Genomic DNA, 72,089 nt, shown 5'->3' on the forward strand with positions numbered 1-72,089 from the left:
CTGGGGAATGACTGCAGGCCATTTGATGGACGAGAACGCTGTGAACTGATTTGTACACAGATTTGTCTGTGGGTGTTTTCTAGACTTTGTAAGAATGTATGTTTCTATATAATGGGGCTATGAAGAAAGTGCATCAAAAGTTGTAAGTATAACAAAGGAAGATGTTATAGGCTAAGGATCCAATATTCAATCCGTGGCAGTCAGCAGTTTAAGATGCTGATTGCTGTGGGCAGAATTAAACCTGAATATTCAATGTCAGGCCATACCAGGCACTGACATTGAATACCTGGGTCAGCTGCATAGGAGCCGACTCTGTGGGTGCTGTGGGTGCTTGAGCACCCCCAATATTGAGAAAATTCCTTGTATGTGTCCAGATAGGGGTTCTTTTCACTGGGCTTAGCACCCCGAATAATTTTGAAAAGTTGGCTCCTATGGTCAGCTGCCCTGGAAGTTAAGTGGGTGTCAGCCAATATTCAGTGCCAGCACCAGTATAACTAAGTGGGCAAAGACAGGACTGCTTTTGATGTGGTCCTATCTGTCTGGTTAGCTGTGCAGACACCGGTGCTGGATATGGTAGACAGAACCGATATTCAGCAGCACTGTCTGGTTAACTGGCACTGAATACCAGCAGCCGGGACTCTGAGCGCAATTTAACTGGGCAGGATCCTCTCCAGCCTGCTTAAGTTGCTTTGAATATCAGACCCTATATTTTCAGTGAGGTGAATATATCATTAAGAGATGTGCACAGGAAAGAAAAAAATGTGGTTGTTTTTTTTTCTTTTTTTTTTCTTATGAATGTTTCTCAATTGGGGTAAACATTTTAATAGGAAATTGTTAGTGCATGCTAAATTGATTTGATGTGCCTTAACTGACAAATTAAGGTGCACTAATACGATTAGTGTGCATTAAAAGTTTAGATCATACTAAATTGATTTAAGATGCACTAACAAACAGAAAAATATAACAAATTCACACCCCTAAATGTGCATGTATGTGACAGGATTTAGGTGTATAGTATATATGCATGTAGTAGAAATGTTGCTAGTATTGCCACAAATATAACTAACTCAATCATAATAGGAGAGCATAATCAGAGAAAAATGTAGGCAGATAAAGACCATATGGCGTATTCAGTCTGCCTATTCATGTCATCTACTTTCCCTATCACTCTCTTAGAGATCCTATGCACTTGTCTCTCTTGAATTCAGATACTGTTTTTGTCTCCCCACTTCCAGCAGGAGAGCATTCCATTAATTCACCACCCTTTCTGTGAAGAAGGATTTCCTCAGGTTACTTCTGAGTGTATCCCCTTTCACATTCATCCTATGCCCCTTCCTTCCAGAGCTTCCTCGCAATTGAAAGAGACTCACCTCCTGTGCATTTATGCCACATAAGGATTTAAATGTCTCTATCATATCTCTCTTCTCCCGCCTTTCTTTCAAAGGATACATATTGAGATCTTTAAATGTGTCCTCATATAATTTATGACAAAGAATACTGACCATTTTAGTAGCTGCCCTCTGGACCAACTCCATATTGATTATATATTTTTAAAGGTGCAGTCTCCGGAATTGTGGATAATATTCTAATTGAGATCTGACCAGAGTATTATACAGGGAAATCATCACCAACTTTTTCCTACTGGCCATTTCTCTCTGTTGGCACCCAAGCATTCTTCTAGCTTTCACCACCACCTTTTATACCTGTTTGGCCACCTTAATATCATCACATACAATCAGTGCCATAGCGAGGGTGCCTGACACCCGGGGAGGGTCGCCGCTGCGCACCCCCCCCCCGGGTGCAGGGCATGGCGCCCCGGAGCACTCCCCTCCCCGAAACGCACCCTACCTTTCAGCGGGGGGCAGGCGGGAGGGCCGATCCGCCCCCAGTGCACGTCACTGGGAGCTGCGTCGGCTCTGCTGCTTCCCTGCTTTCTCTGCTCCGGAATAGGAAGTAACCTGTTCCGGGGCAGAAAGAGCAGGGAACCAGCGAGCTGACACCCCCCCCAGCGCGTGCACCCGGGGCGGACCACCCCACCGCCCCCCTTCCTACGCCACTGCATACAATCACACCAAGTCTTGCTTCTCTTTCATGCACAAAAGTTCTTCACTCCCTAAACTGTACCATTCCATTGGTTTTTTTTGCAGCCCAAACACATGACCCTGCATTTTTTAGTATTAAATCTAAACTGCCAAATTCTAGACTGTTCCTCTAGTTTTGCTTAGTCCTTCCTCATGTTATCCACACCATGAGGGGTGCAGATTTTGATATCATCCACAAAGAGGCAAACCCAGATGGCATTTCAGCAATATTGCTTACAAAAATGTTTTTGTTTTTTTTAAACGGCCCAAGAACAGGACCTTGCAGCTCACCACTGGTAATATCCCTTTCCTCAGAATGAGCTCCATTTACCACTACTCTCTGTTGACTTCCACTCAACCAGTTCCTAATCCAGTCAGTCACTTTAGGGTCCATATCAAGAGGACTCAGTTTATTAGTCATCTATGTGAAAAATGTCAAAGGCTTTGCTAAAATCTAAATACATCACATCTAGTGTTCTCCCTCGATCCAACTCTCTGGTCACCCAGTCAAAGAATTTAATCAGATTTGTCTGACAAGACCTGTCTCTAGTCCAATAATCCAAAAACTTTACTATTCTTTGTTTTACAAGTGTTTCTATTAATTTACCACATAAGTCAGACTTACTGGTTTATAGTTCCTAACCTCTTTCTTACTTCCACTTTTGTGGAGAGGTTCACATCTGCTCTTCACCAGTCCTCCGGTACCACTCCCGACTCTAGAGAAGCATTGAAAAGGTCAGCCAGTGAAGCCGTTAGAACTTCCCTAAGTTCCTTCAGTACCTTCGGATGCATGCCATCCGATCCCATCACTTTGTTCATTTTTAGTTTAGCCAGCTCCTCACAAATACAGTCCTCTATCACCCCTTCGTTCCTATTTGTGGTTGTCTTGTACGGCCCTGCGCCCTGCCCTTCAGCTGTGAACACAGAACAGAAATATTTGTTAAGGAATTTCTGCCTTATCTTTCTCAGTTTCTACATGGGAACATAGTCTAGACACATAAATATGCAATAGTGCTCGATAAATCAGTCTTTACATTTCAGCTCTATAAAATGTGCTCTACGGGGTACCTATAAAAGAGAAAGCTAAACTTAATTTTCTTTGGCTTCATTTTGCAAAAACATGTCACTTAATTGCAGACATCACAAATTGTGAGTTATGTTCACAGATCTCTTGCTGTAGACATTTTAATCCTTTGTGATTCTTCCTCTAAACATCCTACCTATTAATTTAACATCTCCAATTACTCTATTGCCAAACTCATCTCTGCTGCAAGCTACACATTTACTGACAAGGTTAAACCTGTTATAATTTTCTTCCTAACCCTGTTTGGAAGTTTCCAGGCTCTGAGATAAGCCTGATGTCAATTATTATAAAATGTGATCATTAATACGTTATGTCCTTTCATTAGGTTATCAAAACCAGGGGCTAATATATTCAGTCTTATCTACCTCTCTAGTATAGGGCATAGAGTAGAAAGCTGATTCTGACTTGTACAAATATACAGAGCTATCTATGCTTATTTTTAGCTGCATTTCGGTATAGCTTTTGCAAAGGCTGAAAAAGCATTGTTTCAAGACTTTCAAAGTAAAATAGTTCCCAGCTGCTCGGAACCCTTTTGCTTATCCTGTAATTTCTTTGTTGATGTTTGCAATAGTATTCTCTAAGGGCCCCAAAACACGTCGGTATTTTTATGCTGTATGAAAATGATCTCAGGTGGCCCTAAAATAGTGACTAATTTTGCATATCACATCACAGACCTGCCTTTTTATTCCTTCACGGGCTCGTTTATGCTGCAGAACACATCTGCTTTATGTGACTTCCACAGCTGTCCTCACTAACTTCAGGGCAATACGTTTAATGCATTTCATCCCATTCTTATTTAAAATGTTTCTCTGTGGGTTTATTTAAACAAAGCTGCTTTTTCTCCTCAGATTCATTCTTTATCGACTAGATGTATGTAAAAAAAAATATTTTTTGCAGCTGGCAACAGCTGGAAAAATAGATTACCTTAAGTGACCTATGTCCTAATGGCCACTAGGTTTAAAGCTAGCATTATTTTCATAATAACATCCTATATAATAAAATGCACCTCCAACATTTTGAAGCCGAGAAAGTGAAGCCTTCAAGCCTTGAACCATTCCTGCAACGTTCCGGAACTATGACTTCAGAACGTTGGAGGTGCGTTTTATTATATAGGATGTTTTCGGTGCTTTTCTGTAGCACATGGGGGGAATTTAATATATGCTGATTAAAGTGGAGGAGTGGCTGGAGGGGGGGCAGGGAAGATAGGACAATCGCTGGGTGGCTGGAGGGGGCAGGGGACAGAAGACACTCGGTGGGTGGCTGGAGGGGGGCAGGGGAGACACACTCGCACCCAGCAGTTTCACTCTCTCTCTGTCACACACACACACACACTCGCACATTCACTCTCTCTCTCTCTCTCTCTCTCACACACACATACTGTCAATCTCACACATACTCTCTCAAACATACACACTCCGCGGAAAACCTCGCTAGTGCCCATTTCATTTGTGTTAGAAATGGGCCTGTTTTACCACCCAGCAACATTATTCATACATGTCAAATGGGCAAAAAATGTTACACTAATTGGCTTCCTGGACTGAGATCTAAGGGTCCTACTTACTAAACTGCAATTACTGCAGTAACATAGCTTTCATGCAGGAATATATTAAGTGCAACATATCTTAAAAATAATGATCTGGAACTTGAATAGCAATGATTGTGCTAAACTTTGCAAATTGTGTTATTCAAGAAAAGTCAACTACATTTACAGAGGCATAGTTAACTTTACTTGTGGTCAGTGACACCTCTAGAGATAATATTTGAGGTGGTAACAGAGGGGCAAGATAGATATAGGGGAGGGGCAAGTCAAAGTAACATTTCCATACATCATACCATTCTTCCTTCTCTCTCTCTCTCCCCCCCCCCCCCCCCCCCCCCAACGTTTAAATAAGTAGTACATCACACCAGTGCCTCCTATGCATAAAGAAACCTTTCTCTCTCCAGCTAGTTTCAGCTGCCCAGTAAGACTTCCATTATAATTGATAGCATCATTCAACTAATTCTTTTATATGGGAATGGCATCTGGATTCTCCGTAAGATTGGTCTGAATCTCAAAATAAACCCTGTACCTCCAAGTCTGAATCACAAACTCCATATTCCCCAACAAAAGTGCTATCTCCCTTACAACTCCTCATATAATATTCAAATTGTAATTATCACCTCAAGAACATCACACACTCCTTCCTCTGCCAGGCACTTTGTTTACATTAGATGGGTTTTTGTTTGAGTGATGACTCTACAAGATGTGGAGACTTCTAGTCATGTATATTTTTATTTTGGATAACAATGTCCCAGACCCTGCTTTCAAACAGACCAGAAACTTTGCAAAATAACACAAAACCCTGCAAAAAGACACCAAAAACCAATATGCCAAAGTTACCAAACCACAACAGGTCTAACCCACCTATATTGGATATAGTTCTATAAATGTTACACTGGTCCCTAATAGACTCCAAATTGACATTTTCCAATCAGATTTCAGCAGTATTAAAGTAGGGATTTTATGCCCTTTAAATAATTAAATCGGTAAGGGGTGATTTGGACTTTAAAGCATTAAATACGGTGTTTCATGCTTTTGTTTGTTCACAGTTGGATTGTTGCAATGTGCTTTATTCTGGTCTTCCAAATTCTGCACTAAAACGTCTTCAGATTCGTCAAAATACAGCAGTTCATTTGTTATCATGCTAGACGTTCTGATCATGTCACTTCTCTTTTGATGAAGTTACATTGGTTACCTGTACATCTGAGAATCCAATTTAAGAGTCTTACCCTGGCTCACAAGGCAATTCATACAGGTGTACCTGATTATTTGGCATCATTGACAATTCTATATATTCCGGCCCATTGTCTACACTCGCTGAACGATCATGGATTAGTCCTGCCCAATTCTTGGTAGGCATACTATGAAATTACAAGGAAAAGTGTTTTTTACTTTATGAACTCATTTTTGTAGAAGTGTATTCTCTTGTATATAAGATCTGAAACTTTGTTAAATAATTTTAAAGTAACTCTTAAAACTTACTTTTTTTCAAAAATCTAATGAGTTTTGTGATTTGTGGAACAGTAGAGCTTCAAGAGCATGCAGTAATTGTGCAGCTATATGATTGATTTTTTTTTCCTGTTTATTTTAGGCATTCCATTGCGCATGCTCAGGTTTAATGAAATTGAGCATGTGCATAATATTTAGAATGGCTATCAAAAAATTTGTTGTCCAGCTTTAAGACTAAGTAATTTATTCAATTTGTATTTTAATTTATACAGGGAATTAAGTAAGGAGGCATGACCCAATCTTATGTATTCAAATTCTGTATCTTTAATTTGTGATTCAAGTTCAGAAATCTGAATTTTTTTCTTGCTTAGCTTTGTAAGATGCCAAGGAGATAATTTCGCCCCTTAATGCAGCTTTAAAAGCTTCCCACACTAAAATAGGGTTAGTAGAAGAGGGGGTGTTAATTTGAAAAAATTGCTCAATAAAAGATCTAATTTTCACAAGAACTTCCTCATCTCCCAACAGACTCATGGGTAGTTGCCAAATTGGTGATTTTCTAGGAGTCATTTCTGTCTAGTTTAATATTAGAGCGACTGGAGGGTGGTCCGAAACTACTATAGGAGAAATGGAGGAGGATTTAATAGATTCTACTAATGAACTGGAGATCAAAAAGTAGTCAAGCCTAGACAAACTTTTATGTGAGGCTGAGAAGAAAGTAAAATCCTTAGAAGTAGGGTTACAGATTCTCCATGGATCTATAAGGTGCAATTGTTCCATAAATGAATGTAAAGCGATGGAGGATTTGGAGGGAGACAACTTGGTTTGTGAGTGTCTATCAAGGAGATAATCCAAGGGGATATTAAAGTCTCCAGCCATAATGATGGGAATAGGGTCTTGAGATTGAACAGCATGAAAGAGATTGGAAAAAAAAAGTCTGGAGAGTCAATGTTAGGAGCATAAATGTTAACTAGCAGCACTGGTGCATTGCTGATAGAAGCTTTAACAATTAACCATCTACCATCAGTATCTATGTGTTGATCTAGTACAGATGGGTTACAATTTTTGCTAAATAAAACTGAGACACCGTTTCTTCTGCCATGGGCAGGGGAATCTATTGAGGAGGAGATCCAATTACATTGCTTAATGAATTATGAAGTGTTTGGGGAGTAGACCATTTACATTCCATGTCACAAAATTAATAGGTAAATTAGAAACATTTTGAGATATTGTGAATTATAAGATGAAAAGAGAGCGTGACTTAGAGGTCCACAACAGAACAGGAAGTTATTAGCAAAATTGCAATAGCAAGACCATACTAAACCAGGGGAAAACAAGAACGGCATGGGGAACTAGATCAATAGTTCCACCAATATAATGAAAAGTGAAAGAGTGAGACTGAGAGTAGGGATGAGAGTACACTTAAAGAATTCCCTGCATTATACATCTAGAAGAAAAAAAATACAGAATTATATGCCTATGGAAAAGTAACGGTAGTCTCAAATTATACAGTTTGCCACATATAAGCATGAAAAATATAAAATAAGACACCTAAAGCATGATAGGCAACAACATGAAATGGGAAAGACAGGTGAATAAGGTTGAAACAAGAGGAGTTGATGAGATGTCTGCTAAGGCAGATAAATTTGCAAAAATCAGAGAGATTAGTTATTATACATTATGCAAGGTAACTCTTAATAAAGTATGTTACTGAACATCAACAAAAGAGAAAGACTTGATTTAAGAAACTATGAGGAATGTGAGCATATTACAGGAAGAAATACACTTTAGGTACACATATTAAGATAATTTAACCGTAGTTGTAAACCTTTGCAAGTTAGCATAATAAAAGTGTGACTCAGCGCAATAAAGATGCAATCAGACATACTACAGATAAAAGTAGTACCCTATTGGCTAATTATCTCAAAAGAAAAAGACTCAGAGCCAGATGCACTAAAGTCGTTGTTAGAGCCGTTCCCTACTGAATTCCATAGCGAATCGGTAGGGAACGGCAATGCATCAAAGAAAGGGAATGCAAATAAGCTGCTTGTTGCAGCTCACTTGCATTCTCTAATCCCTCGTAAAACGGTCGGAGAATCAGCGGTAGAGCATGTGCAGAGCAGCCAAGCGCTATGCTGGCTGCTCTGTGCATGCCAAGGACATCAAAAAATAAAACAAACAAAAAACCCGACGTGCCTATGGACGTCCTTTAGGGATGTCCTTTATAGACGGCCTTCACTCCCCCGCCGCCGCCGCACCCTCTCCCCCCCTGCATTGAAAGAGCTTTCTGCAGCCCCGGCCCCCCCATGAGGTCGCTGCCGCCGCCGCTCCACCCTTCTCTTGAAATGACAGCTTCCCCACCATCCTCTGCACCCCCGTGGCCCCGCCCCCCTGAGGTCATCGCCGCCGCCACTCCCCCCTCCACCCGCCCCCCTCCGTCTGCCACTGGGCCCTCACAGCGCCTCTCAACCCCATGTGAAGGCGCTGCACCGGCCGCAACAGCTGATCGCTTGGCTTCGGGACTTTCCTTCTTTCCTCCTTGGACCGCCCTCGTCTGACATAAGTAACTTACATAGGTAACTTACATCTCACCAGGGTTGTAAATGGATCTTTCAAAAAGATGATTATAAATCAATTTGGTTAGTATTCGAAGAAGCTATGGTGTATCCATTCACACTTCCAATGTTATTATCATCTTCTTCTTTTCCTTCTCAGAATATAGATCCTATACTATCAGCCACTGTGAAATCACTTCTTGAATTAGATACATTTCTTGCAGTGCCTGTTTCGAAATCTTTGTATATGTCATTATGGTACAATCCATATGTACGAATTAACAAACTTCCCTTCTATTGGAAAGAATGGATTGACAAGGGAATAAAGACTCTTTTTGATGTACTTCATCCAGATAAGTCCTTTTGACCATTTACTGATTTTAAGGAAAAAATTTTCCTTACCTTCTTCTGCATATTTCAAGTGGTTACAGATAACTCATAGTATTGCTGCCTCTCCATCATTCTCTCTGCTGTCCACACTACAGCCTTCATTTTTTGACACTGCACACTCCTTAATCGCTGAAGGTCATACTGCATCACGGATTTACAAGATATTGATAAAATATTCCTTCAATTTCAATACAGTTCTTCAAGCCAACTGGCAAACAGACATGGATCAATCCCTTACTGATGTCCAATGGTCCTGTTTTTGGTCAAAAGTCTTGAGGCCATTGTCTTTGGCATCAATTCTTCAGTCTATGTACTTTCGTTATCACAGGGTTAACTAGACTCCTCGTAAATTAGCAAGTGCTTGTCTATTCCCCTCAGACAAATGCTGGCACCATCATCAAAAGACAGGAACTCTTCTTCATATGTTATATGAGTGTGATTTTGTACTCAAATTCTGGCAATCAATTTGGCCCATAATTCAAACAATTCTCCAAATGGAATATACTTTATCACCAACAATTGTGATTTTCAAATCATGTGCCCAGCAAGTAAATTTGTCGACCTCTCAAGCAAAGCTGTTGTATATTTTACTTACTATTGCTCAAAAGCATATTCTACTCAACTGGAAATCCGCTCTCTTGCTCAACCTTCACTTCTGGTGGAATTCAGTTTTACAATATCATAAAATGGAATTTGCATTAGCAGAGAAGTAGTGTACAATTCTCTTCAAAAAGAAGATATGGGAACCACTTGAACATTATCTACAATCTCTTTAATTGACTTGTTGTCCACTTGTGGTTTTTTCTTGATTGAAAATTATTTCATCCACTGTTACTGATTTGATTTTGCATACTAACAGTATTACTATTTTTCTCTTTCCTTTTTCTTGTTCCATTGTTTTATTGTATTTATTGAAAATTATTCAATAAAATATTTTGAAAAAAAAAATTGAGCATGTGCGAAGTGTCGCACATGCTCAGTTTCACTAAAACTGAACTTTCACGCAACGAGTGGGAAGCACAGCAAGCAATGAAAGGAGAGCAGTGCTGGAGAAATGCTTCAGCTGGTGGGGGTTTGGGACCCAAGCCAGCCAAACAAGGGGCATTAGATCCATTTTGGGGGAGCCCAGGCCACTGCTCTGCTAAATATAAAAATAGAAAATATGTATATTTCCCCAAGTAGACACATTCCATGTTTTAGAAGTATAATACATTTATTTTCCACCTATACAATCTGAACACTTTTCTAATTGGGTTGGTCCAAATTGGTTCCACTTTTTCCCCCTGATTCTATATACAGCACCAAGATTGGGCACCTTCATTTGCGTGTGATCTCAAGATGCATATGCAACTTCATTGGCTAGTAAGCCATTATTGAGCAACAATTGGCCACTAACAACCAAGTTTGACATTAATTGGCACCAATTAGGATTTGTAAATGCATCTGACTGCATGTTATTCTATAACGCATGATGCCAAAATCCCATCAACTGCAATCCAAATGGGAACATGGCTATTGGATGGGGCATGGGTGTGTTACAAAATACTGGCTCTCTGTGCCCAACTTGGGCACCAGCATTTATACCAGGTTTCAGCAGGCGTAATTCTGGTGCCCACAGTTAGGGAATAAGTGCTAAACAAATTCTGTAAAGGGTGCATGCCCTTATCCACTCACCAGCCTCAGCTCCATTCCTGTCTCTCCTTCAAGCATTGTCTCCAGGCTATTCTATTTTTTTACCCATTACCCTGTCTCCTGTTACCTCTCTTTCACCATCTTTGTAACCCCATTTCCACCTTCATTCAACTCCTTCAGAGACCCATCTCTTTCTCTTTCATACCCTTCCACAGCATCCCATCCTTACCTCAGTCATACATGCAAAACTCAGAAGGCCCCGCCAAAGGTTGGCGCTCCCCTGCCATGCTTACCGCACTTACCAGGTTATGCCAGCCTTAGTGCTCTGATCTCCTATTTGATTGGCCTCTGTCTCTCTACCCAACAAAATGAGAGGCTTGCTGCTGTCATTGAGAGGTTGCAAATTTGATTTAGTTCAAGCCATTTCAGTAGTAATTCAAGATCAGTTAGTGTCAGACAGGGTACATTATTTTCTTCTCCCCAGAGGGTTAAGTGACTCACTTAAGATCATAAGGAGTGCCAGTGGGATTTCAACTCTTTTGTTATTAACCTGCTGCTTTAACCATTAGGCTACACCTCCATTCCACTGGATGGAAAAACTGTTTTTCAAAGAACAAAATTGCAAAGTTTCTCAAGGCAACTAGCTCCATAATTCCTTTCCTTTACAGATGACAACTACTGGCTCTAGGACAAAAGATTGATGAATAACTAATATGTAAACATCTTTGTTTTGCACAGAAGCCTCAAATTGCTGCTATTTAAAGTCTGAAAAACAAAAGCTTTTATTACTTTGCCTCAGGGCACTGACAAAACTAACAACACTCTGGTCAGGATAAATGGATATCCAAAGGTCTGGCTAGGACAGCATGTTTGATATGACGACTAAGTCTGACTTTGGGAATTTTCCTCGAAACGTCCAGAATCCAAAAAGCGAATATAACGATTTTTGAAACAGCAAAATGTCTATCTTTTTTTTTTTTTTAAATAGCCACTTCTAGATGTTTTTGTGCTTTACGTGTTTATCTTCAAAAAAAACCGTGGTAACATTGATTTTGTTTTATTGTTACCAAGGTATCAAGAAATGAAATTTCCATTTCACTGTAAGACATGGTGAATTGAAGATGTTTATCCAAAGTATTTATCCATATCACAAATTCTTCCAACTGCTGTTTTGATGAGGTCCATATAAAAATATATCATCAATAAATCTCACCCAGTTTAAGATATTGACATTCCAAGTCGAAGGATAAATATGCTGTTGCTCAAATTCCGCTACAAATAGATTTGCAATACTAGGAGCTGCTGCTGTACTCATGACCACTCCCTGTTTTTGCAAGTAAAAGGTGATGTCAAATTTGAAATAATTGCAAGTTAAAACCAGAGTTGCCATGGTAATCAGCAATTTGTTTGTCACTCTGTGACCATCACATCTATTACTTAAACACCATGGCACTAAGTTGACAGCCGCAGTCTGCGGAATGCTGGTATATAACGTTTTAATATCCATTGTTACCAAAAAACTGAAGGCGTAAAATCCTGAATATCTCTTATTTTGCCTAAAAAATCTGTGGTGTCTCTTATGTAAGATTTTGTTTGAACCATTATAGGTTTCAAGAAATGATCTAAAAACATTCATAATGGCTCTAGTACTGTACCCCTTAGGGAGACTATGGGACTACCAGGGGCTTGTTGAAGAGTTTTGTGTATCTTTGGAACCATGTAAAAATTAGGTGTAACAGGATTTCGTATTTTCAAATATTTTTGTTCCGACCTGATTAATAGACCTTCAGTAAATGCTTCATCTATTACTGTAAATATTTCACGCATCAAACCATCTGTGGGATCCTCACTTAACGGGGTATACCAATCAGGATTATAATCAATTTATTTATTTTATTTATGACATTTATACCCCACATTGGCCTGAAATAGACTCAAGTTCAATGTGGCTTACAAACAATAAAGTGAATAAAATATAATAATGTACAGAATATAACACAAATTACAATAACTTCAAGAAGCAAATTATAAAACAGTTTACCAAAACTAATAATCATCTACAGTAAATGGGGTTTCATCACTCTTAAAATGTATTTCCAAGTTACTCAAGCATGTGGAATGCTGTCACAAATTTCACCCTGATGCTGTCATGACACTATGTTAGAAGTATTGTGAGACACTGGGTCCCTTTTACTAAACCATGTTAAGACAGTTGGGGGGGGGGGGGGGATTCTATAAATGGCACTCAAAAATCAGTTCTGGAAAAAAATCATCACTAAGCACAATTTTATAAAGGGCACACGCCCTTTATAAAATCATGTTTAGCGCCGATTCCTGCACTTAACTTTTGGTGCCAGACTTAAGCCTGCTGAAACCTGGTGTAAATGTTGGTGCCCAATTAGGTGTGCTGAGGTAGTATTCTGTAAGAACGCAGGTAATTTTTCAGGATGCCCCTAACATGCCCATGCCTTTCACCATGGTCACACCCCCTTTGAGTTGCACACTATTAGAGTTAGGCAATATGGGGTCCTTTAAGCAGCGGTAGGGCTAACGTATGGGTAGCGTGCGCCAAATCAGCACTACTGCAGGGGTAGTGTGGGTGCCCTGTAGTAGTTTCAAAGTTGGCACGCACTGTTTCTCGCAGTACAAAATATTTTTTTCTATTTTCTACTAAGGGGGAGTTGCCGGTGGTAATCAGCAGCGCAGCCACATTGGAGCTCACTGCCTGATTACTGCATGAGTAGTGTGTGAGCCCTTACTGCTAGGTCAATGGGTGGCGGTATGGGCCCAGGCAGTAAGCAGTCGCATGCTTTTTAAAATTTTAGCACATGGACATTTACTGCCCCATTTAAAAAAAAAAAAAAAGCTTTTTAACAGTCATGGTAAAAAATGGCCCAGCATCCACGCTACCGCAGGCCACTTTTTACCACTGCTTAGTAAAAGGACCCCTATGCCTTATAGAATAATGTGCAGCCAGATGCACATGCAAATTTTAATGGGTGTCAATTAATGTCAATAATTGGTTGTAGGTACACAATTATTGACATTAATTGGCTCAACAGCCAACTAATTTGCATGTTCATCTCAAGAGTGCACCCAAATTTTGGCACGAAATCTAAGCATCATATATAGAATCTGGGGGTTAACTCATGAATTAGCAAATGGTAGCTGCTATCGCACAAGCAGGGTAACTGGTTTTGCATCATTTCACTGGTCAGTGCACACTAATTCGTGCATTAAGGGCATTTTGTGTTAGGGGAGTTAACTAAGTGATGCCTGGGCACAGAATGGGTGTGGACATTATACTGCAGTTAACATGTAACACACGGTGTCTTTTACTAAGTTGCACTAGCATTTTTAGCACACACTACTATTTAGAGATCACTGGACATGGAGAGGAAGGGAGGGCAGGGGAGAGAGGAGAGAGGAGAATTGCTGGACATGGATGGATGAATGGGGGCAGGGGAGAGAAGAAATTTGCTGGATATGGTCATGGGTGGATGGAGGAGAGGGCAGGGGGAGAATGAAGAGTTTCTGGACATGAATGGATGGAGGGGAGGGCAGGGGAGAGAGGAGAATTGCTGGACATGGATGGATGAATGGGGGCAGGGGAGAGAGGAAATTTGCTGGATATGGTCACAGGTGGATGGAGGAGAGGGCAGGGGGGGAAATGAAGAGTTTCTGGACATGGATGGATGGAGGGGAGGGCAGGGGAGAGAGGAGAATTGCTGGACATGGATGGATAAATGGAGGGGCAGGGGAAAGAGGAAATTTGCTGGATATGGGTGGATGGAGGAGAGGGCAGGGGAGAATGGAGAGTTGTTGGACGTGGATGGATGGAGGGGAAGGAAGTCAGGAAGGAGATGCACATGGATGGAAGGGAGGGAAAAGAGGAGAAATGCTGGACATGGATGGAGGGAAGGAAAGACAAAGAAAAGAGATGCACACAGATGGAGTGGAAGGGAGAGAGGAGAAATGCTGGACATGGATGGAGGGAAGGGAAGACAGAGGAAGTAGATGCACATGGATGGAGGGGTGGGAGTGAGGAGAAATGCTGGATACGGATGGAGGGAAAACTGCTGAATTTAAGGGCTAGATTGGAACACTTTGAGGGCAGATGCTGAAAATGGAGAACGGATAGGGACAGGGCTACAGATGGTAGATAGGACGCATAAGGACACAGGAGGATGGTGGACATGGTGAGAGAAAAAATATCAAATGAAAAGAAGACACTGCGTAAAACAGAAGACACTGGGACCAAAGTGAATAGAAAACTAAATGGTCAGACAACAAAGGTAGAAAAAAGCATTTTATTCAGAATTTATTAATTGGAATATGTCAGCTTTTGGAAATGTGCATCTGTGATATTTTGCACGTAAGTTTCAATTTTTCTAGTACTGCTACATGCTGAGTCTGACTTCTTGAGGTAACTTCAGTATTTGGCCTTCATATTTTGCCTTCATATCTGTTGTGTCATGTGCTATTCATGTGTGATCAAGGTGCAGTATTCTGCTAGTGTGTAGTATTTGCAGCCCTTTTTGTTTTTTGGGGGGCCCTTTTACTAAGGTGCACCGAAAAATGGCCTGCACTGGTGTAGGTATGTGTTTTGGACACAAGCAAGTCCATTTTTCAGTGTGCCTGCAAAAAAAGGCCCTGTTTTTTTTTGTGGCCGAAAATGAAAGTGCAGCAAAATTAAAACCAGCCCGCGCCCATTTTCAGCATGAGACTTTACCGCTATCCATTAACATAGAGGTAAGGTCTCACACGTTAACCAGACAGTAATCATCAGTGTGCATTCACTGCCAATTACTGCCAGTTAAGCGCCACACGGTAGAAAATTTCTACTGTGCTTTGGACGTGCATCAAAAATGGAATTACCGCCCGGGGCACGCGGTAGCTGGGCAGTAGTTCCAATTTGACGATGTGCATTGTAAGCACGTAGGCACCTATGTGCCTTGGTAAAGAGCCCCTTTATGTAGCGCTATAGAAATGATAAGTAGTAGTAACCCATAGCTAGTAATTGGTGAAAATTGCACTGTATCTGCTGTACACCGCCTTTGGTGACTCTATTCATAAAGGTGGTTAATAAATCTGAATAAAAACTTAATCGGCTATGTGTTAGCTAGCTCTGCAAACCCAGAAATTCAGTGCTGATGCCCAGCCGTAGTCCGGCATTGAATTTCCAGCTTTAATGCTGGCAGTGGTCAGCAAAACACCAATTGCCGTCTGCTGAATATTGAGCCCCTCGATATTCATTAAGATGGGTAATTATGTAGAAAAAGCCACGTTTCTGTAGTGGTATAAAAAGCATTTGCACAGTTGTGCATACTTCACCAGGCACTGAGGATGGGTTGTCATTCACAGCAAAATGTTGCTAATTGATAATAGTACACACTTTTCTTAAAGAGGGTACATTGGGAGCATTTGCTATAGATCCCATAAAGTTAGCATGAATCATCCTGGCACATCAATGCAAATTACATGGAATGACCTTCCAAAAAAAAAAATCTCAGATCAGAGCTCAACATTTCTGAAATTCATAGGGGCCTACAAACCTGGTTAATTAGTGCACTCAATTAATATGCATTCTTTGATATGATCTTATTTGGTTTATTTCATTTTTTAATTTTTATATTTTTTATGAGTCTTTGTTTGTTGCTCTCTGATTTGTATATTAATTTGAGATGTCAAGAAAATTGATTCATATATTGAATAGAATGAAATGAAAAGAAAACTCTTCTAGAAGTCTTATGGGATGTCATACCTTTTATGGACATTTCAAACATACTGGGCATACTGGGGAAGAGAGAGAGGAGTACAGAAGGGGTAGAATGGGAATGGAAGCACTATTCATGTAGTGTGCTCACATTAGCACTTGCTAACTAAACAGCAGTCTATAGGTGCTCCTGCATTAATTTTTGTAAATGGCCGCATGCTAATGTTAACATTAGTGCATGGCCACAAATTCAACTGCCTATTTTACGGACCATGTTAGAAATGGGCTTAGCCTGTGGAAAAGTCCCATGTTAGGACACACTAACCCCATTTACTAGTGCACCTTAATAAAAGAACCCCTAAGTTTGTTCCAATTATGTGCATAAATTTGTGATCCAGAACAAAAATCCAAACAGGTTAATCAACTTCACAATTTTATTTTTTTCATATGTTTTTTTTAAAGAACATTTTATACATATGATTTTTAACATATGGAGGAAAAGGACCTCAATCACCTTCATTCACACTGAATCACAGTGTTTCCTTTGGTGTTATTCATTGGGCCAGACCAGTGGTTCTCAACCCAGTCCTCATGACACACCCAGCCAGTCAAGTTTTCAAAATATCTACAATGAATATGCATGAGATAGATTTGCATATAATGGAGGTGGTGGATGCCAATTTTTCTCATGCATATCCATTGTGAATCATGAAAACCTGACTGCCTAGGTGTGTCCCGAGGACTTGGTTGAGAAGCCCTGGTCCAGACAAAAATCTCCATAATTTAACAACTTAAAATATCCACTATATTCATTTCAAAATCAAAACATAATCATGCATAATACTATGGCACACAATGACCAAGTTCATGAATATTTGGAACACTTATCTGTCCAATAGAGGACAATCCTTTTCACCTAGGTGGGGAACTTATCAAGGTGCAGTAAAAGGTCATCTTTTACCACATCTTGATTTTCTGTGGGATTCAGCAGCCTACAGTATGTTAGTCACACAGGTTGAGGGATCCCTTTTTAATGAATAATGCTGCGTGCAAGCCACTCACCAGCAGTGTTATTCCAGGGGCCTGGGAGATTTTGGGCTGCAAAGCTGCAGGCTGATGCTCCTGGGCTGACAGAGCAGGGTCATGGCGCCCCCAGCTGAAGCTCCCTCATCAAGCCCCACCCATCCCACCTCCCTTCTAAAGTAGCCCTCACCCCCTGAAAGGACTAACTTTGATTTGAAACAATGGTGTTGTGGGGTCTTCCAGCAGTCAATCATGCTGGCTGCAAAACATTGTTCCTAGTAGTAGTCTTCCATGACTTGTTCATTTTGTGGCTGGCGTTGCTCCTGCCCGAAGCCCCCCATGGATTACCAATGTTATAAAAGGTAGCTCTTTGAGAAGGCAAGGGCTACCTTAGAAGTAGGAGTGGAGGGACAGTGGGGGAGGGGACTTGACCCAGAAGCCAGAGGGACCCTGTTCTGTCAGGCTCGGAGCACTGGGTCATAGCTTTGCAGCTCAATGCTCCCGAACAATGAAATAACCCCAGCAAAAAGCTGGGGTTATTTTACAGTGATTTTTTTTGCCCTATTGCATTTGCAGGTTTTACATCTCATTACTATAACCCACGACGACTTAAAGATCACTGTGGGAAATTAAGTCGGGCTGCTTTAGGGTCCTGTAACATTAAGAGGCAAATAACGTGACTTAAAGCAGCTTGATAACTTTTCCATTAAATATTCTTCACGGATATTCTCACAATAATTTTGTCATACTACCACACTTACAAAGCTGCAGCCCACTTCCATCAATTCCACTTGACCATGAATATTGCTGTGCTTTTAAATTATTGGGCTTTAAAATCAGGTTTCTTAATGCTCTGCCCCATAAATGATGGTTGGTTCCGGTGGGCCTGGCTCATCCTCCCTCCTCACCTCAAGGGGTCTGTGGGTAATGGGATCAGGAGCAATCACCATTCACTCATACCCTGGTGCCAGTTGACATCCAGTGGTAGTTTCACACTACTACAGCTAGAGTCAGATTGTCAAGTAAGAGTAATGATTCTATATACGACGCCTGGACAATCCATGTGGAAATCATTTTTGCCTAAGCGTATTCTATAAGATTTAGGCATGGTATATAGAATATGCTTAGTTGATTTCCCATCTAACTACATTTATCCATTTACACCAACAAAAACATGGTGTAAATCCTTGTGTGTAGATTTACATGGACTGGGCCATATTCTATAACATGCATAAATTTGGGAATGCCCATGAAACACCTATTTCCCCACCCATAAGTACACCCCTTTTTGGATGTACACATTAGAGTTTAGGCGGTGAGTTACAGCATACGCTTAGCAAGTTATGCGCTTAAATTCTAATTATTGCTTGTTACATGCTATTAACAAAGCCGATTGGCTTGTTAAGCCAATGAAGTTATGTGCATTGGTATGAAATATGCTTAGATTTAGGTGTGGAATGCTAGGCGTGATATATAGAATCAGACAGAATGTTCTTTTTAGAAGTTTCCAAGAAAATAAAGCCCAACAGCCTACAACTGATATAGGTCACCCTTCCCCTGTAGTTTTGGGAGGAGCATGTTGACCTAAGGATATCCAGCTATTTGCAGTATGGTTTAGGTTTATATGCATTTGATATACTGCCATTCCTGCATAGCAATCAAAGCTGATTACAATAAAATGTCCAAAAACTGAATAGAGAACCTTCAGCCGACAGGAAAGAATTGAGAAGAAAGATAACAAAAGGGAATGGAGAGTGTAAGGCTGTACCATCAACAAGCACTTGCAGGAGCCTCTTCAAAAGCTTGCAAGCTGGTCTTAAATCTTGGCTAAAGAATACTCAATCCAACAAGCAGAAGAGCATTCCAAAGCAATGGCGCAGTGTAAAAAAAAAAACTGCTCTGTGCCTGGTGGATTTCTGTTGGGCTTGCGAACAGAGGGAATAGATGGCAATCACATGAAGAGACCTGAAGAGAAGGTATGGAGTAATTGAGGCCCAAGAGGAAGGGATTCCAATATACACTGGAGTGTCTATGCTAGAGGATCTGTAATTGCAATACCTGGAAATGAGCATATTCATCATAGTGTTTTGGTTGGTTTCACCACGTCTTTGCCTTGCTGCTCATTTCACGTTCATTTGCTGCCTCTTCACTGCGCATGAGGAGTGATGCTGTATCTGTGTTGTGTCCAAGGAGATGCTGCTGCAGATCCATTAAACATACAGCCTAGACTGTCAAATGGCACAGGACTGAAAATGATGCAGAAATTGTGGCTAGTAAATGCTTTTGCAATCATTTGATATACATTTATTGTGGCAGAATTTTAGCAAATGGTCTCAGGTAGGGAGTCTTGCCAAACACGAGTGGTAAGTTAATATATCTAGGTGTGCTAGATGCTGGTTTCTTTTCAGGAATATAACTTTGTGTTAATGAACTATTTCAATAAAATGTTTATGTTGCCTGGTCGATAATTATCATTACTGCATTGGCAATGTAAGCCTGTAATGTAGCACATTGCTTGGTAATTAGGCATTGTGTGAACTACAATATTTTTATTAGAACTAATTTTTATTCAAACACACCAGCTGCGTTAGGACTTTTTAAATTTGGCATAAGTTTTCCATTGTACCACTCCTTCAGGTAGTTTGCTTAGTATAATTTTCAAAAAGCAAGTACAGGTATACTTACACTTTGAAAGCGTGACAAAAAACAGAAGGATTGTGAAGATTTTTGCAAGTCACTCTACCAGAGATTCTCAACACATGGTAGGCAAGACAGTTGCAGGGATGTGCTGCATCTCTCCCGCAAGTCCAGCAATACCTCTCCCTTTCCATCCCAACTTGCCTCAATTGCTGCCAGTAGCAGCAGTGCAGCAATTTAAACAGATAGCCTCAGGGATTTTGCTCAGTTACACCCCCTCTCTATGGAAACAGGAATTTACATCAGAGAAGGCAGGCCGTGAGGCTGCCTGTTTTAATCAACACACAGCTCTGACCAGGCGTGATCAAGAAAAGTTGGGATGGACTGCGGGGGGGGGGGGGGGGGGGGGGGAGGGCAGGGAGAGCAAGCTTTTGGAACTAGGGAGAAAGAGATGCAGCTGAACTGGTGTGGGGGAGAGAGAGACTGGACTTCAGGGAGAGTGAGTGAGACAGACACTAGGCTAAGGGTTTAGGCAGAAGGAAAGGGACACAGAAGAGATGCTGGGCATGGAGGAAGCATAGGGACAGGGACACAGAGGCAATGCAAAAAAAAAAGCAGATAGGGATAGAGTGGTAGTGCTGATCAGAAGGGAAGGGATAGGGACAGAAACACAGAAAGAAGACTGATAGTGGACATGGAGAGAGAAGAAATGTCAAATGGACAGAAGACCCTGCAAAAGCTGGAAAAATGGAAAAATAGAAAAATAGAGGAACTGGAACCAAAGTGAATTAAAAAATAAAATGCTCAAATGTGTATACCTATATTTCACCACATATTAAGACAGTCTACACTGCTCACTGTGGCCAACATTAGTTGGGGCCTATTTATAAAAACAGGAGGAAAGAAAGTTCTCATCTAAGCCTTTTTTTCATTTTACTGAATTAGTAATAACACAGCACCTGTCAAATACAAAGATCTGCTATATCGCCTTTCTGTGGTACAACCAAACCAGTTTACATATATTATAATCAGTCATTTTCTTTGTCCCTAATGGGCTCACAATCTAGGTTCTGTATCTGGGGCAAAGGAGAGTTAAGTGACTTGCCTAGTGTCACAGGCAGCTGCAGTGGAAAATCAAACCCAATTCTCCAGGTTCTCAAGCCACTGCACTACCATTAAGCCACCGTTCCAAAATCAAAGAGCCTACCCAAATAACCATTACACCTCCTGATTATCCCTCTGGCAACCACAGTAAGAACCTCCCCCCCCCCCCCCCCCTGAAATAGGAAACCATCCAATGGCCTTTCTGCAAGATCCCAACCCACAATCTCATCCCTGGCCTCACTGGGGTCTCTGCTAATCTAATGGGAACAGAAATTATGGGGCCCTTTTACTAAGCAGCTTGCTGCACCCCAATTCAGAACTAGTGCCGTGCTACCGCAGGAGCCCAGTGGTAGTTCCCACCCCTAGCAAGCTCCATTTCCAACGCTATAAAAATGTAATATTTTTCTAGCACCACAACTTAACTGGCAGTAATCGGGTAGCACTGCACACTGCCTGGTTACTGCGGCAGCCCTTACTGCCATCTCAGTGGGTGACGGTAAGGGGTCCTCACCGAAATGGCCATTTTTTCCCCCAAATGGCCAGCCTTTCACCCGCTGAGGTAAAAGGGGGCCTCAGCTAGTGTCAAAAAACATGCCCCCTTTTACCACAGCTTAGTAAAAGGACCTCTATATCACTAGTTGTTCCTGTTCTTTCAAACTCCAGGGTCCACAATCACATCCATGACCTCTATTGGTGACTGTGCTGTATTACCCATAGGTGTTAAGCTGCCAAATAATTGGGGGGGGGGGGGGGGGGGGGGATTGGGGAGATGAGAGGTGCATGCAGATCAAGAACAATGATTTTAAGAAGCTGCTCCCATTCACATATGGGGTGAGAACATCATTACCCCCAAATGCAGCTTTAAACAAAGAAAATTACTGTTCCAAAGGGCTCTTTAATCCTTAAATGTATCTTAAAAGAAGCTCTGTTTATAGCAAATCCTGTGCATGTCCTAACGTAAGACGTCAGCGCCCATCTTTTGTAAAATTAGGTCCATGAGCTGTATTTAGATTACTTCCTTGAATGTTGTTCACATTCTGCTAAGGATTTTGCAAGGCACTGTAAGATACGTTTCCATACATTTTATATTAAATATGGTGCACATTCATTTTAAAGGTTTTATGCTTGACTGAACATTATACAGAACACGTAAGAACTGAAAATCCAAAATGTTGATAAAAAAATAACAATAAATTTTGGTTAAATTAGTTACATGGCTATGTTGCCAGACAGTGACTATATAAAAATACAGATTTCAATGCAAGATTCACCCTTACGAAAATTAGCTGTAGGTTTTAGTATCACGGAGGTGGAGGAAAAACTAAAAGCTAAATCAACTTAAATTCTTGTCCAACTGTAAAAAGGAATTTAATAGTTAAAGTAAGATAATCTTAATATCATAATGTACACCTTTTTCTCAGAAATAAATATTTGCCAATGTTCTATTTCATTCCTATGTTGTATTTATATAGCACTCTGTACCACAGCAGTTCTATTCTATATTTCTCATGAGAATCTACCATAATTATTCTCTACATTTTATTGCAGTTTACCTAAGGTTGAAATGAGAAGTCTACTTAGTAACATTTCTTAAACACACCACTTCCCATGTGGTTCTACTCACGAATATGAATCGATCTGCATTAACAAAAGTTGCACCTTAGCTAACAGACCCAACTTTGATTAGAGGCCATAAACAAATAAAAATTTATATTGTAACTGCAATAGGAACCAGAAAGCAAAATAAAAACATCTGTACATCTTTTCTATGTCTGAATTTAATGCATTCAGATAGTAGCATTTTAATGAAATGTGATTTCGTGAAAATAAAACAAAACAATGAATTAAAAGTTAAAGTGTTACAGAGGAAAGAGGATAATGAATATATAGACTAGACGCAAGATCAAAGATGGTGATGTAAAGGAATAGATCACACTAGGAAAATTCCTTTAAAGCAAACGCTTTATTCATGTGAGGTCAAGGACACTTTTTACAAAGCTGTGGGAAAAGGGGGCCTGTGCTGGCATCGGCGGGTGTTTGTGATGTGCGCTGAGGCCCCCCTTTAATGCAGCGTGTAAGTGGCAGGCCTTTCTTTTTTTCAGGAAATGGCCGCGTGGCAAGTGAAGCACTTGCCACGTGGCCATTTTGGGGGGGAGCACTTACTGCCACCCACTGAGATGGTGGTAAGGGCTCCTGCGCTATCCGGGCACTGTGTGTCACTGCCCAATTACCGCCAGGTACACACCGGTGCTACAAAATTAAAATATTTTTGTAGTGCCAGATATGACACGCGCTGGGGGTGTAAACTACCACCAGGGTGTTGTGGTAGCCTGACAGTACTTCCCTTTTAGCGAAAGGTAAGCCCGCGGTGGGCTTACTGCCACTTTGTAAAAGGGGCCTAAAATATTTAAAAGGAATTTTCGTAGTGTGATCTGCTCTTTTGCATCGCTGTATAGGCTTGATGAGCAGTTTTATTTGTTTTATTTTTTGACAGCAACATAATTTGTGGCCCTGTTTACCAAGCCACACTGGAGGTGTGTTAGCGTTTCTAGTGCACATTAAGCATTAGCGTGGACTAACCGTGTAAACACCCATAATGGGTGTCTACATGGTTAGCGTGCGCTGAAAAACCTAACGCACCTTAGTAAACAGGGTCCTTGGTGAACAGATACTTTCACACAGTTTCAAAAATAGATTTTTTTTGTTGTTGATTTTTAATTTACATATAGAATTCAAACACAACTTCAACACTCATATGAAAAATACAAAACGCTTTTCAATTTAAACAAGTAGAAAAATATAACTAGTTTATACAGGAAACAGATCTAATACTGTACATAATTTATAGATTTGTACAAATAACTTATAGCTTAAAAATGTCCATTTTAATAAAATCATGAAACTTTGAGCAAACTTCAACAATCCTAATGTGTAAGATATTAGTGCCAGTCAAATGTCCTGCCAACAAGCTCAAAGAATTTTTTATTGGGTTCATGAAAGTAGTCATGCAGTTTATCAAGCAAATAGGAATTTACTGGAGGGTGAGCTCTTCCTTTCGATTCATGTAAACAGCGATCCCTACTACCATCCCTCAGGCAATAAAATCCTTTTGTTTTGTTGAAGTAAAAGTTTGATGCGTTAATTTGAGGCGATAGCTTTAAAAACCTCTCTACCTTTTCCATTTCTGGGAAGGGATCACTGATTAATCTATCCCCATCCACAATGTGGATACGATTGAGTGGGAAAAACTGTAACCAGCTTTGCATGAAAAAGTGGTACAGACTTCTGTTTATTGCTTTGTAGTTCACGTTAATTTCACCGTTCTTCAGCAGGAGTTCTTCGACAGGTGGATACACTTTATTTTTCTGCTTATGATTGTAGAACACTTGGGTGTAATCAGACAGTACTCTTTCAATTGGGTCTCTCAGAATAAGCAGCAGTCTGATTGATTCATTCATGTTAAAAACTCTCTCAGGCACTTTGGGTGATGTAAAATATGCTGGAGTTTTTTCCACTGTGAGCTGGTGAGGGTTTGAGAACGGCATTTTATTTACATACCACTGTAAACCTTTTCTGTATTGATCCTCCCAGTCAAAGAAATGGACTTCGCTGTCTGCCACTGCAACATCAGGGTGGAGGCTAAGCATCTCTAGCAAGGCTCTTGTTCCACCCTTTCTTACTCCAATAATGATTGCATGTGGCAGATGCTGCCTAGTTCCATTAGGGTGAGCATTTTCTTGTATGTCATTCTTCAAAGAGTTTGATAAATGCTCTCTGTCAGCAGACTGAGCAGTGGCACTGGCTTTAGAGAAGGAGGTTGGTTTAGAAGGCACTAGATGAGGTTGAACAAAGAGCAAGACTGCTCCTAACAGAAATGCTGCCATGACAGAACTCACAGTCTAGATTTACTCAGCTAGGTAAGTGGCATGGAGCAAATTTTCATACCAAATTCTTTAATGTAATTGGTTGTCTCTTTACTCAGCATTTGTACTGCTCTCCAGTAGTAATTTCACTGAAAAAGAGAAATTAGAAAAAGAGATCATCAGTATATTTAAAGTTTACAGGGTACATGCCAAAAAGAACAAAATGTTTAAGAATTATTTGAAGCTCCTTTTACTGTGGTAAACTCTAGTGCATGTTGGTGGTGTAGCCAGAATGCCAGAGCCCAAAGTGGGAGGGTACATTTTGGCCCACCTCCCTGCCGCACACCCCCTCCCGCCACCACCCTATCATTATAACCTGGGCTGAAGCATTTGTCCCACTCTGGTCTCGCCACATTGCCTGCCCTGCTCTTCTCAGTTACGCTGTGCACGCTCGTTTTAACAAAGCCGAGAATGCGCGAACGCATGCTCAGTTTCACTAAAATAAGCGCGCACAGCATGACTGAGAAGAGCAGGGCAGGCAATGCAGTGAAACCAGTGCGGGACAAATGCTTCAGCTGGCGAGGGCTGGAGACCCCTGCCAGTCAAACCAAGGACCCCAGAGCCAATTTGGAGGGACCCAGGCCCCCGGTAGCTACGCCACTGGAGCATGCTTATCACAGCTTAAAAGGGCTTACCACAGAACACACTGAGGTATCCTGGAGTAAGTTCTGAATGCATGCACAAACCACATGCTAATTTTTTTTTCTGGGAGGGGGCATGTCAGGGGGTGAAGAGTGGGCATTTCTGTGCCATATCAGTTAGCGCATCTACATTACTGCATGCTGATTAGCATGGGATCATCGTGTGAGCGGTAATGCCCATGTGCTAATGAGAACATTAGCGCATGGCCATTAATTCGGAACATGTAAAAAACTGGCCATTTTCCGGCAGTGGTAAGAGTAGCCAGTGCCGTAGCGAGGGCGGCTCCCACCCGGGGCGGTTCACTGCCACTGCGCACCCCCCCCCCCCCCCACTGCGGAGCAATCCCCCCTGGAGTGCATTCTTACCAGTCGCACACGTAGGAAAGGGAGCGGGCGGGAGGGCTGATCCGCACCGAGTGTACATCGCTGGGAGCTGTGTCGACTCCGCTGGTTCCCTGCTCTCTCTGCCCCGGAACAGGAAGTAACCTGTTCCGGGGCAGAGGGAGCGGGGAACCAGCGGAGCCAACACCCCCAGCGGCGTGCACCCGGGGCGGACCGCCCCTCCCGCCCCCCTTCCTACGCCACTGAGAGTAGTCTTAGCGCATGAGAAAAGACCTGCTTGGGTACACACTAAGGCCACATTCTACTGCTGATTTGCAAAAAGGACCCTTTGATGTTTAAATTGTTCTAATTATCAAACAGTTAATGTACTGAGAGTATCAGAACAAGTATTTCTAATTCTAAATACTTACGCAGCGTACATCTAGTAGCGCTATAGAAATAAGTAAAATACTTTCTAATTCATAATTAGAAAAAAAAATCCATCGTCTGAATATATATTCTGAATAAAATAATTCAGAGATGAAAAATAATATTACTTATTTTTACTGTTACTTCCATTTTGCTTTAACCAGTGCTTTTTTTGTGCCAGTATAGCGTACAGACACCTTTTTTTTCTGAGGGCCGGCTCACCAACTTTCCGTTCTGCCCCCTGCAAATCTAATATTTACCGAAGTCGCAGAGTGAACCGGCAGTAGTGAATACAGCAAGCAGTCAGGCTCGCCTCCTCGTCGCTTCCCTGCCCTCTCAGCACAGCTCAGGCTCAGCGTCCCGCCTTTGTTGCTTTCCTGACCTCTCACTGTCCCGCCTTCCTCTGATGTAATTTCCTTTCTGCGAGGGCGGGATGCAATGAAGTCGGGACACTGAGCCTGAGCTGTGCTAAGAGGGCAGGGAAGCAATGAAGAGGCAAGCCTGCCTGCTTGCTGTCTTCACTACCGCCAGTTCGCGCTGCGACTTCGGTAAATATTAGATTTACAGGGGGCAGAATGGAAAGTTGGTGAGCTGAGGGCCGGCAGGTAGGGATGGAGTTGGAACGATCTCGGGGGCAGGCGGAGGCTGGGGCAGAGAATCGGTGAACATGGATGGGAAGGAAGGAGATGGACACGGATGGAGGGGAGGAGAAGACAGGAAGTGAGATGGACACGGACGGAGGGAAGGAGAAGACAGGAGGAGATGACACGGATGCAGGGGAGGGGAGGAAAGAGAGGAAGTGAGATGAACACAGATGGAGGGGAGGAAACAGGAGAAATGCTGGACATGGATGGATGAGAGGGAAGAGAGAAGAAGGACAGGAGATGCATACTGACGGAGATGAGTGAAAAGGGAAAAGAGGAGAAAAACTGCACATGGATGGAGAAAATAGGCAAAAACTGGATCCACTCTATACCTCCAGTCAAGTCTGCGGAGGACCCAGCTTTTACCTATGGATGTAGAGCAAGAAATGAAGAGGAAAGTAAAGAAATAAATGGAAAGGAATCCCTGGAAACGGAGTTAAGGGAACAGATAGAGAGCAGCAGAATCAGAGACTGGGACCAACATGATCAGAAAAACAGTCACCAGACAACAAAGGTAGAAAAAAATCATTTTCATTTTAGTGTTTGGAATATGTCCAATTTAACAATTTACATCTGCTATCTTATTTTGCACTGGGTATACTGGAGCTGTAACATCTTACAGAATTTATTTATAATGAAAGCAGAGGAGTGTGGTAGCCGTGTTAGTCCACTCTTAAGGTTATCAATAGAAATCAAACAAAATAAAACATGGAAAAGAAAATAAGATACCTTTTTTATTGGACATAACTTAATACATTTCTTGATTAGCTTTCGAAGGTTGCCCTTCTTTGTCAGATCGGAAAAAAAAAATTACACCACCACCTATGGCTCCACCCCTAATCCCAACTATGGTGCATATAAACAGGCATAATTGAAAATATTATACCAGTATAGGAGACAATAATAACTTGAATTTTTTTTTCCCGATCTGACGAAGAAGGGCAACCTTCGAAAGCTAATCAAGAAATGTATTAAGTTATGTCCAATAAAAAAAAGTATCTTATTTTCTTTTCCATGTTTTATTTTGTTTGATTTCTATTTATAATGAAAAAAATTCAAGTTATTATTTTCTCCTATACTGGTATAATATTTTCAATTATGCCTGTTTATATGCGCCATAGTTGGGATAAGGGGTGTGGCTAACCTAGGGGTGGAGCCATAGGTGGTGCCCCCACCCATAATGAGTATCGGTACCTTTTTTCTTACAAAATAAAGCAATGCCTTTAACAAGTGTTTGTGTTTTAAGTTTCTGAAAAAAAAATACAATTCAGAGACTGTATAAAATGTAAACTCTTCTCACTGCCATAAAAATTTCAAGGCAGAGGTAAAACAAATCAGTTAAAAGGATTACTTTACACTAGCCCTTATTTTAGAAGCTCTATTCATGTTTTGGATGTTTGAAAACCAGCATTTTGACATCATATTACATGGATATGCAAATTCTGATTTTATAAAGCTAGGATACAGATGTTTAAAATCTCTATACATCCTTATTGGTAAGGGGCTTGGTATGGGTGTGTTTTGAGTGGGACTAGGGAGGGGCCAAAATGCAGACATCAATTTTGATTTCAGAAAGGGGAAGGGATATCTACATTCATAAAGATGAATTATGGTGGTATTTAGCCTTGGTACCCAGCACATTCCAGAAAGGTACTTCAATTGAGCAGTTCTCCACTGAAAGGATTACAGAAAGTCACTCCCCTTAACCTTCCATTGGTTGGTATTCCCCCCCACCCGAATTAGTCAATTTATTAAAATCTCTGCAGGGATACAGCAATTCCACTGCTAGATAAAATAACTGTGCTGAGGTCCCTTTAACACTACATCACCAGCGGAATCAGTGTTCTTAATACCAAGTTTCAAACAGCAGCAGCAGTGCACATGAGCCACTTCATCCCATAGCTCATAAACTGGGGCAACAAAATGATCAGCAATCTTTTCTGTAAGGTTCCCACACTGTTTTAACTATTTTGGCTAGTCTGCTCCTTTAATATTTCTTCACAAACGTACTGAGGTTGGGGTTCTTTCAGTTAATCCCCTATCCCTTTTCAGCCCCAATAAGGACCTTCCGAGTATCAGGAATCCTTCAGGGAGTTTCTGGGCAAATACCCGACACTCCAGAGAAAGTTATCAGGGCTTTGTTCTCTTATGCACAACCACTTGAGAGTCCAACCACCATGAGGCTCTTCACAGTCACAGGCAGCTCTCGCTGCTATTCTCATGCACTTACCAGACTGGAACTGCTAAACTAAACTTCACTTTCACCAGTTCCTTGGCACCTCCTGTCAACCTCTAATATGACTACAATCAAACTTGATGCTATTTCTAGGCTTGACAGGAGACCTCAAGGTGTACACATCCATTCAGTAGGTTACTTCCCTCCCAACTGCCACTAAAGACAGAATGTTTAGCCCAAGTTGTCATGGCAACCAGCAGGCATGTGCATGCCTGCCCCAACATTTGTCCTCTGAAACCTGCAAATCTAAACGCCCCAGACGCTGCACAAAAGAACTCAAAATAAAAATTACTTTCCCCCAGTAAACCTCCATTGTCTGTGGTGAAATCTCACCCTTTCTGCTGTCTCCCTCTCTCTATGTGCTGGCTGCGAGTCGGCACACTCTCTCTGCTGCACGGCTTTGCCTCGTGCAGCTCACGGTAGGCCCAACCACTGTCTCATGCACATATCCTCCCTGTGCCTCTCCACATCTGGGGCTGCTCCTGAGCACCCCACTGACTTTGCAACCAAAACTGGCAACTTGATGAACTAACAAACCCCAAAACAACCCCCCCCCCCCCCCACTGCAAGCCAGCACCACTCCAGGACACATGCATACACACTGACGCCAGCGCATATGTGCATAATGAAGTCAGCGTGTATCCACCCACGTACTCCCGAGCTCCGAAGCCTTGCAGCGGTGGCATTCACAGTCGTAAATCTTATTCACCAGCTCCTCCCCGTCTCATCAGACCCAGACCCAGCCTACAGCTGGCACTTGTGGCCCTCCCTCACTCCAGCTCCTCCCTCATTCCACTGAACCCAGAGTGCCCTCCCATGTGCTAGTAAGAGCATTTCTGGGTTCATAAAAATCGTGAACTCGGCCCTCCTCCCAATGACAAGCCCCAGCTAGACCCAAACCCCGGTGAGCCCTTTTTCTTTAAAATAAAAAAACAAAAACCCACACACCACTTTTTACCCATATGCACAAGAAATTCAACAGTAGACTAGACACGGTGCTGTGTTTCGACAATCTGATGCCTGTGTGAGTCTCTGTTCTGTTGAATGCTGTTAATTAGCTTCCAAAAGTTGGAAAACAAATTAAGCTGAAAAATAAGAGTTCATTGAGCAGCACAGAAAATTTACCAGTACAGCTCAGGTCAAATGTGTGGGAGTACTAAAATAGTACAGAATTACTACAATACATTGTGTAACACATTTCCAGAAAGAAACTTTTTATATATTTTTCCTGAAGTCTTTACTACTATTTTATTGGATTCCTTTAATTATAATCTCCTTCCCTATTCTAGTAGCCTGAAAGGTTAATGAGTTCTCAAATAGCTTGTCTTTTTACCTTTCAAAGATGGAAAATAAATGGATTAAAAATTTTTCCTATGAACCTTGGAACAATAGGGGAACTGAAAGTGATCATGAGGCTTATTTTCAAAGCACTTAGCCTCCCAAAGTTCCATAGAAACCTATGGAACTTAGCCTCCCAAAGTGCTTTGAAAATATGCCTCCATGTAACTTGAGCAATGCAAGTTCATACAGAACTTTATAAAGAAAGCAGGCTAAAACACAACTCTGGCTTCAACTGGAAGCCAAGTATAGTATAGAATAGAAATTTTTTCGGGATAAGATTAAATTGAAGCGAGGTGTTTTGTATTGTATGAAGTTTCTTTAATAGCGCCTATGTTTACTAAGGTGCGCTATGGGCGTGTTAGCGTTTTTAACACACCTTAGTAAACATACCCTAAGTGTTTAGTACAACCTAGGCAAATGAGATTACAATATAGACCAACTGAGTATTAAAGCTTGTACAAGTAAACAAAATTGATCCTCAATAAAAAGTTATGTATAAGTTTCTTCATAAAAAGGAAGTTTTTTTTTTAATTACAAAATTAACTTGTGTTTCCAGAGAATGTGGAATCCAAGTAAACTCCTAAAATGTTGATGGCAAGAGAGTTTGTATTCTGTTTGATTAACGGTTATAGGATTAACAGTTCTAGATGAAAGGTAGGTGTATTGTCAAGAAGTAAACATTCTGCTTTTTCTATGTTTAATTTTAGCTTTCAACTAGCCTAATACCACTTTGAAAGAAAATCAATATTCCACGAGTTACTACAGGATATCAGCATTGTAATATCTGCATAACTATACATCATACCCCTCCCCCATCTCTCACATTCTAAACCTAGTATATGTAAAAATACATTAAACAGTGGCGATAATGGGCATCCCCGAGTACCTCACACGGATTACTCCACGTAACAGAAAGACTACAGTTTATTTTAACCCTATATGATTGAGACGTTAAGAATCTTCAAAACCAATTATGGACAAGACCAGTAATCCCAGTGCCATCAAGAATTTGTAACAAAATATTGTCAACCAGGTCAAAGGCGCTAGAAAGACTGAATTGAAGGAGAAGCGCCTGTGTTCCATATGATACCAGAAAACGAATACAATTAAAATGATACCATACGGGTAACAATCTTTATCCACACGTAAAGCCTGTTTTTGTACATTTGTGAAATAGCATATGTACATGAAAGTAGGAACTTTTTATGCGATCTGTATATAGGCATTCACAGGGCATATTTGGTCATGGTAGAAATAATGTACGTGTGTGTTATATAAAATATGTTTGCATGTGAAGTATATGCACACCTTTCAGAACAAGTGTCAAACTGAGTCAGCATTTATGCTAAAGGCAATAGGTGCCTATTCTGCCTTTAAAATAAGCACCTTTTTTAGACTTCACATAAGCATCTTATGACTATACAAACTCCATTTTTTTTGTTTAAAGGTCCTTTGTATCCTAATCTCAAATAAGAGCTGTTGATCAGAATAGAGTTAAAATCAGTTTCTATTAAAAGCTCCAAAAAATCTCATAGGTCTAACAAACAAGACTTCACTAGGCCACAAGACCAAATAGGCGATGAAACGTCTGGATTCTCTAGGTAACAAGTCGCACAATGAGGGGAATAAAAACACAGCAACATATTAATGGGTTCTTACAAGGCTTGCCTCATTTACAGAGGCAATCGAATTCAATACACTTACAAAATATAGAAGACCAGATGAACTCTGCACGTCAGAATACAAAAGCAAAGCAGTAAACTGAAGAGGCTGCTCATTGAAGCCCAAGGCATTCTAGTGGGCACAAACAAATGCAAGGTACATCAGTTATACATCTTGAATATCATTCTACTGACTACTGAAAACTGACTTATTCAAGAAGGCATACCACAAACAACCATCCTAATTAATACACAATAAGAATGAACACGAACAAGACAGATCTGATCTCTCACTACACGACTGACCTACCTCATTGTTTTTACTGAACACGAACACTTCTACCCTAATGTCGATACCTATGCAACAACATAATGCTGATACCTAAGTAATATAATGTATTCTTCAACCATGTATGTACGCACTTGAATGTAATACCATCTGTAATCCTATTGACCGGAAATGGCAATCGCCACTACGGCAAATGTAAGCCACACTGAGCCTGCAAATTGGTGGGAAAATGTGGGATACAAATAAAAAATAATTTGTAAGCATTTCAGCATGCAGACATGTTCACATACACACTTATAAAAATTACTTTTGGTCTACATAAGCAAAAAATTGGCACTGAACCCCCCCCCCCCCCCCCAAGAATTCTTTTGGTCCACATATGCAAAAATCGGCACTGAACTCAAACCCACTTCCCCAAGTTCTCAGTTCACTGCACTAATCATTAGGCCATTCCTCTACATCCTTATTAACTTACTGCAGAACAGATCGCTGAAGGGTTGCAGATACACCAGTGCTTTTAAAGTGACTTAGAGACCTTCACTATGCAATAATCTGCAGTCAGAATAATTGTTAAATAAAGCATACTGTGTAGTATCTTTGGAAAGGAGTTAATGATGTGAAAGTTAAGCTGTTTTGTTATTCTTTGCAACCACAGTTAATTGTGATGCAACTGCAAATTAACCACACTGCTATTAAACTGAAAATGTTTCAGGTTTGCTGGATTACATTTAGAGCTATCTTTTGCTAGGAAATGAGAAGTTCTGATGTTTAGTCACTGAAAACATAATTAAATAGTTTGCCACATGCAGCTACATGTGGAGAAGGCTCTTTCACAGAGCCAAGAACCAATAATTAAGTTCACAATGGCTACTTCGAGATTAAGGTATTGTTTCTATGGCATACATAAACAGCACAGAAAAAACATTTCTTTTTAATAGTGTTACTAACATATCTTGGTCTACAAAACAAATTCTTTCCTTGCTACAGAAACACAAAGCCCTTTTCTGAAAACAGGACCAATACAGAATCTACAACCGTCTATCCCAAACAAGCTTCTATTGATCCCAGAGCCACTGTGTATATTTATGGCAGAGACCAAGAAATCCAGTGAAAGTCGCCTATGCAGAGCTTTGTGCAAATTTCTCTCATGCATATCTGTGGTGTATCCTGAAAACTCAACTGGTTGTGGGTTTACAGGTCAAACTTAAACACTGGTCTTGTGTAAAACTAGATGCTGGACCAGGGTAATTAGACTCCAGTGATAAACAAGCACACCATCAGCAGTCCTTCCACTCTGCTGAGTCAGCAGCCTTGATACCATCAAAGTTTGCTGTCTCTAATACAGGAACTACAAGGTCTAGATAAGACATAACACTACCTTATTTCCTGACGTAAAGCACTTTTAGCTAATTTTTTTTTTAAAAGATAAATAATAGACAAGATGTCAGACCAAAACATATGAGGACAATGTTTATTACTAGTAAAAAAAAAGGCCCGTTTCTGACACAAATGAAACGGGCGCTAGCAAGGTTTTCCTCGGAGTGTGTATGTTTGAGAGAGTGTATGTGAGAGTGACCGAGAGAGAGAGTGAATGTGCGAGTGTGTGTGTGAGAGAGAGAGAGAGAGAGACAGAGTGAGTCTGGGTGCGAGTGTGTCAGAGAGAGAGAGAGAGTGTGTGTGTGTGTGAGAATGAGAGTGTGTGCAAGTGTGTATGTGAGACAGTGTGAGAGAGAGTGTGTTTCACACAGATACAGTGTGTGCGAGAGAGTGTGTATGAGACACAGACTCTCTGTGAGACTGAGTGTATGAGACCAAGAGTGTGTGAGTGACTGTGTGACACAGAGAGTGAATGTGATACAGTGTGAGACAGAGTGTGTGAGTGAGAGAGAGAGTGTGTGTGACAGAGATACCTCCCCACCCCTCCCTCTGGTGTCAGGCCCCCCTCTCTCTCTCTGGTGTGTGAGTGTTACTGTGCAGGACGCTGAGCTCTGGCTGTGCTTCAAGGAACTGACCAATCCTATTTAATAGAATGCACCTCCAACATTCTGAAGCCGAGAAACCTTGTGTGGTTGGTCACTTCTGCTTGTGACGAACCCGGAAGTATGTGATGTCAATTCAGGAGATGGATACAGAGAGCAGGAATGCCTCAGCCATGCAGTCAGCTTCAGAATGTTAAAGGTGCGTTTTATTATATAGGATTTGTTACATTTGCATCCCACATTTTCCCACCTATTTGCAGGCTCAATGTGGCTTACATAGTACCGTAATGGCGTTCAGTAGACAACCTAGGTACAGAAGTATTTGTATTTATTTATTTAGATTTTGATTACACCTTTTCAGTAGTAGCTCAAGGTGAGTTACATTCAGGTACACTGGGTACCTTTTGAACTTGTAGATCTGGCATGTGCAGAAGCAGTGCAATGGACTTGATCTCCACTATCACTGCTCTTATGCTGCCATTTTGAGTAGATGCTCAAGTCTGGTTAAAAGTGCTCTGAACACAGATATGTTTGTCTTTTCTGGTATGTTGGAGGTGGTGTGTGTGGGCGGGGGGGGTTGTAAAGACAGCTCCCCTCTGGCTTGTGCTTGTTGCCTAGTAACAACTTCCTGTCTCAAGCATCTTAGGTGGGGATGATCAAAAGCAAACGCCTGCACTAGAGGCTGTTAGCGCCATACTAGTTCCGGCGTTTGCTACCGCCCAATGATCAGAGTGAAACAACGCGCTTGAAGGCTCTGAACGCAACTAGCAGGCAAAACGGGGCTAAACATTCATCCCCAATGATCAGCGACCAGCTCGCCAAAGATTGGGTTGCTGGCCACAGCAAACCCTATGCCAGCTCCGAGCTGGTGTTAGGGTTTGCAGATCATTGGGGAGGAATGGTGAGCCCTGTCCAGCACGCATTTGCATGCCAGCAGGCCCCCATTCCCCCCAACAAAGCAAACCTGAAGACCCCCCTAGCAACAGGGGGCTGGAGGTCTGACAGACCTCCAGTCCCCCCCCCCCCAGGTTCAGCCCCAACCTAACTCCCCTCAACATTTCCAAAGGGGCCTGGAGGTCCCCCTTCCTGAACCTGGGGGGGGGGGGATTGTCAGGGGGGGACCAGAGGTCCGCTGGACCTCCAGCCCCCGTTGCTCAGGGCAGGGGTAGTTGGGGCCTGGTGGTCCCATGGACCTCCAGCCCCTGTGTTTGACAGGTTTGGGCTTTTGATCACCCAGACCTGTCAAACAAGTGCAGGAGGATTGTGCTGAGCGCATGCTCAGGTACAATTCTCCCACACTTCTACCCCATGATCAGAAATAATTGCGTGCTTAAATTTGCATGCAATTATCACTGATCATAAGTCTTATAACATCCTGCGCTGTTCCAGTGCTGTTTTTGGAGCACTGTTTTGATCATCTGCTTGTTAGAGCACTGCGATGCTTCCAAGGAGCTACCAGGTGGTGATTTTTAGTGTCTGCACCTGGAATGCCTGGCACTTCCACCAAAAATAATCTGGTAGATTGTTTAGAACCAGCAGACTCTGTTCCCTTTTGTTTTTGTCCTCTGTCAAACTCTTTTCTCAGCCTCCTAACAGTTGTGGAGACAGTTGAAGTGATCCCTCCTGGCTTGCTGGAAATGCAAGAACCAAAAGGTAACTGGACAAAAAAATAAAAAATAAACCCACGAGATAAACAGGACAAACCAAAAAGCGGAAGGAGGAAGCAGGCTTAACTGACAGTGGGATATTTTATTACTACAATGCGCAAGAGTCTTATATTGAAGTTCTAAGTGGAACAAACAACCTTTGCAGCTGAGCAGACAAATGTAAAGTGGTCTTTAAAAAGACCATGTTTTAAGATGCACTCCTCAAAAGAGATAGAGAAATATCAAGCGAGCGTGCTCAGTGCTGTGTATGGCTCTCCTCTGTGATAACACAGTCTCATGCTTTGTAATAAACTAGGGTGTTTATCCCATTGTCTATTAAGACTGCTTCCTTCTCCTGCTTCTTGGTTTGGTTTGTTTTGCTGGAAATGCACACACAGGGCCAGATTCAGTAAATGATGCCCAAATTTGGACATCACAAAAAAAATCTGCATCCAGCACAGGCCGATTTCCATTTATAGAATAGCACTTAATGCAGATTCTCACACCTGGCGTAAATCCTGGTGCACAAGTTGGATGCATAACCCCGGTATCCTATAACACTGCTCCAATTTTGGAACACCCTTAACCCATCCTTTGGCCATGCTCCCTTTTGAGTTGTGCTTGAGACAATTTAGGCATGCAGTGTTACAGAAAAGTATGCTGGCAGATCTGCGCACAAATCCTAATTAGTGCCAATTAATGTTAATAATTGTTTGTTAACAGCTCGCTAAATGTTTGCATGCAGACCTGAGATCTGTGCCCAAATTTGGGTAACCTTTATAGAATCCAGGGGAATTGTGCTTACATTTGTATTGATTAGGCTGGGACCTAAGAAATAAGGCACATTGAGTAAAAGCATTAATGTTCTGACTTGTCTGTCACATTAAGGACAGAAATGAAACCTAAGCTTCTGCGACATGAATGTAGTAATGGAAAAACTAATGGGGGGGGGGGGGGGGGGGGGAACCACGCACACACAAGAAATAGCAAGACTAAAAACCTCAAAAATCAGCAGAGATGTTTTTGCACCCATATGGCTGAGAGGGAAAAACAAAAATTCAGAAGCTGAGGATACTGCTGCATGTGCAAAAGCTGTTCCATCCCAGTGATGTACAATGAAGTCACCCACTTGAGTGCTTGACTCAATCCTGCCTGTTGACAGATTTGATATACTGCTTTTACACCCAAGCATCAAAGTGGTTCACAATAAAGCCATAAAACTGCAGCATTATACCATAAAAACAAATTAAACACACACACACACATTTAAAAAAATCAGTTATACAACTGTGAAAAAGGGATGAATAAACCATACTTAAGACTTTATGAAACATCCAATAACTATCAGTACATCTAGTTTTCTCTGGTAATGAATTTAAACACAGAGAATTGCACTTTCACAGAAAAAGCAGCACTTCATTCACACTAAATGAACAAATCAATGTTCCCTGATACCACTGGATTCATAGAGTTTAGCACCAGTTCTCTATCTACATTCAAAGTCGGTCACAGTATAATACTCTTTCAGATTTTCTTTTCCAGTGTCAAGATGTTCTTTATGTACACTGTTCAGCGTGTGTTCCCATATGAACACTTGTAGAAATAACTGATCTCCTGAAACGATCAGCTCAAACTGGAGGCTCTTCCAAGTTCTATATAATATGGGAAATGTTGCTCATCACTTGCCAACAGTTTATGCTGCAATCTTGAAACCATAAACACATCTTAAATATTGTGAAGATCTTCAAATGTAGTGTACTCAGGTTGCACTACACTTGGGGGAGGTGGGGGGGGGGAAGAGCTGCAATCTTGGTTTTACCTGGATAATACTCAAAGATTTTGTTGCAGATGTTGAAATATAATCTTAATCTTGAGGAACATATTTCAACCCCTTTTTGACTCTCAGAATGTCAGATTGCTTCTGATCAGCTTTCAACCACAGCGCCAGCTCCTTCAATTTGCTGGCCGCTGATATAAATGAACTGTGCCATGGATATCAGTGGAAAATTCCATTAATCTGGCAGTGTTCTATTCTCAAACTGCATATATTTGGTTTAAAAAAAAGGGCTGACACTGTGCTACTGATAATCCATTTGATATGAAAATCATTATCTTTCAATTCTTGCATAAATTTTCAAAATGTATCAGTAAGCTTGTGCCAGATTTTGACTAGTAGAGAGGATATGGATGTGGATGTAACATGACTTTTTGCTGGTCTGTTGAAAAATGTGCCGTTCCCCCCCACCCCGAGTATTATTCTAATGCAGGGGTCCTCCAATCCAGTCCAAAGTATACAACCCAGCCTGACTTTCAGGATAGCCACAGTAAATATGTACGAGATCTATTTGCATTCACTGCTTCCATTGCATTCAACTAGATCTCATCCATATTCATTGTGGAAATCCAGAAAACCCAACCAGGCTGTGTTGTGGACCTTGAGGATTGGATTTGAGGACTCCTGTTCTAAAGAATAACTAACTTGGTTTTGTTTTTTAATTATAACTTTGGTTTATATTCCTGGTGTACAAGTCCCTTTGAATTTTATTTAGGCATAGGACAACTTAACAAGTTACATAGAATGGAATGAAACCCTAAATAAGCTTAGCTTAAAACTTCAGATCTCAAGAAAAGGGCCCATAAAGGGGCATGATGTGCCTTCGCTGCCCTCCCCAAAGAAGTTTGGGGGGGCAGGGAAGGCACATCATGCCCCTGAAGTTCAGATTAAGAGAAGCCAACAAGTTACAGCTTGATGACATCACATCAAGGGGAGAACCAAGCTCCCATGTTCAACACTTATCCTAGTGTGTGGAGCAAAATGGTCCCAATCGAGATGGTAGCACCAATACGGTCTGGAAGGAAGCAGGCATACACATCTTGGGGGGAAATTCCATAAATTGCACTGAACAAAGGTGCTACTTCTGTAAATTTTTGGAGCGAAAAAGCGTTCTAATGGACATAAGGTGCCAAAACAGGGCAAAGATGGCAGAAGTGTGCGAAAACACATGTGTCCAATTTATAGAATCACATGTGTTTCCATGCAAATCTGCAAATGGGAAGTAGCCATGGAAAGGGCATGGGCAGGCCAGAAGCATTCCCTTAAAATGCATACAGTGTTATAGAATTTGGGGATCCATGCCCAACTTGTGTGCTAGGATTTACACCAGATTTAAACATTAGAAACGCTTGACCTCATCCAGTTCTGATTCTACTGCACCCACAATCAAATAGTCTTTAGTTTGCATATATGAATTCAATTTACATTGTTTGCAGAGCCAGGATGCAAGAACAAAGTAGTCAGACCTCCAGAAATCACATTTGCACTGTACTGCAATTTAGGTTTTGACTCGCCAATATTTGAAAACATGCTGGTCTTGGTGGCCACACTTTTCCCTCACAAGTTGTGCTACCCTTCCGTGTATGTACAGTAGCTTTTTGGGCCATGTTTGTCTCTGATCAAGTGGAGGGCAGAGAAAAATCGCTTCTATGTATAAGAATGTTTTGCTGGCTTAGATTGGCGAGTGCAAGGAATACAGAAGTCATTGGTAATCGGAGAAAGGAACCAATTCAGTACCAGTACCTGGAGCAATTTAGGGGTATGGCAAACAAGCCCCTAAAGCTGCGGCTCTCATTACACCTTCTGCCTCTGTCCAGACTGAATGCTTGGATGTACATTGAATCCCTCATGAAAGAAGTAAAAGAACTAAGAGAGGATGTGGCAAAACTAAGAAACATCTGTGACAACCAGAAATTCATCACAGAGATGCATGTTGAAACACTGGGGACTTCCAGCAAAGAGAGAAGATCTTGAGCAGACAGAGAACAGCTGGACACAGGCCACTGGATCCTGCAAGATCAGCCCTCCAACTCCATCTTTTGTTGAACTGAAGAATCGGTTCACAGCCCTAGAGGTAGAAGAGCTAGAAAGAGAAAATCAAAAATCCCAACACTGCTGGACAATCGCATCTCCGGCACTATGTAAGCCACATTGAGCCTGCAAATAGGTGTCTGTACAGGCAAGTTCAGAGAGATACCAGAGAGAGAAAGAGGGGGAGGCAGAATGCGATTAGGGGGTATTTGCAGTAGCGTTTTTAGCTTGTGGTAGAAATCTGGTGGTAAATTCTGAGATGCCCATGAGCTAAAAACGTTACCGTGGATTAGTAAAACATCCCCTTAATGCATTAAAATTAAGTCAAGTTAAAATTTTAACATGTTAGTCGTGTTAAAAACCATGCTAAATGTGCAGCCGTTTTATTTATATTACCTAGATTTATTAAGACTGCATTTTGATAAAAATTTTTAATCACGATTAAAAATCTCACAATTAAAAGGTATTCAATTTATTTATTTTCTATCTTAGCTCCTTGTACCTGTACATATGTTAACTGCTTTGACAGAAAAGCAGTATATCAAATCCCAACCCCCTTCCCTTCCTTAAAGGCAGATAATCTCCTTCCTTCCCCAGATCTATCATCTCTCCTCTTCTCAAACTTCACTCCCTCTCTTCTTCCCCCAAGTCCATTATCTCTCTCATCGTCCAGCACATCGCTGTCCCTCTCCTCCACCCTCATGAGCAGCAACACAAATTTGGTCGTGTGAAGCACGAAGCTCTTCTTGTGGCTTCTGAAGCTCACTGCCTCGGTCATAGTTTCCATCATTGACTCCTCCAGTTCTGCAGCTCACCCTTCTGCCTCCACCCAGGATTCAGCATCTGACCCCTCCTCTCAATACCCCTGCTGGTCTACCTTGAGGGGCATAATCGAAAGGGACGCCCAAGTTTTTCTGAGGACGTCCTCGCAGGACGTCCCGTGAAGGGGTGGGGAAACCCGTATTATCAAACAAGGTGGACGTCCACCTTTCGTTTCGATAATACGGTCAGGGATGCCAAAACCTGGAAATTTAGGTCAACCTTAAAGATGGTCGCCCTTAGACTTGGTAGTTTCTGATTTTCAGTGATATTGGAAACTGAGGACGGCCATCTCAGAAACGATCAAATCCAAGCCATTTGGTCGTGGGAGGAGCCAGCATTTGTAGTGCACTGGTCCCCCTCACATGCCAGGACACCAACCGGGCACCCTAGGGGGCACTGCAATGGACTTCACAAATTGCTCCCAGGTGCATAGCTCCCTTACCATGTGTGCTGGGGGGTTCCAAGATGGCGCTTTGACCGGACGCACCTGTGTCAGCTGCTGAGGTGACTCCGTTGTTTTCTGCTGGTTTCGCTGCTTCTGTGGCCTCCTTGATGGGGAAACGGAGGGGGAAAGTTAAGGAGCGTTCCTCGGCTCCTGAGGCGTCCTCGGCGTTACGGCAGACGACTCTCCAGTTTCCGAAGCAGCTACTGGGACCTCGGGGAGCTTCAACCCCCTCTGCCGCTCTCGACGCATCGGCGTCGATTGAGAGCGCCAACGGGGCTTCCTTGAGCCCTGTAGAGCGCATTGCTCCGCCTCAACCCGGAAGGGAATTGCTGGCAGCCCAAGCAGGGACGGAGAATGTAGGCGTTCAGCCCAACCTGCTCGAGGGAAGGTCTGCGGCGATAGAATGTGAACCCCAACCGAAAGAAGCACTTTTTCAATCAGCTTTACAGGTACTTCCCTTAGAAATTGTTTCTAAACTATCTCAAGTTGGTGCTCAAATTCAACCCCTTCCTGGAATTTCTGGCGTGGTTAGACCTGCAATTGTGACATTAGAGTCACTATGGGACATGGTACATAATATTCAAATCTCTATGCAACCTACATTAAAAGAGAATACTGATAATATAAGAATTATTTCTGAAGCTGCGCTACTCCAAGCACAGGTATCTGCGCAGCAGGCCTCGAAATTGGAAAATTTGAATACTAAATTACAAGAGATGGGAACTTTAGAGACTGTTTTGGTTAAGGACAATATTTTTCTTCATAAACGAACAGAATACCTGGAGAATCAGATTCGGAGACTTAACCTTAGGTTCCTAAATTTCCCTAAGTCTCCTTTAATTTCACCTGTTGAAATGGTCAAGAAATATATGGTGGACATTCTTGGAATGGACAAGGATTCGTTGCCCCCCATAACACGGGCCTATTACATCTGGAACCCACAGGGGGGTGATGGAAACCTCCCAGTGGTGGGGGATGGAATGAATTTAACTTCATTCCTCGAGAGTTCACTAGAGATTATTACCCAGAGGTCTACTATGCTTGTTACTTTTGTTTTGGAGCCTGACCGCAATGCAATATTAAGACTCTCCTTAAGACATTTAGAAAACTTGTTTATGGGCTCAAAGGTTCGTGTTTTTCCTGACCTCTCAAGGCCTACTCAAGCTAGACGCAGGGCCTTTTTGGAACTGCGTCCTAGAGCGTTGGCATTGGGAATAAATTTTGTATTACGATTTCCTTGTATATGTAATTTAATGCTTGAGGGCAAACAGTTTCAATTTGTTGACCCTAAACAGTTAAAAGAATTTCTTGATGCTAGAGTAGATATGAATGTTGTATGCCCTCCATAAAATAGCAGGCTGGGATCAGCAACCCCGAGGTAGCAACTGGTGGGGATTATAATTTTTTTTTTTTTTTCTCTTATTGCCTTTGTTAGTTATATTACTTGATTCTTGGAACCAATGTTTCTTAACTTGTGGACGAATAGGCCTTAAATGTTATTACCCTTTTTTTTTTACTTCCTGTTAATGCCTATTGCATATTCATAATTTGTTGTGAAATAATGACTTATATTAATAAATAAAATAATTAAAAAAAAAAAAAAAAACCATGTGTGCTGAGCCCCCGAAACCCCTCTACCCACAACTGTACACCACTATCATAGCCCTTATGGGTGAAGGTGGGCACCTAGATGTGGGTACAGTTGGTTTCTGGTGGGTTTTGGAGGGCTCCGATTTACCACCACAAGTGTAACAGGTGGGAGGGGGGATGGGCCTGGGTCCACCTGTCTGAAGTGCACTCCACCCACTAAAACTGCTTCAGGGACCTGCATACGACATTTGAGGTTGGCAAAAAAATATTTTTAAAGAATTTTTTCAGTGTGGGAGGGGGTTAGTGACCACTGGGGGAGTAAGAGGAGGTCATCCCCGATTCCCTCCAGTGGTCATCTGGTCAGTTCGGGCACTTTTCATGGCTTGGTCGTAACAAGAAAAAAAAAAGGACCAAGTAAAGTCATCTGGGAGAAGGACACCCATCTTGCGATGTGTGTCGAAAGATGGGCGTCCTTCTCTTTCGAAAATAAGCCTGCTTGTGATCTTCTGCTGATCCTAAGAGTGGCAGTGTTGCATATAAGCTGCCTGTGGCCTACTTCGAAGCTTTCCCTCTGGCATTATTTCATGTTTCTTCCTGGGCGTGACGGAAGAGAAGGAAGGCTTTGAACAAAGTAGCATATGTGCAATGCTGCCGTTGATGAGGATCAACAAAAGCCGACCTTTACAGTAGAGACTGGCGTTGGGGTGGTGATACTGAATAAAGGACAGGAAAAGATGTCAGATTGCACCAAGGACAGGGGTTGGGAGTGGAAGAAAACAGAAGAGATGTTTAGAGGAGGAGGTAGGAGACACTGAAATGTGATTAGTTTCTTCTTTTTATTGTGATTAATCATTTAATGCATTACATCACAACCTGCATAATTACTAGTAAAATGTGACAAATAAAACAAGCAGGAACCTTTAAAAAAAAAAAAAAAAAAAAAAAGACAACACCTTTCACAGACAACAGCTTTCATTGGTTATCCCAGCCGCAGCTCAACAGCATCCCTTTTGTCCCTCTGGCTATGTGAAATTGTTCAAGCTGGTGTGCACTTCAACAGAGAGCTCATTATACAGATCACATCTGTAGCATGATATAGGGTCTGCTAACACTACTTTGCAGCATACGTTTGTATACGGTTTCTAGGTTGGAAAATAAATGAATGAAGACAAAAACTGCAACAGTTGTTTATAAAAGGCTTGCTGAACAAGGAGCCTTTTATTAAATACGTATATTGCCATGAAAAAAAAAAAAGTGTATTTGATGGTACACACAGGAAAGTAGCCATTTTATAAAAGAACACATTCAAACAGTAGAGCAGCATCACTTGTGTGACTTTGCAAGTGAAAGTAGTGTTACACATAAGTACCAGGACTAGGAGAGACTATTTACCCACACTTAAGGCAGCATGAAGAGTTTTAAAGGAGACTTGTAGTATGGGGGCCTAGTGGCATACCAGGGGTAGGGAGGTGGGGGTGGTCTGACCCAGGAACACGCTGCAAGGGGGTGCAAGGAGCAGCTGCGTGGCTGTGGGCTCCACCAGTTCCCTGCTCCCTCTGACATTAGTTCCTGTTCACGGGGGGGGGGGGGGGGGGGGGGGGGAATGCACCAGGGGGATCCATCCTGGGTGGTAGCCAACCTAGAAACACCACTGTGTTCCTTTAAAAAGTACCCATATTTCATAGTTCAGTGTGGAAACAGAATTCAGTCCCTCAGATACTATACATGATGGCACCTAGATCTATCTGTATGCCAAAATTTGGGCGTGCTTTCGAGATACACGTGCAGATTAATTGGCCACCAAGTCCATTAATGTCGACAATTGAGTACTAACCAGTTATTGATGTTAATTGGCACCCATTAAAAAATTTGTGCGCACATCTGGCTGTGTGCTATTCTATAAGGAATGGATGCCTAACAGTGCATACCTCAAAAGGGGGAGTTACCACGGTAGGAGCATAGAGGTGTCAGGGATGTTCCAAAAGGTTATGTACATCTTACAAAACACTGCCTCAGAGTGCCTAACTTGGGTGCCACCGTTTATACCAGGTTTCAGCAGACATAAGTCTGGCACCCAAAGTTAGGCATGGGAATAGATGCCAAGCATGATTCTGTAAATGATATGCATGTTTTATAGAATAGTGCTTAACATCCATTTTTTCCAGTGCCGATTATTTTTTGCATCATTTATAGAATTTCCCCCCTCCCCCAATATGTACACTTTGCAAGAAAGGCAGGAGAGGGGAGATGATAAATGTGTGGCAAAGAACCTCCCTGGCACCTCAATTGCATGGAAGCTGTTGAACCAGGGGGTCATAGGATAAAAGGTAAAAGGGAAAGGGATGGCCTCAGGCATAATCTAAGAAAAATGTTTCTTTACAGAAAGGGTGGTGGATGGAACGGCATAGAACAGCTTCCCAGCAGATGTGGTGGAGACAAGGACTATATATGAATTCAAGAAAGCAGGGGACAAGCACACAAGATCCGCGAGGAAGAGGAAAAGATTACAGGCCTTAATACCTTGTATGCATTGGCAGACTGGATGGGCCATACGTTCTTTGTCATCATTTTCTATTATCTATGAATATTTCAGCTCTGGAACTTACACCCGAGTCATTGCATAAGTTACCTCGTTGGGGGTTAAAAATAGCCTCAGAACTGCAAACGTTTGAGCTTCATAGCTCAGCTGCTTAACTGTCTCCCTTTGGGCAACAGAGTTTTGCAAAGTCTTCCACCTAACAATTGTAAGCAGCAAAAATTGCCTTGTATACATGCCATGCCAAATTGTGTGTGTAAATCAGCATTTTATACGTGCACATGGTGCCTAACCCTTCTAAAATCACCACATGCACTCTTTTGGTGTAATAATGAGTGGGGGGGGGGGGGGGGAGGTGAAGGGCATTTACTAACAGCCCTCTCTAAAGCTGTTAACTTGTATAATTTACTGCAAGACCTATTTTATGTCATGGATTCTCTAATAAACAACATTAGCACACACTGTAGTAACCGACCATGTTTGTGAAATGAAACATTTTGATCAAGCTACATTATCTATAATAGTCAGCACTTTCAAACCACACAACAGTCATTAAAGTTGCCTCAGATCAGCAGTTCGTTTTTCAGTAAGCTGTTCTTGCATTCTATAACTGACTATCACGCCAGATCTTACTGTAAAGTTATCACAGTAATGGCACCCTAGCAGTACAAAAACTACAGTGGGGGAAATAAGTATTTGATCCCTTGCTGATTTTGTAAGTTTGCCCACTGACAAAGACATGAGCAGCCCATAATTGAAGGGTAGGTTATTGGTAACAGTGAGAGATAGCACATCACAAATTAAATCCGGAAAATCACATTGTGGAAAGTATATGAATTTATTTGCATTCTGCAGAGGGAAATAAGTATTTGATCCCCCACCAACCAGTAAGAGATCTGGCCCCTACAGACCAGGTAGATGCTCCAAATCAACTCGTTACCTGCATGACAGACAGCTGTCGGCAATGGTCACCTGTATGAAAGACACCTGTCCACAGACTCAGTGAATCAGTCAGACTCTAACCTCTACAAAATGGCCAAGAGCAAGGAGCTGTCTAAGGATGTCAGGGACAAGATCATACACCTGCACAAGGCTGGAATGGGCTACAAAACCATCAGTAAGACGCTGGGCGAGAAGGAGACAACTGTTGGTGCCATAGTAAGAAAATGGAAGAAGTACAAAATGACTGTCAATCGACAAAGATCTGGGGCTCCACGCAAAATCTCACCTCGTGGGGTATCCTTGATCATGAGGAAGGTTAGAAATCAGCCTACAACTACAAGGGGGGAACTTGTCAATGATCTCAAGGCAGCTGGGACCACTGTCACCACGAAAACCATTGGTAACACATTACGACATAACGGATTGCAATCCTGCAGTGCCCGCAAGGTCCCCCTGCTCCGGAAGGCACATGTGACGGCCCGTCTGAAGTTTGCCAGTGAACACCTGGATGATGCCGAGAGTGATTGGGAGAAGGTGCTGTGGTCAGATGAGACAAAAATTGAGCTCTTTGGCATGAACTCAACTCGCCGTGTTTGGAGGAAGAGAAATGCTGCCTATGACCCAAAGAACACCGTCCCCACTGTCAAGCATGGAGGTGGAAATGTTATGTTTTGGGGGTGTTTCTCTGCTAAGGGCACAGGACTACTTCACCGCATCAATGGGAGAATGGATGGGGCCATGTACCGTACAATTCTGAGTGACAACCTCCTTCCCTCCGCCAGGGCCTTAAAAATGGGTCGTGGCTGGGTCTTCCAGCACGACAATGACCCAAAACATACAGCCAAGGCAACAAAGGAGTGGCTCAGGAAGAAGCACATTAGGGTCATGGAGTGGCCTAGCCAGTCACCAGACCTTAATCCCATTGAAAACTTATGGAGGGAGCTGAAGCTGCGAGTTGCCAAGCGACAGCCCAGAACTCTTAATGATTTAGAGATGATCTGCAAAGAGGAGTGGACCAAAATTCCTCCTGACATGTGTGCAAACCTCATCATCAACTACAGAAGACGTCTGACCGCTGTGCTTGCCAACAAGGGTTTTGCCACCAAGTATTAGGTCTTGTTTGCCAGAGGGATCAAATACTTATTTCCCTCTGCAGAATGCAAATAAATTCATATACTTTCCACAATGTGATTTTCCGGATTTAATTTGTGATGTGCTATCTCTCACTGTTACCAATAACCTACCCTTCAATTATGGGCTGCTCATGTCTTTGTCAGTGGGCAAACTTACAAAATCAGCAAGGGATCAAATACTTATTTCCCCCACTGTATCTGGTTCAGTTCAGCTGCAAACTTCGAGTCAGCAGCAAGAGTTGCCAAATCTAGTTATGAGAAGTGATAGCAAATAGCATAATTAACAGTGGACTTTGTTTTGTTTCCAGCATCTACAGTAAATCTATAATTTGTAGGGTCAGTTTGGCCCCCTCCTCCCCCATTTTTTCCCACCACTCTCTTGCACAGGGTTTCAGTGATAGTGCTTTCTTACCCATTATCAAAGACAGTTCCTTTCAGATGTAAAGCTTTACACTCTCCTGTCCTCAGGGCCGGTGTTAGACACACAGGGGCCAAGGGCAGAAACTAAGGAGGGCATGCCAAAGCCTACCTACAGGCAATGCCTCCTTCAGTTTGAGGCAATCATGGGGCCCTTTTTTTTACTGAGCTGCAATACCACTTTTACACTGCTTGAATAAATGGGAGATCCCTCATACGAGAAGATTCTATATATGGCATTAAAAAACGGTGCTGAAATCAGTGCTAAGTGCATTCTATAAATCGGCACCTAGATTTAGGCGCATCCATTTACACCAATGGAAACACGGCATAAATCCTGGAGCATAGATTTAGGCGCCTAAATTTCAGAATGCTTATTTTGACCATAACCATGCCCCTTTTTACCTCCACATGTTAGAAGTTCGGCCGGAAAATGTAGTGACAGCAGCTGGCCTTACGGAGTTTAAAGTCCACTGAACATTATTAAAAATAATTTTTAATGGGTTTTGCCGGGTTCTTGAAACCTGGATTGGCCACTGTCGGAGACAGGATGCTGGACTTGATGGACCCTTGGTCTTTTCCCAGTACGGCGGTACTTATGTTCACATCATTACAGAATACACTGAATTGTGCGCCTAAATGCTAATCAGTGCCAATTAGTGCTCATTATTGCTTGTTGTTAAGTGCTGATACCAAAGCTCATTAGCTTAAGCCAATTAAGTTATGCAGCGTGTTACAGAATCCAGGCCAATTTCAGCACCTAAATCTAAGTACACTATATAGAATCTGGGGGATAGTGTATCATTTCTTCTGCACTGAAGAAACCCAGTTACAAAATTTCATATACTTGGGAAAAAGGTAAAAACTAACTAAATAAACTCAATCTAAAAAAAAATCAGAAAGTGGAGGAGTTGCCTAGTGGTTAGAGCAGCAGGCTGTGAACCAGAGACCAGGGTTCAAATCAGTGACAAACACTCCTTATGGCCTTGAGCAAGCCCCCTAACCCTCCACTGCCTCAGATACAAATATAGATTGCTAGGTACTTGTCATATTATTATTAATGAATTTGTATCCCACATTTTCCCCACTTGGTAGGTTCAATATGGCTTACATGCTTCTGGAGTAAATTAGTTACAGATTGTACAGAACAAGGTTACAAAAGTTAAATGGGAAAATGAGACAAGGTTACAGGTTATATGGAACAATGAGTCTGTAGTAGATTTGCTACAGTTTGTATAGAACTAGGTTACAATATATATAGGCCAATGAAGATTAACAGATGTCTTGATTATGACATGTTGCTACTATTTGGGTTTCTGTCAGGTACTTGTAACCTCGATTGGCCACTGTTGGAAACAGGATTCTGGGCTAGATGGACCACTGGTCTGACCCAGTATGGCTATTCTTGTGTTCTTACCTAAGCCGTCTGGAGACAGGGAAATATACCTACAGTACCTTAACATGACTTTCTTTAAACTACCACTGGAAAAGCATGAGTTAAATACAAATGGACATTGAAAAATGCATATGCATTTCAATAAAGGAAGTCTGTCAAACCCCAAAGAGCTGCCTTGCGCTGAACAGAGCTTTGGAAATAAAATTGTTAAAAAAAAAAAAAAAAAACGCTGTTGGGTAGACCTTTTAATTGTTTGACCGCATCGCATATTTTACAGAATATCAAATTGTGTTGCATATAGGCAGATCCCTGTAACCAGCTCTACTACGCACCTAGAAAAGGGTTTTTTCCTTTTTGCTGTCTAGATCTTTTATATGGCTTTTCGGTCAACAGTTTGTGGAGTTTAAAATTTTACTATCAGATATGCGGAATATCAAGTGACCACTAGACGTTTGCATACACTGTAAAGCAAACAGCTATTTCGTGTACGAGATAACATAAATCTGACAGGAAAGCAGTTTATACTAGTTGTCATTTGTCACCAACCTACCAGAACAAATCGGCACATAACGCCAACCCACAATGAGCTGTTACACGTGAAATACACATTGCTGTACCTATTACTCATTAGCAGTGTACAGGAACAGAAAAAGTATAGGAGGAGAACACCTAGCACCATACCGATCGCAACTGTAGAATTACCTGTTCCCTGTCAGAGGCATGATGAAAGGAAAGCCCAAGAAAACCACATAAATAAAGCAACTGGGAAATAAAAAAAAAAAAAGGCGAAACAGACACACAGGTAAAAAAAGGAATCGAGAGGCAGAAATAGACCGAGAGATCCGGAGGAAGAGAGAGCTTACATGATTCCCGCACTCTCATGCGAGTACCTGCCAAAATCTGTGAAAAGGAGGATCGGGGAGAGAACGAAGCCTCGCCAACTTCCCCCAGAAAGCAGGTGCAGCGCAGGGAACTGAATCGGGACAAAGTGGGAAAAGAAGCAACCAGCAGATGACCACTTTCACAGCAGGAAGAAATGAGAACCCGAGCAGCTTGGAGCCAATCCCGGCACCACAAACTCACCTTCGGAGCCTTTCCTGGCCAGTGCCATTGGGGGAGGGAGGCAGGGGGGAGCTCGTCGTCCCCCTGCGCCGCAGTAACAGCCAGCCGCCAGCAGTAGCCGCACCGCTCGCCACTCGCTCGGGACTTTTGCGCTCCCGCCGTCCTCTCGCAGGTGCCCAAGCCACAGACCCTACCAACTCCAGAGCAGCAGCAGCCAACCACAGCACAGCCGCTCGCTCGCTTGCCTATTGTAGGCTCCCGGGCCAGTGCGTCATCAGAGTTGACTCCGCCCCCGCCTTAGCCCCGCCCCTTCACCCTCGTCATGATCGCTGAGTATCGGTTGACTCGCGCTGGATAGGGGACGCGGATGCCGGGTTGCTCCAGCACCTGTGCCAAGACGTGCAAGTGGGCGAGGCGAGGGAAGGGCTCGCAAGTGCAGCTCTAGGGCCTGGGTGGTTCTGCCTTCACGGTCAACGATTTCCACGCGCAGGCGACGACAAAGGGGACGAGCTCTAGACGCACGGCTGCTTGCGTTTATACCTGTTTTAAACCCGCTTTGTATGTTGCTTCGTGCGTGGTGGTCCTTGTCATTTTTTGAGTATCTTTGCTTACGTCTGCTGAAGTAGGTATCGTGAATGTGTAGTATGGGACAAGGATAAGAACGTGATTTAATTTAAAACTTGAGATTATAAAGGAACTTTTCTGTTCATAGCCACATAAAAAGAAGGAAATATATTCGGCAAAAGTTTAGAAGCAGGTGACCTATTCTTGGAATTCTACCTGCACACGTACATTAGATTTAAGGAAGCAATGCAATATAACCCAGATAGCATATGTACATTTTTTAATTACCAGTGAATTATTGCATTTGTGAAATGACCCCAGTAATGCATAGATCTAGTGGCAGATTTAACATCTGGCTGGCCAAAAGGTATTGAGTTAGTGAGCGCCCCTCCTCATCTAGTAGAAAAAGATCCCGTTTTGATATTGCATCCAACCATGTATGCGTAGGGAGTAGTAACAATGCCACACAACAGAACTGTGTTCACGGATGAGACAAACTTCCGGTGGCAGTTGGCTGCTCCAAAGATATTTGGATCTTAAAGCACAGAAGATGGGATAGCATCCACTCTGTAGTCGGCCGTAGACTTGTATTTTATCGGAGCTGACACTTCATTGTTGTGTTGAAAACTCTCTGCATAGTTACTGTACAACTTTTATTAGCTCAGAGAAGTACAATATTATTTAGATTGTAAGCTCTTTTGAGCAGGGACTGTCTCTTTGTGTCAGGTGTTCAGCGCTGCGTGTGTCTGGTAGCGCTATACAAATGCTAATAATAATACAAACTAAATGAAAAAAAAGATTACAGTATTATCTTAACAGGTGGGAAAATGTGGGATACAAATGTAACAAATAAACAGAAAACTAATTATTATGGCTTTTGTTTTAAAAGCCATGTTTTCAAACATTTCCTAAAACACAGGTAAACATTCGAACCAAGACCATCCCAGGCCTTTGCTAACAGATAGATAAAAGTTATTTAAAAAATACTGAAGTACTGAACTCCTTTAGGGGATGGAAAATATAACATCATTGGATTTCTCATAAGAACATAAGAATAGCCATACTGTGTCAAACTAATGGTTCATCCAGCCCAGTATCCTGTTTCCAACAGTGGCTAAGCCAGGTCACGAATACCTGGCAGAAACCCAAATAGTAGCAACATTCCATACTACCAATCCCTAGGTAAGCAGTAGCTTCCCCATGTCAGTCTCAATAGCAGACTATGAACTTTTCCTCCTGGAACTTTGTCCAAACCTTTCTTAAACCCAGATGCACTAACTGCTTTTACTACATCCTCCAGCAAAAGGTTCCAGAGCTTAACTATTCATTGAGTGAAAAAATATTTCCTCTTATTTGTTTTAAAAGTATTTCCATGCAGGGGTGGACTGAAGAGTACTCTGGGCCCCTGTGCAGCGAGACTACTCCGGGCCCCCCACCATGCCGCCACCGGTGCCACCACACTCACTGTGCTGCCTCCCTCCCACTGTGTTGCCGCTGTCCCTCCCCTACCTTGAAGGTCTCTGGTGGTCTAGTGGCTGTGGCAGTGGGGCAGATAATGAATGAATGCATATACAATGGTGCAAAACCATGGAATATTTTGAATATCATTGTACAAAGCTTTGAACAAGATTCCAGCTTGGATAGGCAGCCAATGTGCTCTTATAAAAAAAAGGAGTTACTGTATTGAATGCCCCAGCAGAATAAACTAAACTAATGGCAGTATTTTGCAGTATTTGCAGTAAATGGAAGGAAGCATCAGCATGGCAGGAATGTGGGCATGTGCTTGCCGCATGTACACAACAGTTATATCAGCTCTATGGCTGATGTAACTGCGGACATGTAAATATTAGGCTCGTCAATACCAGATTCCACTAGTATTCCAAAACGGAATCTGGGCACTCAGATGCCACTATAGAATAGGTTTCTACCACATGTCCTTGGGGCACCTAAATAGAGACTCCCAGTTATAGAGTTGCCCCTTTAAGGGGGTCTTTTACAAAGCAGCAGTAAGCCCATGCTAACCCGGCAGTAATCGGGCAGTGTCTCGTGCTGGCCGGTTACTACCAGGTTAGCGCGGAAGCCCTTACCACCACCTCAATGGGTGACGGTAAGTGCTGTCCACCGAAAGTGGTTCACTTGCTGCACGACCATTTCTTAAAAAAAAAAAAAAAAAGACAGACTTTTACCCACTTTGATAAAAGGGGGCCTCAATACGTATCAAAAACATGTTCTGACACCAGCCCAGGCCCCCTTTTTACCGCAGCATGGTAAAAGGACCCTAAGGGCTCTGTTTACTAAGCTGTGCTGTAGGCGTACTAGCATTTTTAGTCAGCAGTTTTTGGCCGCCATCACCATTAGCAGGAACAGCAGAAGGCACGCTAGCACATCTTAGTAAGCAAGGCTCTCATTTTGTAAAAGGGCACCTAGGTTAATAGGGTGGGAATCTTATTTTTTGTTTGGATGAAGAGGAACCCACACATTTTACCTCATAACAAGAGTTACCGTACATCAAATTTTCAGTAAACATGCAGAAATGTATTGAAAAGAAGGTAATGCAATACACTTCACTACATCCTAATGTTGTTTTCACATACCTTATAAAATACAAGATTCAAAAATTGGAACAAAACATAACAGTTGTCCAGCCTACATTTGGCAAAAACTTATGTGACATTTTTTCAACTAGTAACACGCATGGAGCCTTGTTAATGACAAAATTGATTTCATTCACAGAATTTCTTGAAAAGGACCTCCCTGAGCAGACATACAAGCACGAGACATGCGTGTCACTGTCTTATTGCAGCACTGATCATGCGCTGATCAAAGTCTTCCCATTCTGTTGTACCAGTTTCATCAATCTTTTTCAGAAGTTTAATTTAAGCCCCCCCCCCTCCCCAATGTCCAGTTTTTTGTTGGAAATTCAGTAACAGATTGTTTCACACCATAATGTTTAGTTTCTTACAAAAATTTGATAAGCACCATATTTTCTTCAGTAAACACCATTTTCATAGTTAGTGTAAACAATGGTATCACATTGGAGTCACTTTTGTACAGTAGAAAATGCAAGTAAACACTGAGTTTTGTGACCCTATTTGGGGTCCCAACCCACAGTTTGGGATGCTCTGCCCTAGAACACCAATATACTCCAGTTGTGCAAATAGAAGAAACAGGACTGTTACAGATCTCTTCAAAGAAACTACACAGATTTTCCTGCCTCTCTCAGAATATGCCACTCCCTTTCTACCTCCCTCCCCATTTCTGCTTCCTCTCCATTCCATTCCCCTTGCACCTTCCTCTCCTTCTTTCCCAGTATCTGCTTCATCTTACTCTCCACAATATTTGACCCCTTTCTATTCTATCTGTTCCCCCTCCCTCTCACCCCTTCATGCCTGTTCCCAGGATAACATCTGTCCCCGTTTCTCTCACCTCTCGATCTTCCTATTTCTCATTCTCCCTCAGATGAACTACCTGGGCGAAGCTGGTCCTTCCCTCACTGCTCACTTTTCTCTCTTACAGTGCTGGCACCATGAGCAGGTTGAGTACTTTTAAGAGGCACTTCTTGATGCTAGGCCCATCAATGTTGCTTACAGTACTGGGCACTTTAAGAGAGAAGAAATAGTGGTGAGGAGTGGAGGTAGTACTGTCTTCTGCTGTTCCTGTTGATAGTGGTGGTGGCCACAGATTGCTGACTAGCTCAGCAAGCTATACTCCTCTTGGGGTGTTTTCAGGTCCTGCAAGGTGCAGCCTGGATAAGGAGACTTGTCACTTTTTAGCAATGCCATTTAGTGGGCTATCCTGCTTATAATCGAAATAGAAAAACGCCTATATTGTGACCCAAATCGGGAGATAGACGTTTATCTCACAAAAACGAATAAAGCGGTATAATCGAAAGCCGAATTTGGACGTTTTCAACTGCACTCCGTCGCGGATGCGGACAAAGTTGATGGGGGCATGTCGAAGGCGTGGTGAAGCCGGAACTGGGGCGTGGTTATCGGCCGATCAGAGATGGGCGCCTTTCGCCGATAATGGAAAAAAATTATGCGTTTGTAGCGAGAATTTAGGGCACTTTTCCTGGACCCTGTTTTTCCACGAATAAGGCCCCAATAAGTGCCCTAAATGACCTAATGACCACTGGAGGGAATTGGGGATGACCTCCCCTGACTCCCCCAGTGGTCACAAACCCCCTCCCACCACAAAATATGCCGTTTCACAACTTTTTATTTTCACCCTCAAATGTCATACCTACCTCCCTGGCAGCAGTATGCAGGTCACTGGAGCAGTTATTAGGGGGTGCAGTGGACTTCAGGCAGGTGGACCCAGGCCCATCCCCCCCACCTGTTACACTTGTGCTGGTAAATGGGAGCCCTCCAAATCGCCACTGTACCCACATGTAGGTGCCCCCCTTCACCCCTTAGGGCTATAGTAATGGTGTAGACTTGTGGGCAGTGGGTTTTGAGGGGGATTTGGGGGGCTCAACACACAAGGGAAGGGTGCTATGCACCTGGGAGCTCTTTTACCTTTTTTTTTGTTTTTGTACAAGTGCCCCCTAGGGTGCCCGGTTGGTGTCCTGGCATGTGCACTACGAATCCTGGCCCCTCCCACGAATAAATGTCTTGGAGTTATTCATTTTTGAGCTGGGCGCTTTCATTTTCCGTTATCGCTGAAAAACAAAAATGCCCACCTCACAATTGTCGAATAAAACATGGACGTCTATTTTTTCCGAAAATACAGTTCGGTCCTCCCCTTCACGGACCCGTTCTTGGAGATAAACGCCCATGGAGATAGACGTTTCCATTCGATTATGCCCCTTCACGAGTCTAAAGTGGTTGGGCATAAGTCTCTGAGGTGCCACCGACTGGTATGTAGAAGAAATAGTGGTGTGGAATAGTGGGTCCTGGGGGTTTTTTAAATCATGGAGGGCTGGCACTGCTTTTTTTTAAAGGAATGGAAGAACCCTGGCTTCTACATTTGATTTTCTTTTTCTGTATTAATTATTGTTTTGTTTCAAATGAAACAAAATAGCAGCAATATATTATGAAAGCATTGTAAACTGTAACAGTTATCTTCTACAACCCAAAATCTATGTATAGTATTATAAAAAATAAATAGTAATATGGATAGCATGTGATAGAGTATTCCAGTAACAATATTTCCCTTATTTTGACCAGGTCCCTATTATATTTACAGTGTGTATATTCTTTTAAAGGAAATATTTTAAAGTAGGATTGACATCTGGAGAAGGAACCTATGCAGTCTCAAAAACTGGTGCATGCTATCAACATTAAAAACTATCAGAACCTGCATATAATCCAGTGAATGTAACTACTAGCCTGAATTGAAAGTGAGCTGAAAAGAGAAAATAATATTGCAAGTTGGAATGGTGCCACTGAGGCATTTAATTTGGTTCAATTAAAGTTCATTAATGAAGTTCTAGAAAAGTAAATGATTGCTCAAGTATGAAACTAGATAACATTACATTACAAAAAAGATTAAGTCATATAATGAAACAACAAAGCAGGCATTCACCCTAATGGGTTCAGAGTGGAGGCCTGACAAGATGATGTCTGTTATTGGTTGTGTCTTACCTGTGCTCTGTTACAACAGATTACAGATATGGTGGGAATGTTTTACCTTGTAAATACTAAAGACCTTTGTGTTGTAAATAGAGTAGGAGTTGTCTATTAGGGCAAGTCCTGTGTATAATTTTACTTCACAGAAGGCTCTGAAAAACTTAGGCTTTGCAGTGACTATGCAGCATTTGCTCAAATTACTGTACAGTAACTGTAAAATTTCTGTATTAACTGCTGAGGGTGTTGTCGACCTATGAAGTCAATGAAGAGAAAATATATTTAGCATACATTAACTGAACTGCAGATAACCAAGATGCACATTAATGGTACTTATTGAGATAGCATTACATGTTCTGTGGTGTTTGCTGTGTTAATGGTTAGCAGACAGTAAATAACCATGTGCCCTGCCCTGTTTCGTGCTATGCAGTTTTTGTGGGAATTAGAGCACTCTAAAAGGCCCATTTTCAATAGAATATAGAAATCGGAATTGGTACCCCGGGGTTGGGACAGATACAGTTCCATTAATATTTTAGAAAAGGATCTGTTGACATAGAGCCTTTTCTAAAGTACATGCAGGCATCCACATGTATGAGGTAGCACATGCGGAAGGAGCATCTATTGTACAATTATAGACATAGGCACCCAGTGACTTGGAGAGGCTAAGCCTCCCCAGCCAGAAGCCCCCAACTCTCACTCCAGGCAATATCCGGATTCCTGGGTTGTATGCATCAGTGCGACTCCAGGTGCTGCATTTCTCCATCCCTGAATCCAGCACCTCTCTTCTCTCTACCCCCCCCCCCCCCCCCCATTTAGCTAATCCAGTATCTCCCCTTTTCTTCCCCTCTCCCTCCGGTTCCAGCATCTGTCCCTCTTTCTCTCTCCCCACATGGAGGGGGAATAAGGGCATCCACAAAAAGCAGAGTAGAAAATTGCAAGCCAGTCATACATGCACTGATACATGGACTCTACATGGTCCGTGTTTTAGCATAAGCCTTCACCAGGAGTCCTTCACAAATATAAACAAAATATATTAATACAATAAATACAAATGTAATAAATAGAAATTTAAATTAATAAATACTAGAATGTTGCTGAGCGATAGGTTAGTACTTTGTAACTGAGAAAAACAAGGTTTATTTGTGTACAATAATACTGTATAAGTACGCATTTTAACTCATTTATAATGGTTATTACATTTTGTTTGATGTCTAATGTGAGAAATGAAACATAAAGGATATATATATATATATATATATATATATATATATATATATATTATTTGTACAAACTGAAATAGAACACAGGAGTAGATAAATATGTTTAATATAATTTGTAATAAGTTCTCATTTGAGTGCATTTTGATAGACATTTTTTCGATTTGGACCATTTATGTATAAAGACTTATTAAAGCCAACTCGTGAACAGGCAGAATATAATTGGCCATGTGAAAAACATGGGTTTTGTAAGTTGACACCTGTGACTTTTTAACGCTTGACTTTGATATTTATTTATCAACATTGCAAAGGCTATTTGAACTGGAAATTACAGTCTTTTGAACTGTATCATAGATGGAATAAGAAGAATTTTAGGTATAAAAATGTTCTGTCCTTTGGCACAACCTGTCAAGATTGTAGCTTCAAAACGTATGGTATTAAAGAGCTAAACATGTGCTATTACTTAGCTTTGGAGCATTTAGATTCCATAGTAGTATGTAAGAAATAGGTCAGGTTGTCCATAATTCCGAACATATACCATAGCATGTTGTGTATATTCATGCATATAACGAAGGTAAAATGACCATTCTTCCATGGGAATTTGCATTAATGTTTCCATCATGAGTTATGGAATCATGTAAGTGAATGCATTCATCAACTCAAAGTTTCTTTTGGCTGAGTAGAATAAAAAGTAGTCTTTTCCAGATTGTCCCACAGTGCCTCTTCCTTACCCCGTAGGTCCTGCAACTGTCTGGCTTTAATAATGTCTTTTACATATAATACCACTCCCCCTCTCTTTTTTCCTATCCAGTCTTTCCTGAGCCCAGAATAACTATATCCCAGGCTTGGTTCTTTGTGAACCACATCTCTGTCACTGCCACTAAATCCAAATCGGCCTCTTCCATCACACCCTCTAGATCCAGAACCTTATTTCCTATACTATGGACATTAGTATATGCTGCTTTCTAGATGTTGCCCCTTTTTTTCTATTTGTGTGCTTCACTTACCTGAGGGAGTTATACTTACTAGAGAACTGATAGCATTAAAAAAAAAAAGCTTGTAGAGCTATTATTAGTAATTTGCAATTTAAAGGTAATAAATTGAAATACAACAAAACATTGAAAAGAAAATAAGATACCTCATTTATCTTTAAAACCAAGGATGGTACTGGAAGATTAGAGGGTGGCCAATTCAATTTACTGATGACGCAAAGTTATTCAAAGTTGTTAAATCACAAAAAGATTGTGGAAAAATTGCAAGAGGATCTTAGAAGATGTGGAGACTGGGCATCAAAATGGCAGATGCCATTTACCCCCAGATTTGCATGCACAATTTAATTGAGAAATGAACCAATTATTGCTGATAATTGGGCACTATTAATCAATTAATGGTGTTAATAGGCAATAATTAGAATTTACACACGTCTTGCTAGGTACTATTCTATAAAGATGCACGGATCTGAAAAGGGGGCATGGCCATGGGAAGGGCATGGGCGAGTCATGGGTGTTCCAAGAATTTGCATGCAGTGTTACAGAACACTGCAGATCCGTGCTTAATTTGACGTGAGGATTCACATCAGGTTTCAGTTGGTGTAAAACCTCACCCTAAAAGTTAGGCATGGATCTCTGCACTAAGGTCAGGTATACCCAAAAAGTAGCACATTTGAGTTATCTTGTTGGGCAGACTGGATGGACCGTGCAGGTCTTTCTCTGCCGTCATCTACTATGTTACTAAGCGCTATTCTATAAATGAAGTGTCATTTATATAATAGTGCTTAGTTCTCATTTTTTTTCTGCATCAATTTTTTTGGCATCATATATAGAATTTGAGGAACCCAAACTATTGCTACGTGATGTATGGTTCCACATTAGGAGTTACTGCCCATGGAAAGGATTTAGGTGCTGTTGATGATATGATAAACCCCTCTGTTCAGTGTGCAGTGGCAGGCAAGAAAGCAAATAGAATGTAAGAAATGATTAGGAAACAAATGGAGAACAAACTGAGAATATTATAATGCATTTGTATCGCCCCCATGGCACAACTGCACCTTGAATATTGTGGGCAGGTTTGGTCACAGCATCTCAAAAAAGATATAGCATAATTAAAAAAAAAAGTACAGAGAAGGGCAACGAAAATGATATAGGGGATGGGATGACTTCCCTTTGAGGAAAGGCTAAAGAGGTTAGGGCTCTTCAGCTTGGAGAACAGACACCTGAAGGGGAGATATGATGCAGGTTTATAAAATATTGAGTGGAGTAGAATGGATAGATGTTAATCACTTGTTTACTCTTTCCAAAGATACAAGGGCATGCAATCATGCCGCTCAGTAGTGAATCCCATGCTCTTGTTACAACATGGCTAGATTACTTTATCATAATTTATGCAGAAATACCTCAAGTTTGTCTTGACTGTCTTCAAACTATAGAACACATAGCAATTCTCCTCTTCTTTTCAATTATCATTGAAAGGGGCACAGAGAAGGTGACAAAATAGATGATGCCAATCAAACTTCTACTGGACTCAAGAAAAGTTCACAGCAAGAGTTTATTATTCAAAAAATGGACTCGACACGAATCGTGTTTCAGCCACTCTGGCCTGCCTCAGGAGTCCCTGTATGGCACAGTGCTGTTGATTCTTTAGGAAAAGGCTTCTCCCAATGTCGGGGTTTGTTTAACAAGACCTGGAAAATGTTGACTCAAAGAAACCTTTCAGCTCCTTTATGAACGGCACATCTCAAAAAGCATAAAAACCGCAATTTGGGTGTTTTGGGCAGGTGGAATTTTGGGGAGGCATTTTGAGAAATCCATCTGCTTTGAAAATGAGCACCAGAAAGTGCTCCACACTGGTACCCCACCTTATCTAGCTTCCTTGATAACTCCTTACCATCCATCATGACATCTACAGTTTTCCACTGAACTTCTACTATCTATTCCACCATCGTCCTGTGTGGGGTTAGATTCAACTAGACAACAAGCCTTCTTTTTCTTGGCTTTGGCTCTGTGCACGAGGAGTGGCCTAGTGGTTAGGGTGGTGGACTTTGGTCCTGAGGAACTGAGTTCAATTCCCATTTCAGGCACAGGCAGCTCCTTGTGACTCTGGGCAAGTCACTTAACCCTCCATTGCCACATTGAGCCTGCCATGAGTGGGAAAGCGTGGGGTACAAATGTAACAAAACTATTAGCTTTTGAACTAAGAGCTATACTCTCCTTTATGAAGTTTAAGGCAGGTCTTAAGACTTTCTTATTTACTCAAGATTTTTTTTTTTTTTTTTTTAATTTTTATTTATTCAGTTTAACATTTCATTTATGTCATATACATAAATTAGAATTTAAAGAAATATACAATATTGAAAAAAGAAACAATCAGGTAAAAAAATATATACATTTGTTTGTCCACATTAATGATCCAAGAACTAGGAACTCAAATTTAAAACAAGATAACTGAGGCGGTTTCCCACCCCAGTCTTACAACAGGAAAGACAAGAAATCAAGTCGGAGCAGCCGATATAGCATTCAATCCAGACAAACAACAAACTACTCTTTACTCACTATAAATTCTAAAAGTTTTCCCGGCTCAAAGAAAATATAATTAGTGGATTGAAAAGAAATATAGCATTTACAAGGAAATTTAAGTATAAAGGTCCCACCTAATTGTAAGACCCTTACTTTTAATAGTAAAAAGTCTTTTCTTTTTCTTTGTGTCTCGAGAGAGAGATCAGGGAACACTTGAATTTTTGAATCTAGGAAAGGTGTGGAGATGTGGCGAAAAAATAACCTGAATATATTATTACGGTCCAATTCTAATGCAAACGAGACCAACAATGTTGTCCTTTCTGTAATGACATCCATTGAACTTTCCAAAATCTGAGTTAGGTTCAAATCAGGCTGAGAAGGTTGTACATTATTAACTCGAGCTCCAGAAATGTATAACACCCTAGTCAGAGGAGGAAAAGCTTCTGAGGGAAGCCCCATAACTTCAGTAAAGTATTTTTTTAACATTTCCTTGGCTGGAGTCAGAGGGGATTTAGGAAAATTCAAAAAACGTAAATTATTCCTTCATAATTGATTTTCCATATAGTCAATTTTTTTCCTTTGAATAGTATTATCTTTAATAACTGCAGAAATAGAATTCTTTATAGAATTTACCTCAGGTTCAAGATAGTCTATTCTATTCGTCTGATCAGTTACCTTAGTGGAAAGTTCTGAATGAGCCTGAGATAGCTTCCCCATATCTCCACGCAGAGTTTCTGCCACTTGTAGTAGCATGTTGTTTAGTCCTTGGATTGCCTCCCAAATGGAGTCCATTGTAACAACCGATGGTCTAGCTAATTCCCGGACACTAACGGAAGGCTCACTCAGTTGTCGCTCAGGCAAAGACGTTTGCAACATCAAGCCTGTTTGCGAAGGTGTTTCCAACGGAGATGAGGTAGCTATGGGGTCTCCACTGCTATCAGCAGGGGCTACACTTCCGGACGCTCCCGCCAATTGCCTCTCCATAGCCATCTGTTCCCCTCCGGGTCTCTGGGGCGTTGTTATCGGAGGGGGACTCAACGTCACTCCCTCTATGCTGAGGTCCGAAGATTCCATCGGACCCCTCGAGGCGCCGGCTTGGGTCCTCTGTAACAGCAGTCCCGCCTCCTCCAACGTCGTCTGCCGAGAGGGAAGGGGGTTCACCCGTCCTGTGGAGCTCGGTAAGTTGGATTTACCCTTTCTCTTCCCCATAATCTATTAGGGAAGGTTCCAACTCGCGATTTTGGTGTAAGGGGTCAGGAGCTGCTGTTCATGCGTCTTTCCAGATCGCCATCTTGGATCTTTCCATGGCCTACTCAAGATTTTCTTAAGTAGGCGCCTAATAAGGTTTTGCATGGTTAAGACTGCTTACCTAACCCTATTACCAATTGACCTGATTTGTTTGATTTGATTAATTTTAATTTATTTTGTTTTTATCTCTATTTTTATTTTTTTCTACTTGAGCCCTGGTGTTTCTTTCTAGCTTTGCTTAGTCTGTACACTGCTTTGATATGGTCACAATAGCAAGCTTTTAGTAACCAATAAACGATAAATTTAAAACAAATCAGAGAAAATATTTCTTCACTCAATATGTAATTAAACTCTGGATTTGTTTGCCAGAGAATGTGGTAAAAGCAGATGGAATTGAGAAAATCTAATGCTTATTCTTTGGAGAAGCTGCATAAAATCTCCATTTTACTCTTTTTGGATCTTTCCAGGCATTTGTGACCTGGATCAGCCACTGCTGGAGACAGGATACTGGGCTTGATGTACCTTTGATCTGTCCCAGTATGGTGATGCTCATGTATTATTGTACTTGCTGCAAACCTTCATGTGGTGACCCCATTGTAAAAAAAAAATCTATACCAAATCTCAGCAAGGCAACACTCATAGCTGGGGCTAGGATGGTGCTAATGATAGTACAGATACTGCAGATAAAGGCTATGGTGGATTTGTTCATGGACCCACTGCAGCAGGTGATAAATCACAGAAAATAATGAAAAAGAGGATTGGCTATATTTTTGGAAAGAGTAAACAAGCAGTTCAGGTCTACCCATTCCCCTCAGCTCAGTATTTTATAGACCTCTATCATATCTCTCCTCAGCAGATAAAGAGGAGATAATATACTGCTACCTTTATACTACAAACCCTATATTTAAATCAAGAGGGCATACCGAGAGTTTTCCAAAAGCTGGAGGCCAGAGAAATATTGCCAGAAGCAAAGTTGCAAAAAGTGACTGATTAAGATCCCTAAGTTCAAAGATCAAAGAAAAGAAATGTGTGAGGGCCCCTTTTACCAAGCTACGGCAAAAGGGGGCCTGTGCTGGTATTGACATATGTTCATGCTCGCTGAGGCCCACTTTTACCACAGTGGGTAAAAGGGAAGTCTTTCTTTCCTGCAGGAAATGGCAGTGCGGCAAGTAAAGCACCTGCCGTGTGGCCATTTTGGAGGAGCCCTAACCGCTACCCATTGAGGTGGCAGTAGGGACACGGGCTATTTTTGTAGCACCCTGGCGCTACAAAAATAAATTTAGTTTTGTAACGCCAGATATGATGGTGCGCTAGTGGTGCGAAATACTGCTGAGCTGCTGCAGTAGCCCAGCGGTACTTCCTGTTTAGCAAGTAATAAGCCCATGTTGAGCTTACTGCCGCTTAGTAAAAGGGGCCCTGAATTTTTTGTTACTTTATTTGCAGCCCTATTTTCCTGGATGGGCTCTGCTTTCCAGTCAACAGTCATTAGTGACTGTTCCCTCGCTTCAAGTAATACCATCTCAGACCATAGAAGAAGATGTTCAGTGTGGTGAGACCTACTCTGAAACGCCTTGCCTATAGTTTCACGTAAATAGCCTTCCCTTTCTCTGTTTAAAGTTTTATTTAAAAACACATCTGTTTCAGTCAGCTTTTAATAGCTGACTTGCTTGCTAATATGCTGATGTGCTTTAGCCCTATGATCCTTTGCGATGCAGCAGGGCTATCTCTATGCTTTCCTATTTATATTGTATTTCTTTTCATGTCTGTGAGTTTTATTATGTGTAAATCACTTTGATGGCACCACTCTAGATGATTAATCAAATAAAAGTAACCTTAAACCTTGAACCTTGAGTGATAACACATTTGAGGACTTCTATAGGAAAAGAAATGGAGAGAAAAAGAGAAGATCTTAGTGATAGCACCGGGAGAAAGGCATCTGCAGAAAATAAAAAAGGGAGCAATTGAAGAAAAACTGGTACAGTGAGAAATGGGCTTTGAAAAGAAGCATCATAAGAAAGGCTTACACACTGGAAGAAGGAGGTTATCCAGTAATGAGCACAAGAAGAAGAAGAGCTGATGCAGACAAAGAAAGGATCCAGGAAAGAACACCAGCACAAAAGGTTGATGATAACAGAAAAGGAGAAAGCTCAGAACACAGTACTAGAAGGAATAATGTGGCAGTGGAGACCCAGAACCACAAGAAAGTGAGATGTCAACTGAAGAGAATGAAGAAAGACTGGAGAAGGATCCAGAGGTGGAGGAACTAATAATTGAGCTCATAGCATATTTGGAAACAAATATGCTGGGTTCCATGAAAGGGAAATAATATCCAAGTTTAATTTAATACTCTAGAATAAAGAGTATGATAAGATGAATAGGGCAATAGCCTTTATAAAGGGACAATCTATTGATATCAAATATAATATTGTGCGCAATAATTATTTACTGGAAAAAATTCTGCTGACAAGGATACAGGAACAGAGTAAGATGAGAAAGATAACAACTCCTCCTTGGAAAAAAATGCATTGAATGAAAAATAAAATCATTACAATCAGAGGTGTCTCCTGATAGGCGTCTTAAAGGGTCACAATCACCAAAGATAACAAGAAAAATCCAAAACGTCAAATTGAAACATGCTGTAATAATGGAGAAATGCTTTAAATTGATGTGCTCCAATAATAAATGAAAAGTAGTAGCTGAATCACAAAAATGTATGTACGAATATACAGGAAAGAGAGATCAAAATACATATGTGTTTTTAGAATAGTGCTTAGGTGGAATTTTGGGATTCACACACATATATGCACACATATGCATGTATATGCTGGTATTCTGAACATTTACATGTGTAAATATTATTGCCCAGTTTATAGAATTACTTCAAAAAATAGAGTTCACTTTTGGTGTGTCCTAAATCCTACAGTAAAGAACTAGTATGGTTTTTGGGTGAATTGAGCCTAGAGTCAAATCTAATTGTGTACTAAGGTGGGGAAGTTATCAACATGTGGTAAAAGGTGTGTTTTTATTGGACCTTAATTTACCATGGGAGTCACCAACCTGTGGTATCTCATTACTGTATTGTAAAGGAATAACACTGCTTGCATTATTCCATCAGCCCAGTAGCCATCAGGAAACAAGTGCCTGCATCGGATCAACCACTAGGGGTTGCCATGGCCATTTTGGATGATGGTACCAGCAGGACAGGAGTGATTGGGGATTGATTCTGCCTGGAGAGCTAAAAACCAGGGGTTTCAGTAAAGTAGAACTAGGGAGAATGCCTTCAGGAGGGTGGGAGGAGCCTGAAACGGTGGTTACTGCCTTGGGGGAGGGGTCTTTGGTTGGGGGAAGGGTACTTCAGGAAGAGGAGATTGGCCACTGGGAGCCCTTCGAGTTGGGGTCTGACTGGGAGCCACAATAGGGTGATCTTTGATTTGGGTGGTTCAAGAGGGACTTATAGCTTGGGGGTGCACTCTGGCCAACAATATACTTTTAGGAACCAGATCCTTTAAAATGCGGCCCATTGGACATTCCAATGCTTCTGGGTGGTAAAATAATCACAACTTTTACTATGTATTTACATAGTAATGAGCTGCTTTACATGCATTTTCATGTTATGCATCTCATTAACATGTAACACTGGGTGACCTATTTAACAGGACATTACAGCACTGCACCAACATTAGAGCCCTTAAACATACATTAAAGGATGATTAATGCTGGTTAGTGCCCTAACACAGCTTGATAACACCCCCCCCCCCCCTATGCATCTTATCTATGCATAGTACACAAACCTTCTGATTCTATATATTGCACCCAAGTTTCCATACTCAACTGAGGTACACACAAAAAAAATCAAGAGAGCATACCAACTGAAGAGCTCAGAAACATCAATAATTGGGTACTAACAACCAATTATAGATGCTAATTGGTAGTCTTAAAAATCTGTAGCGCCTAACTTCAATTGTGTGTATCTGAAAAGGGGGCATGGCCAGAGGGTATGTCGGGGCATTTCAAAACATTGCAACCAGATTTGCATAATTTTCCTGAGCTGCACCTAAGTTGGCGCTGGCATTCAAACCTGCTTTTAGCAGGCATGAATTAGGCATTGGATTCACACTGAACACTACTGTGTAAAGGGAAGGGAAATGGAACTTGATATACAGCCTTTCTGTGATATTTTGCAACTACATTCAAAGCGGTTTACATATATACAGGTACTTATTTTGTACCTCCATTTATGGAATAGTGCTTAGCACTGAATTTTTTCAGGTCCAAATTTTCAGTGCCATTTATTGAATTCCCTCCAAAATCTGCAATTTTAATGACTGACCTATGTCTTTCATAATACGATGGTGCTAACAGATTTTTTTTTAGCATTCTTTGTGTCACCTCTCAAGTACACCTGCTGTTCTGTATTTTGCTATATAAATGGACAGAGAATGTGCAGGGCAGGAGGTATAATCCTCTGCTAATGAGCACACAGACCATGGTTAACTTTCTAAATAGGGCACCAGGCTGCTCACACATCAAGCTGAGTCTCAAATAGCCACATACAAATATTGTGTTCTTTATGATCACTGATGCGATCTGCCATGCACATTTGGTTGTTTGCCCTGTAGTTGCACTGGTAGCTTTCAGGGTGCTTTGACAGAAGGAACAGCAGGAAATGAAAAGTATTCTGAGTACATTCATTTGGTTTTTCTGAAGTACAGGATTATTCTGTAGGTAACACCAGGAGGCAAAACAAGTGCCCTGTATCTACTTTTTCTATTTAGTTCTTAATGGATGTGTAGCCTAGTAACTGCCAGCGATCCCAGCCAAGCTTTTATATAAACGGATCAGGAAAATTTAATAATCAACACATAAAGGGATACAAATAATCCTTTTAGGAAAACTTAAAACAAAAAAAAAACTTTCCCTCTGGTTTGGTTCCTATTTGCCCTTTATTAAATAAAAATCGTGAGTTGCCTAATAACTTTTCCTTGATGTACTCAGTTACCATTTGTAATGTGAAGAAATTAAAAGGCTAATTTGCGGAAACTACGCATAACATTTCCAACGTTAAGACATGGCAGGGAGGAATAATAAAGCATTATGCAACCTGAGCACAAGCCACAACAAATATCCGGGAATGTAGTTCTTTCCTGAAATATTTAAAAGATGTGAAAAAGGCATATGGACATGACTGCTTCTGAATGAGATTAATGCAATGACGTGTTGCAAATGAGAGTGTGTAATCAGATAGTGTAGGGTGTGTTTTCTGCTGTAATATTTCCCAGATGTGGTATGAGGAAGGATATATATTTTTAGGCACTCCAAACCTGTACCAGCTACAAGAGTATACCATATTGTACCTCATAATGCTAACAACTCAAACTAATTTAAATGAATATAGTTTGAAAGAAATCGTAGTGCAACTAAGAATTCATAGTATAGTAAAGGGAGAATGGTTTGCTAATAAAGATCATGAGAAAAAGCTAGCAATTAGAAGCTGGCATTGCTAACTGGGACTAAAAAGGCACAGTCAGACACATGTTTCCCTGCTCAAATAGGCTCATATCTCTGAGGCGCCTTGAACCGATCACCATATCTTCTCCAGCACTCGATCTCGCCCCAACTGAGTGCTCCTGTTCCCGCCTACCTCACTAACACCATCACAGTGCCCGGGAGGACCTTTGGAAAGAAGCACTACTCTGAGGTGCCTGCATCGGGTCACCATTTCACTCAATTTTGCCCCAGCTGAGCACTCCTGAACCTGTCTACCTTGCTGATGCCATCACAGCTCCCAGGAGGGTACACCTAAGGGGTGTGGCACCTTAGTGTGCATCTTTATGGGCAACCTGTGTAGGTAACCTCAAGCTACACATGTACCCATATCCTTTACTTAACTGCCCCTACCTCTCTTAGATCTCCAAATGCCTAGTGCATTGCGGTTGCTTTTATTTATGTGCCTAATCCTTCTGAGCACAACTGGAGGCAACCTCCCACAATTGACAGACCTCCACCACATTTTGGTAATATACAGCACACTCACGAAACCTAGGGCTAAAAAACGACCAGTTTCCAATTTCCATTTCTAATTACCTGTCAGACCGCAAAGTCTCCAATGGGCAAGATTTAAATACGCCTATCACCAGAATACGTCCCAGTAAACCTACAAACATACAACTCAGTTTCCATCGCCCCCTGCAGGCCACAACCCACTCCCTTCTAACCCTACCCACACACACCCCAACTCTAGATCACGAGCATCATCTAACTCCTGTTTCTGCAATTTACATCAATGCCAGGTCAGTATAGGACAAGACCCTGCTAATCTACAAGCTCCTTGAATCCTTGGGCCTGGGCTTACTGTTTATCTTTAAAACATGGCTCACAGAAGCAGACAGCCCTGTCCTTACCCACTTATACCCCACCTCCTCTGGCTATGACATACTACACTCCCCAAGACAAGGAAAGAAGGGAGTTCTTAGTCAGTTCACCCTCCTCCCCTGACATAGAATACATGTTATGCTGCCTCAATGATGACTCAAGTGACCTAGGCTATATTTCCCTTCTTCTCTTATACTGCCTTCCAGGCTCCTGGCCCAAGGCCGAACACTCAATCTTAGAAATCAGCTCATCCTTCCGGTCCCAATTCTCTAGTCTAATAATCCTAGGGGCGGGCCCTCAATCTACACGTCAAAAACATGGCAAGCATCAATGTCTATAACTTCAGATCATTATTCCTAGAACAAGTGACCTAACTTTGTCTTCAGAAGGTGCAACACACGAACACTTCCACACCTTAGATCTCCTCACCTCCTTTCCTACCAGTTTGATCAGCTCATTTAAATGGTCAGTCGTTCCTTGGTCCGACCACTTTCAGCTGGATTTCATCATTGGTTTATGCTTATCGAGTACCTCCAAGCACAATCTGTTCGGACTAATATCCTCCAGAAGGAAAATTAATGAATCCTACTTCTGGTCTGAGCTGAAAGATTTGCTATCTTCCTACACTCCCACTCAAGATTCATTCAAAGTCCTATGGGATACTAAGGTAAATGCTGACCTGGACAAAATCACCCCTATCACCACCAAAATGATCAAGGTGGTCAGAAAATCCCTCCCCAGTTTTCTGGAACTTTAGCCAAGCTAAAACTGGACTGTCGACACCTTGAACAGAAATGGAGAAAAACCAAGACTACTGAGGACAAATCCAAATGGAAACTCAACTTCCACCACTATAAATCAGAGGTGGCAAAGGCCAAATGAAACCACTACAGCAAATTAGTAAACCAGGACCCTCCCGACAATAAAAAAACTTTTCGCCCTAGAAAAAAACCTAATTGCCAACATCACCAATGATGATATGCACCCCAGATCCCCAACGGCCCAAGCTCTTCATTGAAAAGATCACCCAAATCCATTCATACATCTTCAAATCTACCCTACAACAATGGAGGGTCAACTCTGGTGGCTAGTGCAGACCAGTTATGGGACACCTTTCAGCCATTATCCCCGGCTGAGGCAAGGCTACTTCTGCTGAAATTCTCTTAATCACACTGCTCCCTTGATTATTTTCCTGAGTTTTTATACCCATCTATCCCAAATGAGATAGCACAATGGCTGACGGTTAACCTTAATAATCTTTTAGAAAAAGGATCCGTCCCTTGGGACATGGGAAGAAAGGTACTCGCACCTCTAGACCACAGCAGTGAACTACCGCCCGGTAACCAGCATCCCCATCTTTACAAAGATGCTAGAAACCTACATAAGTAAGCACCTCTCTTCATACCTGAACACATTTTCAGTTCTACATAGTTCAGAATTTGGTTTCAGAATGGCACACAACACAGAAACCTTACTCCTTGTCCTAACTACCTATGTCAAATGCGTTCTCTGCAGAGGTAACCAGGTGATCCTACTCCAGTTCGACATTTTGGCAGCTTGTGATGCTGTGGATCACACACTGTTACTGGAAAAATTCAACCAGATAGGCATCAAAGGTACTGTACTCAAATAGTTCAGTGAGTTCCTATCAGATAGAAGCTACTCAGTCAATCAAAATGGACAACTATCCAACTGCTGGTCCCCACATTGTGGTGTTCCACAGGAATCCCCGCTCTCCCCAGTTCTATTCAGTCTCTTCTTCTCCTCCCTCGACTCAATCCACCTAGAACTCGGTGACCAGTTGCTGTCCTATGCAGACAACATTCTACTACTACTGCCTATTCCTCCCTCATATTACAACCTTATCCAAATCATAACAGCTGGAATGTCTGTCATACAGGACTCGGCTCTGGTGAACAAACTAAAACTAAATACACATAAAACCAAACTCCTGTGGTTCTAAACTCAGGGAACTGAGGTCCCAATCTCTGTAACACTGTAAAATGTAAAACATTTGCAGTAGACTCTGAAACCAAGGTCCTTGGTATTTACCTGGATTCCTCCAACATTCTCCTCACACATCAACCACCTATGGAAAAAACGCTGTTAAAAATGAGGCAGCTAAGTCTAGTTCAGCCATTTTTCAACCAGAAAGCCTTCACACTGCTGGTCCAAATGTTGATTCTGCCACACCTAGACTACTACAACATCTTATTTCTTGACATTAAGTCTCAACACCTGAAGAAAGTACAGCTGATACAGAACACAGCAGCCTGCCTGATCATCAAACTGAACAGATACTGTAGGGTCTCACAATTTCTTGTAAGACTACACTGGCTCCCCATCTTAGAAAGGGTCAGATTTAAAGCCACATGTATAGTCTTTCAAATTCTTAATGGTACACGTCCAAACTTCTGATCCAAATCTCATCATTCTGTATAGCCTGATCTGACAAACGTAAAGAACGTCTGTTGCTATCATCTCAGTCCTGCAAAGCCATATGATTCCAAAAGATATTCAGCTCACTCTTTCCAATAGCAGGCCCCTCTTTATGGAACTCCTTTGCAGCTGCCATCAAAACAGATAACAACTACCTCTAGCTTCAGGAGAAAGTTAAAGACTTGTCTTTTTCCAATGAAACAAAACGACTAGCCATTATTGCACCTTGACCTCTAACTACTTATAAGACTGACCTTTTTGATACTGTTACTCCCTAAGCTTTTCACAGATCTGCTCTTCCCTCATGTCCTACTCTCTAATGTGATATAACCCATGTAAGCCACACTGAACCCTGAAAAGGGGATTTTGATTTGATATCTAATTACACCCAAGACAGTGGAGGGTGACAATGGTTGCTGAAGGTCACAGGCAGTACCAGAGAAGTATATTTGTTTATTTATAAAGTATATATATGCTGCCTTATTTGTATAGTCATCCAAAGCAGTTTACAGCCTATAGAAACATAACATCAATACAATAGCAATGATAAAAGTTTCTGGAGGAAATTTCATAAGCTATCATTAGCTATGTAGGGTTGGGAAAGCCACTGCTAATCTCTAGGTAAGACCAGTAAGGAATGGATC

General features: G+C 41.7%; 1 protein-coding gene across 1 annotated transcript; it reads right to left on the minus strand.

The window, feature by feature from the left end:
* Nucleotides 1–23,418: 23,418 nt before the first annotated feature.
* HS3ST1 (heparan sulfate-glucosamine 3-sulfotransferase 1) lies at nucleotides 23,419–50,732 on the minus strand. The gene is made up of 2 exons (XM_030192604.1): nucleotides 50,548–50,732; nucleotides 23,419–25,220 (listed from the first exon to the last, which is right to left on the minus strand). Exon 2 carries the CDS (start codon nucleotides 25,090–25,092, stop codon nucleotides 24,148–24,150), a length of 945 nt encoding a protein of 314 aa, XP_030048464.1. The 5' UTR covers nucleotides 25,093–25,220; nucleotides 50,548–50,732; the 3' UTR covers nucleotides 23,419–24,147.
* Nucleotides 50,733–72,089: the final 21,357 nt, after the last annotated feature.

Source organism: Microcaecilia unicolor, chromosome 2 (assembly GCF_901765095.1).
Source record: "Microcaecilia unicolor chromosome 2, aMicUni1.1, whole genome shotgun sequence".
Taxonomy (NCBI): domain Eukaryota; kingdom Metazoa; phylum Chordata; class Amphibia; order Gymnophiona; family Siphonopidae; genus Microcaecilia; species Microcaecilia unicolor.

Bases quoted from the DNA above. Each gene is read 5' to 3' on its own strand.
- HS3ST1 (XM_030192604.1), bottom strand. From the start codon at position 25,092: ATGGCAGCATTTCTGTTAGGAGCAGTCTTGCTCTTTGTTCAACCTCAT.